At 42.5% G+C, this 71,659-nt stretch overlaps 3 protein-coding genes across 3 annotated transcripts in view; 1 reads left to right on the top strand and 2 right to left on the bottom strand.

Moving 5' to 3' along the window:
- The window catches only part of LOC135459943 (E3 ubiquitin-protein ligase KCMF1), a 45,176-nt gene extending 30,529 nt beyond the window's left edge, over positions 1–14,647 (bottom strand). The window contains exon 1 of the mRNA XM_064736441.1: positions 14,098–14,647. Within this exon, the coding sequence (XP_064592511.1) occupies positions 14,098–14,647 (550 nt within the window). The remainder of the gene's footprint in view (positions 1–14,097) is intronic.
- Positions 14,648–26,884: 12,237 nt separating this feature from the next.
- FNTA (farnesyltransferase, CAAX box, subunit alpha) lies at positions 26,885–35,727 on the bottom strand. The gene is made up of 9 exons (XM_064736293.1): positions 35,560–35,727; positions 34,772–34,857; positions 34,108–34,222; positions 33,139–33,243; positions 32,342–32,468; positions 31,857–32,005; positions 29,759–29,821; positions 29,083–29,254; positions 26,885–27,594 (listed from the first exon to the last, which is right to left on the bottom strand). Exons 1-9 carry the CDS (start codon positions 35,706–35,708, stop codon positions 27,463–27,465), a joined length of 1,098 nt encoding a protein of 365 aa, XP_064592363.1. The 5' UTR covers positions 35,709–35,727; the 3' UTR covers positions 26,885–27,462.
- Positions 35,728–39,484: 3,757 nt separating this feature from the next.
- FUT10 (fucosyltransferase 10) lies at positions 39,485–51,732 on the top strand. The gene is made up of 5 exons (XM_064736558.1): positions 39,485–39,617; positions 41,513–41,716; positions 42,388–42,673; positions 48,414–49,249; positions 50,509–51,732. Exons 2-5 carry the CDS (start codon positions 41,636–41,638, stop codon positions 50,731–50,733), a joined length of 1,428 nt encoding a protein of 475 aa, XP_064592628.1. The 5' UTR covers positions 39,485–39,617; positions 41,513–41,635; the 3' UTR covers positions 50,734–51,732.
- Positions 51,733–71,659: the final 19,927 nt, after the last annotated feature.

The following is a 71,659-nucleotide window of genomic DNA, read 5'->3' as shown; positions in this document are numbered from 1 at the left end:
AATCACCACTTTGAATGGCATCACATTATCATAAAAGGAACTTATCTTTCCTTAACACCACAAGAGGTCTAGTGCCTTGTAAAAATAATTAAGTCTCTATGAACACAACACAGAGGGCAAATAGGAGGTTTAAATCCTACAATTTATTCATTTAAGTAGTTTCAATATTCTATCCTGGGCTTTCTCAAAGCATTTTTCTTACTCCGAACATAAACAGATTGCCTTGGCAACTTTTCTTCTCACTCTCCGTCACACAGAACCGCTTCTCGTGTTGATGACGTATCCAGAAACGACAACTGCTTATGATAGGAAGGCTATACCAGAAGCGCACTGTGGGAAATACAGTAACTGAAAGCAAAAATGATTCACTTCCACCAGGCTTTGAGTTTTCCCATTCCTCCCTCTTCTTTCCAACTTTTCACAGCAGACTTCCTTCCTTGTTCAAACAACCGCAGAATGGTCTGGGTAGGAAGAGGCCTAAAGATCACCTAGATCCTACATCCCTGCTGCAGGCAGGGACATCTTTCACCTAAACCAGGTTTCTCCAAGCCCCATCTAAACTGGCCTTAAACAACTGCAGGGATTGGGCATCCACAGCTTCTCAGGCTGACCTGTTATAGTGCCTGATCACATTCAAAAGAATTTTTTTAATCTAAACTCATCCTCTTTCAGTTTGAAACCATTCTCTCTTGTAAAAAGTCCCTCCCCAACCTTGTTGTAGGCTCCCTTCAGGTACTGGAAGGCCACATTTAGGGTACCCCTAAAGCTTTCTGTTTTCCTGGCTGAACAGTTCTCTCAGCCTTTCCTCTTAGAAGAGGTGCTCCATCCATCTAATCAACCTGGTGGCCTCCTCTGAACACATACCCCAACAGTTAGTTCCATGTTCTCCCTGGGACCCCAGAGCAGGATGCAGGTTCCACGTGGGCTCTCACCAGGGGGAAGCAGAGGGGCAGAATCCCCTCCCTCCCCTTGCTAGCCACACTGCTTTGGATGCAGCCCAGGACACTTCTGGCTTTCTGGGCTCTCAGATCAGGTCCAGCCTCTCATCCACCAGCATCTTCTCAAGTCTTCTCAGCAGGGCTCCTTATATGTTGTTCATACGTTCCCTGTATTGGCAACACAACCGTTTGTAAGCCATAACAAATGCTTTACCTTTCCCCTTGTTCTTCCCAAGAGGAAAAGTTTCACTGAGCTTTATTACCTATAGTTTCATTTTTCTTGTCACCTTAAACTGTACATGCATAAAGAAGCAAACACAATCAAAGAATTATGTTCTGGAATGCTTCCCTGATAGTCTTGATCATCTTATATGTATCCAGCTTACTTTTAAGAATAATTTACTAACAACTCTATTTGAAAACAATATGTCACATAATTTTTCTAAAGAGCTTTAGTGTCACTAAACACTAAAATTCATCATTAATTTGTAGACCACAGCTCAACTGTCTTCTGTATTGAAGTATTTTTAACGTAATTAGCTCATCTTCTTAAACAAGACTGAGATGTTTTACTTTATTTGCTGAACCACAAAATAATCCAGGTGTCAATAATACAGTATTTTATCAAAATAGATAAAACATACCTCACCTCACAATTTAAGAAAAAAGGAGAGGAATGGTCAAACACCCTTTATATCTCATTACTTACTATAGGCTCAGCTGTCATGCTACAGGTACAAAATGCATGAAACAGTATTTTAAGGGTAAAAAAAATTAAGTGTAATAAACAAATCTGACAGATCTCCATTGAAAAGCTTTAAACAATCTATTAGGGAAAAAACCTACAATACAAAGATACTAGTGAGGAAAACCTAGACAACGAAGTAGGGGAAGTTGGGACATATGAGAGGTATTTTAACTGTTTTATCTCAATATCTGCGTCTTGGAAGCAGAAGGTTTTCCTTTACATTTTCAGACTAACTAACAGACTAAGCTCTGTTCTCCACTGTCCACTGGACACTGCTTGAATTCCACACAGAAAGGTGGTTTTCACCAACTTAATAGTTGAGCTTCTTCAAGTTCTCAAATGTTGATAAGCAAAATCACTCATCCTCAAACTTGTATCTTCTGCAATTAATACCTTCTTTAAACATGTACACTGGTTTTTAAGACTGCACACTGTGCTGGATTCTGAAGTTCAATGTGTCCAACATGCAACCACAAATATAGCAAGTCTCCTAGTCTACACATAACTGTAAACTAAGGTTGGGTATGAAGGGCTGATACCTCTTCAATTTCCCTCACAGTCCTCCAGGTGATGTCACAGGGATGCATGGATGAAGAGACACCTTCAGCTGAACAGGATGTCTACAGTCCTGGTACAGCTTCAAGACAGCTGTTATTTTCTGAGCTCTCTACTGACTGTTGCAACACACCAGCTATCACAAGACAGTAAACCTCAGCTACTTTCCTTCCAAGTTCTTCTGTGTGTGCTAGAGTTGGCAGCTGCCTTACTTCACTGACACACGTTTAAGCAGAGCAGTCAAAGTCAGCAGCAACTCAGCACTTCTTACCTTCACAAAGCTAATGGCTCTATCAGAACTAAATATTTTTTCAAGATGAAAGAGGTATACCAATGTACCTGAAAGGCTGTACACATAAAATATATTTTACAGCTAAGAGGTTTGCAAGGGTTTTTTGATTTGCAAGCATTTTTCAGTACAGTAACAGAACCAAATGTTGTAACTTAGAACCTACAATATAGTTAATAGTGAGTCCATTTTTCTTGTGCACAAATACAGGAGATGCCTATAATTATTGCAAGAGGAAAACTAAAGGACCCAATTATTTACACACAACTTCTTTCATCTTCTTTAATTCTAAGGCTTGCTCAATCCTGAAGGCTATCAGATATTCTCTGCAGTTTCTAATTTCTGAGATACTCCTGAGTCCAGCAGCTTCTCTAGAGTTTTTCAATTAATTAGAACAAACTACAGTGTGGACTTTAAGATTCGCTATACACTGCCAACATCTCCAAACACTCAATACTGTGAAAGAACATGCAGGCAATGTCACCTTACTGATTAGGGACATTTAATGTCATGCCCTATTGCACAAACTAAGAAAGTGTCTGCTTTCTTGGAAAGTAGTAATTTTGGAAGTAGGACATTTAGAAAGAAGGAATAATAGGTTTGGAAGAAGCTCAACACAACATTTAATGCAAGCATGACAAGAGGGTTCATGAGCAGATGATCTGAAATACTTCCCCTGAAGAGATACATCACAGTACTTCTAAAGGTTTGAACCTGGAGTCCTGCACCTCATTCAACTATCCTCTTGAAGTTGTTCAGTCTTGGCTAAATAAATGTATTCTGGTATGCAATTCCCAACAATCCATTCCTTCACTTTCTGGTAATTTTTCTTTAATTATTAACTGAGCTTTGAGGCACAATAAGAATGATACCTCACAGTAACTGGCTCCAATACTTAAGGGCTGGATAATATTCTAACAAACCATGAGATAACCCAAAACTTATTAATATCCTCAATTTATACCTTTTTTTAATGTGACATGAGTTAAAATTGAAAGTTTTTATCTTGCAGATTCTCTGCTTCTATATAAACTTCAGACAGCAATCTGCAGTACCACATTATCAGCAGCAATCTCTGCCAGTACAAATTTGACCAATAACAGTCAATTATTCAATTATCTACACTATAAAGACAAGTTTATATTCTAATCGATCTTTACTTGTGCATCCTCATTTACAAAGCCTTTCTTCTACAGCAAAATCTCAAGCTGTTTTCTCTGCTCATCACAAACATCTTTCAGAATAAGGAACACTGTAGGTTGTCAGGTCCTGCCCGGCATTTCACAGGCCTTATGGCAAACAAGCTTGGAAAAGACACCTGCAGACCACAGTATCTATTCTTTCTGAATTCAGGATGGCAAATAGGCTTTTATTCAGCTTTGGAATTTTCTAAAACTGAAGATAACCAAGGGAAAAGAGAGCTGGAAAATGTGTCTGACCTACTCCTGAGTCAAGACATTATGCAGCTTCTACTCCCATCTTCTTAAACCTGCAAGGTATCTAATTAATATAATCAACAGGTCATGGTTAACAGCAGAAATAACTGACTTTCATCCTGCAGAGTCAGAGATCAAACTATACTTTACTGACACCTTCATCTTACCAGAACAGTATAAATGATAGCAGGAAAGAGGAATGGAATTAAAATCATCTGAGCTACCTTTATGCACATCTAGACTGAAAAAGCTTAGTCATTACATAGAAAGTTCTAAATTCTCTACAGTTTTGTGAAGCTTAGATGTCTTTCTTCAAGGTTATCCCTGAAATCACTTTCCCAAACTTACGTCCTTTTCCACAACTATTTTCAAAGAGTCTGCTTTAGATGTGTGAAAAGTATACTAGCAATAATTCACGGGGTGAAGTTAGTGGCCTTATTTACTCTCAGGAAGTAAAGACAGAGGAAACTCTGGAAGCTGCAGAGGCATAATTATGTCAGTCCAGATGTGACCTTCGTTCCAGTACTGTTGCTCTCACTTCACTGGTGGATTGTAAGCTGCTTCTCACTACAGAGACCTTCCACTTGCAGAGATAACCCGCACCTCAGCCTGCATGCTGAAATACACATAACAGCTGCACACTAAACACCACGCTATCTATCTCAGCATTCCTGCCTACATTAAAAGCACATGCAAATATGCAATAATTCAAACATTTGCTATGTTGAGTAGAAGAGATGTGATGGTATCCTGAGCACAGAGAAGACTTTGTGCCCAAACCACAGATTTCTTCAAAGTTAATTTCATTCTAATCATTAAAGAAAGTCCAACTTTCTTTCAGACAAGGGTTTATAATCAAAACCCACAGCAGTTAAAATTCATTCCAGGTGAACAACAATTTCTGAGCATGCACAGCTAATACACACACATACACGCACAGAGGTAAACATGCAAAAATATTTTTTCAGCAAAACTGAATGTCAATTCTAACCAGAATCATTTATTTGGAGATAAAGACAGAAGTTATTGATGATCACACAGGAGGTCCTTACATGACTACATACTAATGCATTTGTGACCTTGAAAATCATGTATGATCTATTGCTGCCGGCACTAGGATACTTGAGATACCTATCAAGTGCCCAGAGTATCGCCTGTTTAACAGCTCACAGCACGGCTCTCCAACCAGGCACCTCCAGGGCGCCGCTATTCATCTGCTAAGTTATTCTAATGTTGTTCTAGGCACACACCCAGGTGTTTATTTCTAGAAGCTGCCATGAAGTTCCTCCCATACCATCAAGCATCCAGAAAGCAACTCTGTTGGTCTGAAAGCTGGTCTGGAAATTTGTTTAAAATTACAACCCTAAGATGAATATTGATATATTTATCTGTCACATTAATTTATGCTGATTTCTACACTGTTTATACATAGATTTCACTTCATCCTTTCTAATTTTTAGAGTAAATACAGTCACATAGAAGGAGCCATTAGAAATCACCGTCAGTCAAGAATAATGGCTGCTTTAGTATTGATTGCTAACAGTAAATAGCATTTACACTAGGAATCAACTGTTACTGAAGAGTTTTATGAACAATGACTCTGCCCAAGAAATAATTAAAGAATACATCAGTCATAACCTAGTAAAGGTTTCACTACTAAAGGCACCTCATCACATCAGCCAACCAACAAAACCAAAACACAAATCCATCTCTGTATCTGCTGCCTAAAACCCTCCCAGCAACAGCTTTTTTCCTGAAATAAGCGAGGACAAGTTGTGCACCAAGAAGCACCAGAGCTTTGCTTTTCAAAGAGGCTTACAGAGGCAGGCATTAAATTTCTACTCCACTTGCACTCAACAGGATCTACAGCTTCCCAAGGGGTTGTTGAAAATCCCACCCCAGAGCACTCCTCAAAGGACGAAAGTAGGAGAGGGAGAGCACAACAAGGGGAAAAAAGACTAGTGACAACAAAATAAGAGGGTAAAGGATAAGAGATCAAAGGCAAAAAGAAAGAAAGCAAAGATAATTTATCCTACCAGAGACAGCACCTCTTGTCAGTCAAGACAAGAAACATTGCCTCCCAAAAAGAATCTGGCACCAGGAAGTGGCAGAAGGGGGAAAGACCAATCTGACCTGAGGTAAGAAAAAAAAATGCAGTTATATTTTTTTTAGAACTTGGTTGTTTCATCTTACTTTTCCAGCACATTTTTTAAAAACATTTTTTAAATTAATATTTTTCTTCCTCTGTATTTTTGTCAGTTTTGACAGTGGGATGATACAAATCATATGCAGAATAGGATCAACAATATTTTGATAAAAATGAGAAATCAAAGACAAATTTTAAGTAATGTGAGGGCATAATATGAAGCGACAGCTGCCAACAATATATACTAGTGAAATGTCCCAATGCGTAAAAAATTTGGAAGAATGTACTTACATGTATAAAACTCACAGCAACAGAGTACAAGACCACTAATTTCTACCTGTAAGAAACTTTGCCGACTGCCTACTGCCTGTTGGCAAGATAAAATCTACACCTGATATCCCATGTGGACATGGGAGAAACTGTCTCTTATGTCCAAGTTCCAAGTTTATTGCAACAAAAAAGTTGTAACCAGGTCTCCAACTGAGAATGGGGTGACTTTTAGAGACAGTTCTTTCTACTGTGATTGCTTTATTTGGAGCTTCTAGGAGACTAACACAAACATGAAATTCACTTCAGGGTGACAAATGAGCAATAAAAAGGAAGACTCACAAAAAGCAAATCATAGACTATACCTAAAATTTTTTACAAATATTTAAACATTAAAAACTAAAGAAAATAAAAATTTCATCAAGTGAATCCATTCATCTTCCCCCTATCAACTTAATCAAACTACATTCTCAGAACAAACCTGGCAGGTGGGGCAGAGTAATTTCTTTGTAACATGTCAGAGGCTCCAGTGACTTCTAGTCATACTTAAAAATTAGTTCCAAACTATAACAAGTAACTTCAAGTGGTAGAAATAAAGCCATTACCTGCACACACCTCTGATACACAACTCCAAGGCTTCTACGATGCTGCCTCACAATTTTTACTTGGCACAGATCTCACTTCTAAACTTAGTAAATGCAATAAGCCACACAAAACTTTTCAAGTAGATCTGAACTGAAACATTTGGTTTATACTTATTTTCTGAAACAGTGAAACTAATGAGCTTGTCTCTATGCCTCACACTGAATTCCAAATAATTACTTTACTGTGTCAAAATGCTACACTGAGAAAAAAATGTGGATGACAATTAGGTATAGATATACAGAAAACTATTGGAGAAAGTTTAATCAGACACCCAAGTGATACCTAAAGGAAAGAGAGCTAAGATTTAAGATCCCTGACAACCAAATTTGAATCAGAAGTAGTTAAAATACATGGAGCAGAAAGTTTAAAATACAATCCAAAGCTTTAACTGTTAAATCTGGATGCGAGGTAGCTTCAAGAACAATCAATAAATAGTCTCCATAATCTCATCACACAGTGTATGAAAAAGCAGTTCAATTTTATTCCTTCCCTTGAATTAATGGAATTTCTTCCTGTATTTGAAAAGGGAGACCACAGATTATTTTTTATGCAGTGATACCTTTCTTTCAAATTCTCTATCAGCCTTTCTGAGGCAAACACCTTTTCAATTTCTGTCCATGCAATAATTGCCCCTCACACAGCCTTACGTCTTGAGCCACTAACCGCACTCTGCTTGAGTTTTCTGATCTGCCTTAATAATGTTTTTTCTGTATAAGTCAGCAACACTTCTGCCTATAGCTGAAGTTTTGTATACCCTTCTCCATTATGTCTCCACTTTCAGAACCTACAGCTACCAAATCTGCTCATCTGTTGTAAATCCTGTAAAGGGGAAGAACACATTGCATGTGGAGGATTTACCCCAAATGATTCCAGGAACAAAAATCATGAAAGTTCACTACCTTACCCACATTAGAATATATGTATCCAAAGTATCAATCCATGGTCAGAACCCATCAGATGTCATCTAACATAATTATATTCCTTTCTTACAAAATGCCACCTTACTCAGTCCACCAGTGTGCACAATGTTCAGTAAACAAACAGGAGAGAGTCTGTTTGTTTTGTCCTCCTTGTTGAGCACGAGCCCTCAGTTATCACTGAGTTCAAAGAAATTTGTACTGACTATGAATTTTCTCACGGCCTTCTCTCTGTAAGCATTTTAACCACAGCATTTCAGCGCAGCCCAAACATCAATGAATTAACTTCAACAACAACTTCTAAGCAAGATCTCTCTTCTCTTGAAACAGAGGGAAAACACAGCACGTAAAGAATAAAACTCTAACTCTTCTGAACTCAGTTACGCAATCTGAGATGCTAAAGGATGGATTTTTAAGAATTCTTGATTTTCTACAACTAAGTGTTCTTTCAGAGCTCACTGCTGAGTTAATACAGCTGCAGGTGTGAATGCTCAGATCCCAAAGTCCCAAACCAGGTTTTCATAAGGAACAAACAGCTAACAATTACCCATGAATTCTTGACGAAGTAACTCGCCTAGCAGTTCACATGAACTGCAGCAGAGGACAGGACAGCTGATCCAGCTTTCCACAACAAAGCTCCGCTGTCAACACCTTGGTCATCCTTTCTTTCTATAATATCTGTATCTGCTCATCTGCTGTACACTCCCAAAGACTGAGCAGTGGTCTAACACAGAGAACCATCCTGCACACCCTAAAGAATGCAGGGTGGTGTGGAGTAGATAATATGCAGCTGTGCACAAAATAAAGATACCCAAACAAGGTTGAATTATTGCTGTCTCTGTAATCTGTGTCTGGTATATCCCAATTCCTGAGCAACATTCTTCACATATACTGCTGTGTCCAGCAGCTTCTTGAATGTATCAACACTTTTTGTATTAGTCACTGATTTGGTTTCATATTTAACAATAACAGAAGTAACCTAACAATAAAGACACAACAATGAACACAAACAACTCTCCCTCAAATGTTATCAGTAATGTAAACATGCAAAAGTATTTGAAAAGCTTTCTTCTTTTTATCTAACATGTATGAATTTTATTTGTCTAGTACCACTCAAGCAATTTTCACAGCTCTATAAATTTCCCCTGAATCCCCTCGTGTTCAATCAACATATGAAAGAGAGCTTTTTTACTTGTTTTCTCTCTTCACCCCCACCCAATACTGCTAAAAGTATCACAGTTCTGTTCCAGTTTTCCTGCTTAAGATATAGGCTATCAGCCTTTCAACATCAGTAATTTATATCTGATCTTTTTCTCCCTTTTCTCATGATGGTGATTATTTTTTATAAAGACCTGTGAGAAAAAGCTCCCTTTACAAACATTTTTGGAGGACCTTGTTCAGACTCTGCAGCAGTTTGGTTCACACAGCTTCCTAAACCAGAGAAAGAACCCTTTTATTAAAACATAGCTTCCATAAAGCCAGTATCTTACCAGTTAAAATATGAATTCTGTTTCCAGCTCTTTTTATCATTAAATGATGATTCACTTTTCTACTGAAATCAAATAAGTTTAATAAAAAAGCAAATTACTGTGTTCAAATATTGCCAATCACATTTGCAGCTGTTTACATTTAATGTTAACATTTTTGTGCCTAAACACGGCTCTTGCTAGTCAAATTGTCACACTAACTAATTTTCAGATACTGCACTACATCTGTAATTAGATGCATTAATATGCTTCTATAGAGTAAAGCAAACAAGAGTATGAAACACTGCATATGCAGTCAGAAAATGCTTCGAAAGACTCAAATATTACTGCAAATTCAAAAAAATCTAACCGTTTTAAGTTATATGTACAACTTAATCTAGACTTATGTTCTACAAAAGAGATCACAATAGCAGCAACATATGAAAGAATTTATGCTTATTCTCTATTGTGAAATACAGCAAACTCCTTGTTTGGAGGAGATGCAAGCAAAGTAACCACTGGAAGGCAGCAAGTTGTAACTAGTCTCACAGAGGCACATTTCATTACTACACGCCACACTTCACCAACACTGTACCTTGGGTACTTTGTATGAAAAACATGTAGTCTTGTTAAGTGAATTAGAAGTTCTACATGCAAAAACATATTAATTTTGCATTTTGTGTGGCACCTTTCTAACTGACACCATATGAAGTATTAAGTTATGTATCAACTGGTTGAGCACTTGAGTTTGTAGTATCCTTCTGCAGTTCAAGTATGACGCAGTGATTGCATCACTACAAAGGGCAGAAATTTCTCTTGCTATTAATGTTTTCAAAAAGTTTGTTTCAGATTAAGTTTTATGTTTTATATTGTGACCTTACAGAAAACATCATCAACCCAGACTCCCAATCTTTTCACTGTATAGCCAGAGGACTGGAACTAACATTACCCTTGTACTAATGGTTTTTATGTGGTTGGTATATATTCAACTCTAACTGATTTCTTGAATTTCAAATATGAAGTTACATGCATTTCCTTAAAAAAAATTACTGATTTACTCTTCCAATACAAATAAGCACTTGATTTGGATATCTCTAAGCAACACATTTATGTATACAAAGAAAAGGAGAACAGAAACACTGGCTCCCTGCACTAAAAGGATCTCAAAGCCAGAGAAAATATTCAGAAAGGCCACGTGGTTCCTGACAGTCACTGTTCTCCCTCCCTACTGTGTTACCACCATCCATTCACAATTTACTTCACTTGGGACTAGGATTACCAGCTGATTTTGTAAGAAGTACTGACAAATGGGAACCTGCAAAAAAACCCAGAACCTGCATTGCTGATAGCTCCTTGAAGCTTAAAGACTACCTCCTTTAGTGAGAAGAAGCAGAACAGGATGGAATTGAGTCTGGGAGTGAGGCAAAGAGCATGAGAGATGGAGAAGTAAGTGATGCAGGTGATATGGAACTGGGAGCCCTCTGGAGATGCCAGCTGTAAGGAATTTGAACCCAGGCCACTTAATGCTGTTGCGACCTAGTTCCACAAAACAAGTTGCAAAAATGGTCCTGTAATGATATTATTGGAAGTCGCAATTTGCGATTTTTCTGCTGTCCTGGGTGGTGTCTGCTGCCAAATAAGAGAATCATTGCCACATGTTCATAAAAAGACAGAACCTGCAAGAAGCAAAATACCTCTTCATAAATTTTCCACAGTGTAAAAAAAAAAAAAAATTACCTACCTGTTCCTTGTAGGCTGCCAAATATTACACCATCACCTATTCCTCTGCAGAGGGGTTAACCCAGAGAAACACAGCATATTGCTCCTATAAAGGGGAATAATATGAATACCAAGACCAGGGAATGACCTCACGTTGCATTCTACAAAACCAAAGGCTAGCCTCTTAGCACCAAATCACAGAACAAAAATGGTTTTGAAAAATTAGAAGAGCCTAGCAATGCCGAGAGCTAAGTACTTAACTCTTGACAGTATTACCAAGGAAGTCTCTTGAACACTGAATAAACACATTAAAAGAAGCAACACCAATTCAAATTCTAGCTGGTGTCCATTTTCCTGGATTTGGGAGGAACAGAAGTCTGGACCACATATGCGAAATGAGAGCACAGTGAAAAGGCAGGCTGTGGTGAAACTTTTTGTGAAGGATAACAAAATCTCACTTTTAAAAAAGCAACAACAAAACCAAATAACCAAAGTACCCCGAACAATTGTTTTGTAAAGATTATTATCTCAAAGAGGCAGTCAAGAAAGCCCAATGGAAAGTAAATCTCCCTCAGATGCTTTACAGCCTACTTCAAGTCCCAAGCTTCTAGAATTCTAACTTCTCCAGCATTTACACACTTAAATACACGTTTCTACCATCAAACTGGTACAGCATCCCGATTCTGCCAAGAAATATCAATAAATCTCGTTTGTAACTTTGTGTACGGACCATTTTAAAAAAAGTACAGAGAAAGAAATTAACATAAACATGATTAAAACTTGCTTTTCCCCATACTCTTCCAAGACAGCCATCTCCAGACTAGGCATACTGGATCAAAAACTGTCAGCTGTGAATAACCTTGCACAGTTCTGAAGTAAGAATCACCTTTCTTTTTGAGTATATAATTTCTATGGATTTCCAGAGTTTTACCAAAATCAAGCCCCCAAAACTCTTCTCCATAAAGCTGTGAAGCCATCCCTCCCACACTAATATGTGTTATTCTATTCCTGTAACTAAAGTTGCCTTAAAGAACATACCTGAAGTGTGAAGTAAGAGGAGAATCATTGAGAAATTAAGAGACAGACTAGCTTTAAAAAAAAAAATCACAAGCATACAGTGGTAGATGTCATTTGAAATCTTACAGTGTTCTCATGGTTTCAGGAATGCGTTGTTTGTTCACACACACACCTGAGAAGTCCACGTCCACGATTCAAAACTCACACTCGCTGACCAATTAGGTAATTAATTAGGGAATTATCTCTTTTTTTCCTAACTAGGTGTGTCTAAAAGAATCTGCTTTGGAAAGAGAATATTAAGCCAAATATTATACACAGTCACTCTTTTACAAACACCAACAAATATCAAAGACAGGAAATGTAATTTTCCCTGCCACAAACACTTTACAACTGAAAGGAAAATTCATGCTATAGTCTCCATAAGAAACACACAAGAAAACCTAGTTTCAAATTCTATTTTAACAAAAAGAAAGGGATGGAATGTCATTTTCACACATATCACTGCTTCTTATAATAGTCCATGCACTTATCACTGAAAATCACTAAAGAACAACATATGATATCACTTATGACTACGATAAAACTCGCATAATTTTAACCTGTTCAAGTCAGAAAAGCCTGTATTCCACTACTGTACGTTAAAGAGAGTATTATGGATACATGCACAAGAGCAGACACTTGCAGACTGCATAATCCTACTACATCACCACCAATAGCAACTTTGTGATCAATCATTTAATTTCAGTTAAAAACTTTTTTACTAAAAAAAGTCTATCTCCACCCTCCTGGGAAAACATGAAGGCAGGGGGAGGAAGGGGAGAAAAAGCAGCAGCCTTAGTAAGTTTTAACAAGTAAACAACCAAAAAAAGTTAATTGATTCAGGGAAGACAGTTCTTTGATAGAGATGCAGACGTACTTGCACAAACAAGAAGTCTACACAATACTGCAACATACACCAAAAGCCCTGCCTAAAATCAAGCTACCAACTAGAAGCCAGCAGTATGAGCCACAAATATCGAATTCTCCTATAATGTTTCTGTCCAAATGTTTTAGGATTAGATAAAATGTAGAAATTATAAATAAGATAAGAGAAAATTAAGGCAATACTGTATCACGTTCGTAACATGGCAAAAAGTTATCTTTTCAGACGACAAACCTTGGTTTTATAAAATACTAGTCCAAACACTTTACCCACTGGTAAACAAGCACGGAAAAGCCGAGCAACTTTCTCTCCTGGTTTCATACTCCCATCTTTTTCCTGCAGAAATTCCTTTCTTAGCTTCCATCTTTCCCTCCACCCTGCTCCTTCTGACTAACTATCCACTGAACTCCTGCACGGCGGTAAACACAACGGGACCAGAGGCAAGCAGCACACAGAGAACACGTTTCTCCGGCGGCCTCAAACATGCCACTACTACACTAGCACCGGCCTTCTCGGCCGCAAGACAAAACCGAGGGAAAAGGCCAGATCACGGGGCCGCCAGAACACAACCCACTCCTCGTCAGGGCCAGGCAAGCTGCCCGCACACTTCTGCCCCGGGCCCCGCTTCTCTGGCACCCAGGGGGGCCCTGGAGCGCGGAGCCCGGCGGGACCGGCCGCGGCCGACACGTCGGCAGGGCCGCCCCGCGCCACCGCCCACCCACGGCGGCCGGGCCCGCCGCACCTCGTTCCGCCCGTCCTTCGGGCGGAGGAGCGGGGCGGCTCGACCCCCACGCCGGCCGTACCTGCGGCCCGGCCCCGCCCGGCGGAGGCCGCGCGGCGAACGGGCCGTACCGGCCTCCCCCGCTATGACACTGCAGAGCGCGGCCCGCCCGCCCGGGCCTCTCCTTCCTTCCGCCGCCGGGCCCCGGGCCCCGCTCCCGGCGGCGCCATGATGATGATCGGCCCCCAAGGCCGCCGGGCCGGGCCCCACCGCCGCCGCCAGGAGCGGCCTGGGCGCCCCGCGCCGCTCACCTTCATGTCGGGACATCCTAGTCCAGAGACGGCGCCCCAGGCCTGTCTCGGGGCTCCCGCGGGCAGCTCGGGCGCCGCTGCGGCCTCGCCCCCCGCCGCCGCCCCGGTGCGAGAGGAGAGGGGCCGGGGTTGGGCCGGGAAGGGGGCGAAAACACAAGAGGCGGCGAGGAGCCGGCCTCCCTCCTCCTCCTTCTCCTCCTCCTCCTGCCTCCTCGCTCGCCCTGCGGGGGGCGGATCCGGCGGCAACGGCTTCCCGGGCGCCGTGACACGGTGACTCCGGGCCCCGCCGGCCGCTGGCGCCGCCTCCCGCGCCGCTCCGCCCCTGCCGCACCAGCGACGGCGGCGGCCGCGCTGGAGCCTTCCCGGCCCCTGCCCCTGCCCCTTCCCCTTCCTCCTCCCGCCCCGGCCGCGCTGCTGGAGGAAGAGGAAGCTCCCCGACAGGGCGGCGGCCCTCCCGCGGGGGCTGCCGGGCCAGGGCGGGCTCCGCCCGGGGCAAGGAGGCGGTCGAGGTAACGGAACCCAGCACCGGCCTGACCCAAAGGACACGCATTAATCAGCTTTTTTCATGTAAAAGGAGCGGAGAAAGAGCGGCAGAGAACTGCATGCTCTGAGCCGGCGTTCTGTCACTGATCGCGTTACTGATTCTGCCAGATTTGGGGAGCTGCGACTCCAGGCACAAGGCTGGAGTCTTTCTTTAGTGGTTTGGGTTTTTTTCTTGGGTTTTTTTTTTTTGTTTGTTTGGTTGGTTGGTTGGTTTGTTTTGTGGGGGTTTTTGTGGTTTTGGTTTGGTTTTTTGGGTTTTTTTGTTTTGTTTTTTCCGGGTTCTGCTTTTGTCTGGCCTTCAGAGGACTGCCAGAAGTGTCCTTCAGTTAAACTCCAGCTCTGTGGAAAGGATGCCCACAGTGTGCCGTGTGTTGTCCCACTCGCAGAAGCACAGAATAGCTTGACTTGAACTAGAAGGGACTCAAAAGGATCATGAAATCAAACTCCTGGCCCTGCATAGGACCAGCCCCATGAATGACAACATGTGCCAGAGAGCGTATTTGAATGCTTCTTGAACTCTTTCTGGCTTGGTGTTGTGATCACTTCCCTGGAGAGCCCATTCCAGTGCCCAACCACCCTCTGGGTTAAGAACCTCTTTTTAATGTCCAGCGTAAACCTCCCCTGACACAACTTCATGCTGTGCCTTCGGCTCTTGGCACTGCTCACGTAGATAATAGATCAGTGTCTGCCCCACCTCTTCCCCTCACGAGGAAGTTGTAGACTGCAGTGAGGTCTCCCCTCAGTCTCCTCCAGGCTGAACAGATCAAGGGACCTCAGCCACTTCTCATATGGCTTCTCCTCAAGACCCTGTACTCCAGAGAAGTGTCTTGGTCTGTCCACACCACAAGGACTTTTCATCCTGTCATTGTTGGCTTCCTACCCTTTCATGGAAGTGGGTCAGTCTTGAAACGAGTGAGACCTGCAACAGAGCCATGTTCCTTCCCTGGTTCAGATGCACAGGGCATATATTTCATGCATTTTCTTTTTGCCTTTCTTACTGTGTCTTCCTGGCCTTTCCCTAGATTCCATCCATGATAATAGCACCATTTTTTTACTTTCTCCCATCTGCTTTTGTTTTCTCAAAGTTTTCCATCTACTGTGCTCATAGCATTCCTTCATCTTTTCCCTTTCCCAATCCAACACCTCTATCTTCTCCACTGTCTTACGCCACAGCTCCCATATGTTTGCCTCAGCTGCAAAATTCTTAAACATTTATGTTGGTGAAATGTCTTCTCAGTCTGTTTCAAAGGCCGTGAGGGTCCACAGCAGTGCAGCTTAAGTATCAAGGTGCTCAGAAAGGTAGGAATGAACCAGAAGGTGTTGAAAGGAGGAAGTGCCAACCTTGTTCCTGGCACCACCTCACTCCCATGCCGGTTGCATTATACAGCCTCTGCTTGACATAGTACATGCATGTGCACTCTTTGTTCCTGGTACAAAGGTGTTCCTGGTTTCTGAGCAACTGGTTCACTTCCAGCTTTCCTTTAGCTACGTGCAGTTTCATAAACAGTGCCTACTGAAAAGATAGCTTGGATCTAAAATTCCAGTCGGTTGGGCATTTCCAGTGGCAGCAAGCAATACCTGTGAATTCTATAAGGTGTAGGGAATAATTTTGAGGACCATTTTGATGGGAGCCAATTCCTTCACTGCTTATGAAAACAGAAAGGCAGTCAATGACCATGCAAAAAGGTTGCAAGAAGTACACCACAGATGACAAGAACCTGAGGAGCACCTTGCAGCTGTCATAATACTCACTACCAAACTAAGAAAGCATGTCTCAGGAGTGTTTGTCACCAGTCTAGTTCTGGTGACAAAACTGTGCCTATCCTGCCAGCCTTTCACAGCAACAGTACACAGACTAGAGCAGTTAGTAGGATGTGTTTTTCTGCTTTATTTTGTCACCAACAATTTTAAATGCAAATGGTAACTGTTTCTCCCAGATGCAAATTGCAGACCACCAGTTGCTCCCTTTCATCTCTAGAAGAGCAGCTCGTTTGCAAGCTAGTAACTTGGCTGGCTAGAGATATTTCATTTCTGTGAGAGACTGTGGCTCCTCCTGAAGATAACTTTCCTCCCTCTGAGCACTACAATGTTGTGTTGACTGTGCTCGTTTTTATCTTGTTACACAAGAGTGACCTTCCACAGGAGCTTCTCCCCACGCATCTGATAAAATACAGACTGCATGCCAGGTATTTCAGTGGGACCTGGAAGACTCTGTGCTTAATCTTGGAAGTCCTTGATCTAATCATCTTGTTTCTCGGCATTTTAGTTAAAAATCAGTTCAATAAACTTTCCTCTATTAAGTGTTTCTCAGATGGATATCCCTTGAGTACACATGGTGCCTCTTCCATGGCATATTCTCCATCTTTGTAGACTTGAAGTCCAAAATTAAAACTGTAATCCTGTTATTACTTCTGTTTTCTTGCCTTAAGGCCTGTATCTATACCCAAAGACACAATATAGATAAAAGCTTTGGTTGTTTTGGAATAATGCTAGAATATGCCTGCACGTGCAGCATTATATGCAGCACCTGCATTATATCCTTCAGTGGAAATTTTGCTGATTTTCTCTTCTGCAAATATAGCAAATACTGCAAATGTAAAATTACTAGTAATTAGGATGTGGCAACTCTGTCTGTATGTGCAAAGAGCTACATAACAGAATTTGAATGTCCTTTACAAGGTCATGGCCACCAGTAGAAAATATTATTTTCTTAGCATTATTGTGATAATAACCTATACTATCCTGGTTTTGAACAATACTGTTTCTCAAACCCACATGCTGCTATTCTGCAGGCAGAATGACAAAGAAAGATTTTAGTTAGGTTTATGAAGTTTTGGTGTGGATGAATCTCTCTGCCTCTAAGGAAGAAGCCTGCCATAATTGGGTTTCTTGGTCTTTCTCTCCCATACACTAGAAGAATTCATAGGTGACAGTTCATTTAAAGCCATGAGGGAAAAAAATTCAACATTAGTTGAATTTTATTCCCAATGAATAAAAGCAAGCTGAGAAATAAAAATTTTCTTACCCAAAGTCATTCAAGGTCAGAGCCAGACAAGGGAGTAGAGACCCAGTTCTCACAGCGAATTAGGCCATTGGATAAGCTACAGTGATAAACAGAAAAATTGATGGATTTTCCCAGCATATAATAATACTATGATAAAAATTGTATCTGAAAGTCATAAAAATCCTCTGAAATAGGGGAAGAAATGGTTGTGTAGTCTCATGCAGTTCCTTTCTCTGCCATTGTAAAAAGAGTGTCTAGAACAGACCAGGAGAAGTTTGACCACTGAACAGTGGTCACTGAGCTTTGAATTGAACAGTAACATCCTAAAGCAGAACTCCTGAGTGTTAAAACTGTTATATTAGGAGACACTAATTTGCCATTAATGTCCTCAGAACTATTCACTCCTTTGTAAACTACTGAAAGCCCGCTGAGACTGTGTTTTTAATTTGCTTCAGTGCTGATATATCCAATGCCTGCTATGCTAACAGGCTTCATCCATTTGAGGAACGCTTTACTTTGCTTGAACACATCAGTATCAAAGCTGGGCAACCCACTGCACGCCACAGGACCTCCTTGCAGGTTTGGTGGTTCAGGCTCACACTTGGAACTAAAACCACTAGAATGGTACAAAACTCACATCAGTTGCTTGCTCATCATTAGATGCATATGGAACTGTGATGCATACGTACTCAAATATCAAATTTTACATTGGTACATGTCAGGGCCTTCCACTGCACTTTTCTGCTGTTTTTCTGCCTCCTTTTGCTCAGTAGTGGTTCATCATGATACAGAGTTGCTTCCTGGCTGTGTTCAGCATATGTAAATAAAGCTTTTAAGAAAAATACAGTCTTGCTGCTATCTAATTTATGAGGAAAGTCCCAAATAACTTAATCTTACTTTCTGTTTTACTTTCTGTGCCAAGAATGCCTGGTTTGCCATGATAACAGTCCAGAAAACACAAGGACCTTGGGATCCTAGGTTAGGGCAGGATTCTAGATAGGAAATGGTATTTCTGCATAAATAGTTCTTACTAACTGAGTTTTTTCATGTTCCCAGGCCTGCTGATGGTGTCTCACGATCCACGTTGAAGTGTCCAAAGCACTGGAACTGCACAAGTGAAATGGTAGGAATCAGGAACATCAGACGGCTTTGCTTAGTGAGTCCCATTTGGAGATTTTGAAATGGAATACAAGCATCTCACTGGACAAGAGTGAACTTGAATTTCAGCAGATTTTTTTCCCTCACATGGAAACTACTTGGCCTTAGAGCTATACTCTGCTAAGCGCAACTAAATATGCTATAAAATGCTCATTTATCAGTTTAAACTTTTATTAGAAGTTCTTACTTTGAATTCTGGACACCACTAGGATGTGCAATGGAAATGCTATGCTGCTATGTCCATAATTTACTGGCAACCAGCAGTTGCAAAAGCAGTTTCATTTTTTCACACATACAGTCCAGGAGTAAATGTCACTTCTGTCTTCTTTCCTGAGCTGTGGTGATGCGTTCTTTTTTTTATCTTAAAATTGAGAGGCAGATGCTGTTAAGGGATAAAGGGGTTTTTATCTCGTTATTTAATAAGGATTTTTATGGTGCAACACTTCACCAAGATGTAGCATGCTGAAATGTACACTCCCAATAGATTGTGTATACAATTTTATAAACTTTGCAGATCAGCATTTCCAGTAAAGATGCCCTAAAGAGAGGCTTGAATGAATAGCGTGATATTCCCTTCCTGAAGGATTTCTTCCTGGGATGGGCTTAAACCTAGTTTACAGGATGTATTTTAGAGAGGATCTTGGTTCCTTAAGATAGTGTAGGGCTTTCTGGACTCCAGTTGCAGGCCTTTAGGATGTTCTGGCCTAACAGAACACCAGGACTGTTAAGCAATCAGATTTAAGGAATTACAAGTATGGATGTTAAGAGCACTGAGGATACATGAAAGGTATATAAAAGAAAAGGCAGAAAATCATCATGGCATGAGTGGTATCCCCATATTCACTGGCACATACCCTGAAATCACTGCCACTCCCAAGCCCTCTGTAACAGATTTTGCATGATCCCAGAATCCTTTTGCGAGTCGGACAGGTGGTATTAAGAGGTTAAGCTGGTGGGAACTTGTACACAGCCAGACATATGTGTGCAGGTATTGCATAGAATTCTAACATACTGCTGTTCTTTTCCTTCTATCAGCAAGTGTGTCTGGACTTCAGCAAAATGAGGAATTGCCTTGTTTATCTCCTCCATTTTGGAGTCTGCATTCAGAGGTTACCCCAGATTGGTCCTTCACTACTGTGAGCTTTCATCTTCTTTGTAGTCAGTTTTTGATGCTAGTTAAGATACCAGATGTTGATAAAAAGTTTAAAGTGCCCCAGCTAACTCCTTCTCTCTGACTTTTCTGACTCAAATTTATGAAGAATTTGAGTCAAAACAAACACTGAAAATTCATCAAATCATTCTGTCCTTTTACAGAAATACTCCAAACTGACCACATACCCTTGTAATGGCATGGCTCCAGGGGGCACACTGTTTTACAAGACCTAAAGTCACAGCACACTAGGAAATTGAAATAGCTTTTAAAAATTCTCCCAATTCCAGCTCTAGAAAAGGACAAAGAAAAAAAGAATTTATACTTTCTTGAAATTACTTTTGCTGTTCCTTTGGAGGTTAGTGCTGAACAAAACAATATCCTCTGCTTGATAACTACAAATGTTGCCATTTTGACTTAATTCGTGTGAATGAATGAGAAACACAGTGTCCCAAGCACTGTTCCCAAAAGGAGGAGATATCAGGGATGTATCCTGTGTACTTACAAAGCCTTTTTTCTGTGAACAGGAGGAAGCAATTAAAAAATTATCTGCTCATCACCATAAAAACTCCTCTACTGCCCAGATGTGTTTTTTCCACATATTTCTTGGAGGCATGCTGCAATACTGGTTCAGGCTATGAGCTAATCTTTCATTACCCTCTGGGTTTTTTTGGCCCTTTTCTTCCTATTCCCTCTCTCTTTCTAGTCACACCTGCACTTATTCATAAGGAATTCCCTTATTCAAAGGGAATTCAAATAATTGAGTGATTCTCTTTGACCTTTTTGAGTGGAGATCTGTGCCTATTTTTATAAGCACTGGATACTGACATAGAGGAGACAAGCTACTCTTTGCAAAACTTGGTGGTTAATCTTTGGATCTGTATGCCTCTGTTTCAGTACAATTCAAGATTGGTACCTTATGCCTAGACTTGGCAATTCACTTGCTGAAATCGTGTGGTGTGTGAGATGCTATGGTGAGGTGATACAATGCCAGTCTCCAAAATCGGCCTCAGACTTGAGGAGGCCTTCATGGCTGGCTCCTTTTCCATGAGGACCCTTGTGAGCAAAGGGGCACTCTAGAACTCACTGCAAAATCTCATCAGCTCCAGGACTATCCAGGTTAAGTGCAGCATGGCAATGCCTGGGGAGGCATTTGCCTGTGCTGCTTGTGTCCTCTTTGCAGTCACAGTGCTGAGGAAAAGAAAGCAAGTTGAAACTCCCACTTCCATACTAGCACATGTTGGAATAAGGGGCATCTCTCAGTACACCAGGAGTTTTCAAAGATATGTAATTTCTGCTGGAAAAAGCCTGTACTATAAAGTGACAGCTGAAAGCCGGCATTGTGGGATATAAAAGCCAGGTTTATGTGGGTTTTGTCTTGGCCATAGTTGCTAAGTAGCAATCCTGCAGTAAAACAGGTTATATCTCATCATTCTCTTCTTCTTCTCTCCCTAGAAATTTTAGCCTGCATGGCTCAGACAAGCATGTATCTGACAGTGTACTAGCACTTAAAAAAAAGAAATGAGAAACTCAATACAGTTAACCTGGAGGGAAAAGACTGCTTTTTCTTGAAATGCACAAAATTGCTGTGTGTGCCCGGTGCCTCTGTCTGGTTCTACAGCAGGCACCTTTACTGAAATAATTTGCTGTAATATTCTTAGCTGTTGTTAGAGATCCATTACTAGTGATTTTGGCTTGCCCTTTTCCAGACATCTCTCATTTTTCCCTTCTTCCTGCAATGAAACTGGAGAAAATTTGAGTTCCAAATGCAACTTAGCTATGTCTGGGGCACCACTAAATGAGAAACAGGTCTCATCCAGCTTTTGGGGTTTTATCCAGACATGCCTTCTAGCAGTTAACTAAGTCTTGCCTGTCTCCTCACATATTTTCCTCTGAATGTGAGAAGCCAAGCAGTTTTCTATTTTCACTTTACAAATTTTAAAATTTTCAGTTAAGGAATAATTTGAAAATTGATATTCTGAAAATTGGTTTCTAAAACCGGTGTTTCTGGTTTTCAGTTGCCCATGTAAATGTTCAACACTCCCTCTTATTGTAGCCTTCAGCTCAATGCAGGATCTTTGCAGGTTAGACCTCAAACAAATTAGCAAGATGATTTGCGGTACCACTGAACTGGTATCAGAATGCTGGAACACTGCTCAGGAACCCTCCACACCTGCTCGGTAGGTACCTGCAAACAGACACTTGGACTCATTTTGCAGCAGAGAAACTGTTAGTGTAAGAGGCAGCGAGAAAAGCCAGTGAGCACCATATGCTATTGTATACAGGGCTAATGTGCTCTCGCTGTCCTGTAAAACTGGGAATAAAACTCATGTTCATTGTGTGTCTGCAAGCTAGAACAGAGGCAGATGTGTGCAAGCACCTGGAAAGAAAATAAGGTTATCTACCTGCCACCTTTTTATCCTGGAAAGCAGGCTTTGGCAGAAGAGGGAGTACAGCAGTTCTTTTTTTTTTTTTTTTTTTTCTCTTTTCTGCCTTCTAAAGTTTCATTGTAGCAGCACAAGCACTTAGCTGGTTTTGGATCTGTTGGAGAGATGACTTGAAGAGTAGTCAGGGCACATCAGAAAACCAAGAAAGCAAATAATGAAATAGACCTACACAAAACAACCCAAACCCAAAAGAATAAGAAGCCCAAACACACAAGACATTTTCTGTCATCATAAGATCACTGCCCATGACCAGCACAGCTATGGCAGCATTACACCTGTCACCCAACTCTTTCAAATGTGGACAGAGGTACCAGAGCTAGCATAATGCCCGTGGGAGGGGGTAATGGTGGCATGTCCTGGGAGCACAGTGCATACACAAAGAACAAGTAGCTGCACCTGAGTCACTCTGAGTGCTCAAGGTGGCTTGGCTAAAGTGACACAGAGCATCTATTTATTCACTTAAAATCCCTGCACTGTGGTGACAGCCCATATGACTCAGTTTTGACAAACCAGTGCATGAGAGAAAGAAGTCTGTCTTTGACCTTCTTTAACAAAGTTTTCAGTCCTGCTTACCAGAAAGCAAGGAAATCGCTTTCAGATCTGCAACAGCATGCTTGGCTTCCTCGGTTTGGCCCAAGTCCTCCCCTGAGTTCCAAGAAGCAGGAGTAGGTCATCTTGTCCTTCAATCTGTATTCCCAGAAACAACCAGCAATAGCCAGCATTTCATTTCAGAGGGACCAGAGAAATTTGTCATAACAAGGCTAGCTCTAGGGGACCAAAACTTTCCAGCTTGGGAAGGTGTATGAGGGAAGCACTCTGATTGGAGGCACGTCTCCAAAAGATGTAAATGTGCCACAAACCCCAAGTTCTGAGCAGAGGAGTTTAGTCATGGCATTATTTTTAGAACACCAGGACTAAACACAGTCCAAATCTGTACAAGGTGTCCAGTGTCAGAGGAAACATCATTTCTGTTAACATTTCTCTCCAATTAACACCAACATGAAGATGACCATTTAGCCCCTCCCAGAACACTTGTGTTTAATGCTCATGTGGCGCTAGGTATTGAATTACCAAGCAGCTGCTCTTCCGTGTTTAATCAGCAGGTGTGGTGATGTTGCACGGAGGAGGTGGTGACGCCGCTGCTTTTCCTGCACATCAGCGGCGCCGATGGGCTTGGGGTGCGTGTCACAGTGTCATCTAGTGGCCGGTGTCCACCTTCTCGGCGGGGCGACAGCATACAGCAACGATTCTAATCCCCCAAGGCTGAAATCCTATGCAGGTTTTCAGTGCTTCCTCAGAGACCAGTGATGGTGATGCACCTCGTGGAGCACAGTCCTATCCCCAAGAGGCTTCATTAGACATATAATGTAGGCATCAGGGCATCCTAAGGTAGGGTTTTTAGCTAAATTTGGTGAAGTTTCTGGTAGCTCATCATGGTACATAGTTAGAGAAACCTAAAGTGTGTGCACCCTCAGTTTTGTGTGTCCCATCTCCAAGTCCCTCATCACCATGGCACTGCATGAATTGGCAGCTAGCACTTCGATGAAAATGTTTCATGTAACCTCCCTACTTCTTTACTGGAGAATATTGCCACTACAGAAGGTCCAGCTGAGCGGCACACTCCTCAGCACAACCAGACAGCATCTGAGAGAAGCACATTATGCTAGCAGTGGTTTTGTACTCAGTAGATTAGGAAAGACATACACTGTTTTGTCACCGAAGTTGCTAAGACAAAAAGGTGGAAGTCAATAAGGGCTTATTAAGACAGGGCTACACCAAGGCAAGATGCTTAGCATCAGCTTCTGATGAAAGTAAGCATACATTATGATTTCACACTTTACTAATGCTCCATACTCCACTGAATGTTCCAGTTACACTGATTTACAAGGGAAAGTTGTATCAGTAGTTTTCCATTTAGAAGCTCTTCAATAATAAAATTAAACAGAAGAGTCACATCATTACAACAATAAAAACAGTAAATTTTCTTGTACAGAACTCATTGGGACAAATAAGTGTGATGTTTGCCCTGATCAAAGGTAGTCAGTACCAATGCCTACAGATTAAAGTAATCTCTAACTTCCTACTCTAAGACCCTTTTCTCTACATTTTGTCAAGATCCTTCTTCCACCAGGAACATCTTGTCTGGGATCCATTAAAATTCAAGGTTTAGTGGCTTCACTTGCAACCTGGCTGGGTAGCCATCCTTTTCCAGCTCTGACAACTCAGTATTTTTGTGCATGGTTGACCAGCAGGAAACTGAGGTTCCTTTGCCAGAGAATTTGAAAGCTTCCTTGGAATCCAAGTGACAGTAAACATAAACATTTGAAAGAAGGAACACTTCTGTTTTAACAGAGTGACTTTTTTTGATTCCTATTGTTTAAGCAGAACTCTAGGGTCCAACACATTTTTTTCTCTAAGATTTACACAATTTGTTAGGTTACATGTTTGTTCTACATAAGACAAGGTGTTTTTTCTATTAAAAAGATGTATTTGATTACTTATTGGTAAATGGAGCTCAGAAGCGGTATTATCTTTCCATGTACCACTAAGCTTGCATAACCAGTTGTCCTGGTTCAGGGCAAATTTGGGAGAGAATCCCCAAAGGGGCTCCTCTAGAAAAGCAGATTCAGTCGGCCCCTCCCTCAACTGGTTTGGGAGAAAATACCTCCTTGGAGAAAAGTGGAAAAAAACGTTTATTAAACAATAAAACCTAAACAATATTAAGCAATAAAACCCCTTGCCGCTCCAAAAGAGATGACAAACTCAGAAAGTCCCTCCCCAGGTTGCAGCTGAGCTCACTCAGTCTCTGATCAGTCCCTCAGGCCCTGGAAATGCCGCGGCCCAGGCCTGGCCGGTGGGCCACAGGTGCAGCTGCCGGTGCTCCCCTGGGTGTTCAGTGCAGAGCAGGTTTAAACAGGTCCAAGAAAGAGGGAAAAAGCCTCACAGTCCAGGGAACTTCTATGACTCAACTAGCTAAAGCTAACTAAAAGCAAAAGAGAGCTCTGTCCCACTGTCTGTCCCTCCGCAGACAACAGTCAGGAGCAGGAATGTGGAGGAGTGAGTGCAGTGTCTGAAAACAAACTGCTGCTTCTTCTCTCCCCCCTTCACTCTCTGGACAAGTCTTAAAGGTGCAAAACTTATTATTCAGCATAAACAGAGCAGATGACTGGGGATAAAAACATCAGAGGATACCAGGATACCAGTATAAAACCCTACCAACTCTGCTAGAATCTTATTCATTACTTATAGACATTATTTTCAAGAGTAAGAAGGCCATAGGTTGACCATATCCCCAGAAAGGTTTTGTCAGAGGAATCCTACCTATTCTTACCACTAGGAAGTCCATATGGCTAAATCTAAGCTCTTGCCTCAGCCCACAATACACTGTCCCTGTGGACACTCTTCATCAATCTTACCTTGTGATGATTTACTCCTGAAATTTATGCTAGTCTATAAAGAATACTCTGCTTTATTCCAAGTGTCCTCTGAATTTTGTGAAAGATAGAGGAAGAATTCTGTTCCCTTTTCACTGATGATGTTTATTTAAAGGATTGTATTTCACTGTTCATCTTTCTGAGCTTTCTTGACTCATAGTGGCAAATACATCACTTTACCCTGAAGTCCTTGAACACCCTGACTATTCAGTACTCCATATTTAGTACAGTTTCAATTAGGAACAACTCATAGGGGTAGAAACATACTTTTTGCTTTGTATTAGAGTTTCAAATATAGTAAAAAACCCCAAACATGTAAAAAAAAAGAATGAAAGAAAAAGAACCCTCCAGGTTAACAATCTCCAAAAGTTTGAAGTCCATGTCTGTTTTCAATGTTCATTTGAGAAAACACAAAAATGTTTTCCCTATTGCTGAGAAAGCAGCAAAACCACTACAAATTTACACAGGTTTGTATATCAATTCCACTCCCTGTGAATTGTTTTGAATTTCAAGACTGCATTGAATTAAAGAATTTCAAGTGTTAAAAAATAATTTCCACTACTGTTTAATCACAGTTAACACCATTTAATGTTTAGTGTCAGAAAGACAGCATATTAAGGAATTGTCCCAGAATTCCCACTCCTTCCTGGTCAAACCACGACACTAATAAACACCAGCACTTGTTTGTTCCGTCTATGATCGTTTCCAATAAAATACTTCTTATCAGACAAACACTCCATAAGAACACAGTTTACAATAACCATTTGCTGAAAACAGGGTAGATGCATTTTTCTGATGTAGGTATACACCTTCTCCAGGATCCTCAAAGCATTTTTCCTGTCTGTCCAGGGAAGAATTCAGGGCTCCACTGAATATATCAGGTGTCCTGAAAGTTTCTGGGATAAGAATACTCTAGTGCAAAAGACATCTCAATGCAATAGAATCCAATACTTACACAAGGGGATATTTTACCTCTATTAGCATCTGAAAAAACCAAATGATGCACTTACAAGGACCAAAAGAAACACATTTTAAAAAATCAGACAAATGCTCTAAGTTCTCTATTTTTATTAAGGAATTACACTTGGTATTAGTTGCATACAACAGCATAGGCTGACAGTGTTACACAGCTGCTCCCACACATGGTGACAGCTGCAGCGCCTACTTGCACTAATCAGGTTACTCTATATCCCCTATAGTTAGAAGTTACCTGCAGTCACTACTGCAGCAAACTCATGAGACAGTGTTAGGAACCACAAGTGGGTAAGCCACAACATGAGACATGGTTTTAGTGCTTCACAGGCTTGTAGAGTAACTTATGTTGGAAAAAACCTCTTAAGATCAAGGCCAACCATTAACTCAGCACTGTCAATGTAATAGGTATACATTTAAGTATTTTTAGTTAGGAACTAAAACCTCTACCTGGTACATTTCAATAATTAAGCCTTAATACATTTCTTGACTGCAGCTAGAGCCATCAATAGTAGCAGCAGCAACTGAGGACTATACAGCAGTCTGCACTCCTCTCCCATTGCAATACTTACAAATGGACTTTGAACTTGTTGATGACCCTACTTAGTACAGCTTTAGAACAGCTTGAAAGCTTAACACTGTTTTCTTCGATCTTCGTTACTGCTCTTTATCCGTCAGTGTACTGCTCTGTTCAGTGCCTGAACTGTGCTTGCTCTTAAGGGACCTTCCAATGTATCTCCAGTACTCTTTTCGGATGGTGTCTTTTTCTTTAGCCAGAATTTCACACAACTATGAAAGAAAAACGAGAGACTGGAGTATTAAACTGAAAAGCTTATAAAATCCTTAATTATAGAATGCATACAACCTGTATTTCAGATAGTGTTAGAAATATGTTCCTCTGCAACATTTGTTTTATTCATGGGATTTGAAACTGTTTAATGACATCAAACTAATGACAACTCCAGTTGGTAGCCAACCAATCTGACACTGCACAAAAATCCCTCCAGGCCCATTTCAGTTGTACGAGTTCCCTTTGACTCACTCCCATGCCTACCACTCATCATCCATGCCAGCCTAATGCACCCTGTAGTACAGCATACTACACACTTCCTGAGAACCTCGAACGTCTTTTAGTCATCCAACAGGTTGTAAACCACTTAATTCCAAACATTGGAAGATCATCCTGCCTCTTGATGGACTGACAGGAGATCTTTTATTTCTGTTTTTTACCTCAGCAGATTTTCCCAAAAAGGTTTCCCTGCAAGTCAGTAACCCTCTCTCATGCAACATTAAGAGCTGGTGCAGATACTTCTACATATTTGGGTTTTTTTAAAATTTTTATCTGAGTAAGCAGCACAGTAGAAATCAATACTACTTACAGGACAAGCTGTGTAAATTTTACACAGTCTGAACACTACAAATGTTCAGACTAAATTCCCTTTTATTATGCAGATGACATTGCCTTACTCTGTGAAATGGAGTTAAAAAATTAAGAGCTTTGATGTTTAAACAGCGAACTTAAAATTAGTGAAATAGTATAAAAGGAGCCAATTGCACTTGTTTACAATCTGGTTCTGGAACACAACAATGAAAAATGATGGGAAAGAAAAATGTTGGAACACAAAGACTCCAGGTGGAACTGCAGTTCTAGTAACTTCAAGTTCAAGTCAGTCTCACAGTGAATGGAAAGTGTTCTCGTAAAACCTATGCTACAAACTGCAACAAGGAACAGCCAAGTGTGAAACTCTGGGAGATACACATCATTGCCAGAAGTAATTTATGCTCTCTAGGAAATGGTGCCTGACATTTCTTACTGATACCCCGGTGCCTGCTGGCCATAAGCTAATTCTGTCAACTTTCTCAGAAAGAGCTGAGAAGGGCCATGGGAGCTCAACTGAGGTTGTTTGGACATGGATATTCTGAGAAAAATTCATTAATCTACAGAGAAGAGAGTGAGTTAATGCTATAAAGTAAACATTGAAAACTCCTCTATTATTCAAACATCTTCTTTCTTCTGCAGGTAGTATTAGAGACCTTCCTTCACCATCACATGAAGAAAATTTAAGAGTAATTTAATAACTGGCTAGTTATTATTTATATTTAAATTCATTAGATCCTTGTGGTTGTCTGGTTTTTGTGTTAAACTCTTCATAGACTTCTCATGATTAACAACTAACCTGTTCTATTTATGAAAATCAATCTCATTTTGTCAAGCTATAAAACCAGACAGGAATAGGCAGCATCCCTGGGAAGAAAAACCAAGCTTTCAAAATGTACCTCCAATGCCTTGTTCAGTGTTTCTTCCTTGTTATCGCACTGGTTTTCTAGCATATCTTCATATATGTCCACAAGAAAGGCAATCAGATAGGGTGAACTGTGACTGGGCTGTAAATTCAACAGCTCCTCCAGCAGATTTGGGTATTTCGAAAGACCACGATCCTGTAGAATCCTAGAAGAGAGGTTAAGAGGCTTGGCACATAATGATGGGAAATCTGGTGTGAACAATTGCATTTTTGTTATGATTCTGTTACTTGAAGATTAGGTTTGAAATCAGGCTGCAAATATAAGTAAGTCAGAAAGTAAGCAGCATGCAGAACTAGTATAGCCTCATGTTGTAGTAAGCTGGTATAGTTTTTGTTCAACTGAACAGGAATTAGACTGAAAGTATGTTAATTGTTTCCTATCTATGCTTTTTAGCACAGTGACATTACAGGTCAAGTTTTTAAAAGCATGAGAAGTACTTGTGGTCCTTCTGCAAGAACTACAGGGCCAGAAGCTTAGTGAAAAGTTACAAAGAAATTAGGTTAGAATATAAGAATCCTTTGTGACAGTATTTGTCTGCCTGCTTAAGCACACTACACTAGAAAAAAAAGAAAAAAAAATCTTTTTAATTAAGAAGTAGGCATCAGACAGCTTCCACAGATTCTTTGCCTCATGGAGAAATACACCTCACCCTTTTAAGTAGTTCCAAGCACTCTCATTATGAGGCACTGCCGTGATCATCTCAAGAGTGTATCTGCAAGAAAAAGGTAATGGGTCATGAATGCAACCGGTAACAATGCAGTTAGAAATTACCTGAATGTGCCCAGAAGCTTCCAAATGCTTATCTCTAGCCTATACTACACTCTTTTTGTAGATCATCTCACCTGGTTAGATCAAAAATCGTTCACAATATAATCATCAGGAGTCTCAAAGAAGCAGACACTATGTTTTAAGTGTTCAATTTGCTGGAATTTACACAATAATGAATCAGTTCTCAAAATTATTAGCAAAAACACTGAGGAAACAACATAATACACTCTCCTGGTATGGTAAAGGAGTAACTTACATCTTGATGCTCAGAAATGGCAAGGGGCTGAGAATGGCCAGAATAACTGAACTCTGTTAATATGACTACAAGTGGTATGTTCAGTACCTATTTGCAGAATTTTTTCCTCAGGCTGCACTCAAGCAAACGCACAGAAAGGCAGAGCTTGAGCTTTCAGCTCACACAGCTTTCTGCAGCATTTCTGTGAAAGCAACAGTGAGGCAATTGCTATAAAAGCAAAGCAACAGAAGGCACCTCCAATACAGCCACAAAGCCACATTTCATCTACACAAAGCAGATTTATCTTCTGGCCTTTCCCAACATAACCAGGCATTCTGATGATTTTCAGAGGCTGCAAATAGAGGAGTATCTGATATATCAAGAGTACTAAAAAATACCCACAACTGAAACTGTTTTAAAACATTCTGCAGTCACTGTGACAAAGAACGAGTTTATAAACCAACCAGCATTTCTATAGTGACATCTGGGAAATCTTAATCTTAGCCAGTCTGGTTCTTTAGATGGTACCCAATTATCTTGACAAGATCGGGAGAGGATGCCCATCTAAACTCTGGAGATAAAAAGTTGAAGTTATCAAAGTCTAAGTCATGGAAATGGTTCAGATTCACCAATCTACAGGAATGTTATAAACTGGAAGAGAAGTAAAACTTCTAGAAGGTTGCAAAGACAACCGTGGAAGACGTTGAGGCCTGGGATCCTCTGTGAATAATTCACCAAAAGATTCAGAGATTCAGTCTTTCTTCTGAAAAATAACTCTATAAAAAAATCACAGTACCTTAATTGCTTCTTCACTTTTGACAAATATCTTCTCATAAACATCAACCCTAATCAGCAGTCTGAGATGTGAAAACCGTATGAAGAGGCTTCTCTTACCACCATGGGTAGTAAAATATGTCTAGAAGCCCAGTTTGTCTTCAGTTACAAACACGCAACCTAGAAACAGTGAGCACAAAACTCTTTTTCCTGGAAACTAGCCATCTCACAGAGGCAGTTCTCTTTGTGCCAACCACATACTCCTGAGAGGTTTATTTTTCCAGCTGCATCACATTCCTCATAAAAGTCAACCCCTCTTCCTACAAAACATGTCACTGTATTGGGTTTGCATGGCCTGTTTCTTTGGTAGCGGAGGGTGGCTACAGGGGTGGCTTCTGTGAGAAGCAGCCAGTAGCTTCTTCCATGTCTATCAGAGACAGTCTCTGATAGCTCCAAGGATGGATGTACCATTAGAAAAGCTGGGCCTATTAGAAATGATGGTAACGCCTCTGTGGTAACATATTTAAGAGAAAAAACAAAGGTAGTTGCACCGTTTTATTTGCTGCAGACACAAAGGTCAGGAAAGCAGGAAGAGGGTGGGGGTGCTCCAGGTGCCAGAGCTGAAGAGTGCCTCTTTCCAAACTTTCCAGGAGTAGAAAGTAGAAAATACTAATGAACAGCACAGCAGTGTCACAGATCTTCTGTAGCCTGTCCTACTATAACTAGCTCACCATAAACCCCAAAGTTTTGTTTGCACAATAAACAGCAGGCCAGGAAAACCGATTCATGATAGCAGCTTGCCGAGGATAAGCAGAGCTTGCTTCAGCCTGACACTTGTTCTGCTAACTGTGAATGTTAGTCCCAGAAGTGAATAAAAATCAGAAAACAAAGCCCACGGGGACTGCGAAAGTATTCCTTTGCTTTCATGTAATGGATACTGTTTAATACGAGCCTGAATAGCATTACTAACCGGACTTCTCTGTCTAGGACTGCGGGGTCATCATAGCCAGTGGTGTTGCAAATGACAAAGTGCCGTTGGTTCCAAACAGAGTTGTTTCTCACATCCTCTCTCAAAAGCTGGTCCACGTAGTCGAGTTCATTGTCCCATAATTTGAACTCCTACAGAAAGGGAAGGAAGAGAAAGTATCACAATCAAAAGTTTTTATTTTTTAAATACATTCTTGTTCTTAAGTTGCCTGAACATCAGATAGAGCCTTTTTTAAAGAAATCAACAGAAAGTTAAAAAAAAAAGTCTGCAGGTGAGCTAGGAACATGCTACACGCTCAGTGGTACACAATGGTATTAGCTCATCATTAAATTCACACACACAACAGTAAGTAGACAACAACTCAATTCTTTGAACTCATTTCCTAAAAGGAAAGTTTATAGCTAACCTCTGCCACACATTTAAAATACAGGTTATTTAAAGAATCAAGAGTTCTGTGGATACAATACCTGAATAACCCATTGTCTGTGTTGCCAGGCATGGTAATTTTTGGCATCTTGGTTAAGAATGTCAGCTATGAACTCAAGCTCTCGGGATGGATCCTGCAGCCACTCAACCAGCACCCGTCTGTGATGCCTAATGATGAGAAGAACAAAGTCTAAATTTTTTTGGTGAGTGTGTGTTCTATATAACAGCAGCTTATAGCAAGTGCACAACTTAGGAAAAAAACCCCACTAGTTAAATACTTCAAATTAAGCATACCAGAACATTTCACTTGGCTCTGAGAAATGCACGACACATATTAAAAAAATTCTAACCACACATACACCATGGCCAATCATCTCATTTTAGACAAGTAATAGTCACCTGAAACAACAGTTTCACACTTATGGTCAAAGTCTTCAGCAGAGTAAAGTTTTCTACTACTGCATAATTTCTCTAGCAATAACAATATTGCTCTTTCGCCTATTCCTATTAATTTTGGGAAAAACCCAACAACAGGCAGGCAAACTCCAAAACACAATAAAAGATAAGATACTAATTTATGTGTGTGTTCTCAGTTGCCTTTTCACAAATATTTTTTGGTTTTTTTACCTGTCAGACTTATTTTGGCAGTCTAAAAATTGAAATTAACAAGAAAACAACACCTGCTTAGCATGTTATAATCATACGCTTAGAAAAAAATATCTGAAAGGAGCTTTGACATGATGCAACTCCATTTAACTCCTCTACCACAACTGGACAATTTACAAAACAAATATTATCTGCCAAAACATTAAGAACAGGAAAGAAAGCATGATTTTACCAGACTTGGTAGTTCTTTGGCTGATCTTCAATGATAGCTGTAATATACTTAAGTTCCTCATGGAGGTCCTTTCCCAAAGACTGCAGGAGGACTCTCCGGAAATGCCTGTATAAAAGTCAAGTGTTTGAACACTGCAAAAGAACTTTCCTATAATTCACAGACAAGAACAGGGAATCACCTTTGTTCACAGTTCTTGTAAATGATACTGAGATAAAAACAGTGCAAAAATCTAAAACTAAAACTAATGGAAAATCCTTAACCACATATCTAGTTCTGTTAAAGGGCTTTCAATTATGGAACAGCACTGAACTAGGATATGACTGGTTGCAACACTACATAATCAAGATTGTAACAATCATGTTCAAGTTAATCTGTACCCATGATAGTTTTCTGTCACAGAAACTAAGACTTCTGTGCTTGAAACAATGCGAACCTTCTGATTTTATGGAAATTAGTGGAATGAAGATGTACAAGAAGTACTTGTTAGCTTGTAAGTAAAATGCCCTACTCTGAATATCAGAAATTCACTGTTTATTTATTACGTAACTTGACAGATCTTTTAAAATGCAAAAAGTATTAGTAGTTTTATTATTGGTAGTAAATACATAAATTATTTGCCATCATGTTTTTATGCCTCTTCTCAAAGTCAACTGAGGGCATCTTCAGCATTTTGCCATGGACACATTATCAAGTAAGTAATCTAATTTTAAACAGCAACATCCTTTTTGTGGCTAGCCCTGACCTTGACTGATAATATCCTTAGAGCCAAATGAATGAAAACCACTGACTTAACATGAGGCATGGGACATACTGAACATGGGCTTTCTTTGGAAGCTCACTGGAAAGGTACTCTACTCCTCTGTGTAAATTCAACTAAGCATGCCTTAATTCAATGAACAAAACATTAAAGACTGAAAAGGTAGGCAGTTGAATGACCACAGAAATAATAATACCAAGATTACTACATACCATACTGTGTAGTTTGCAGCATTTAACTCAATGGCATCTGCTGTTAACTTGAAAGCTCTTTCACTTCTCTCATCCCGCTGCAGAACAGCCCGGAAGTAATCATAGACATCTCGGACTAAATAAAGAATAGCATCTTAGCCAATAGCCTGCATAGGGGGTAAGGTTAATAATCCTTTAAATTGCTTCCTACTTTCTGTGCTCTACATACACCTCTGTAAAACTAATTCATACCTATGGATCTGAAAGCATTTTCAACTGAGACCTGTGCAGGATATTAACAGACCACAAAGCTGCACAAGTATGTTAGAAGCACACCATCAGAATAATAGCCAAAACAATCATAAAAGATCTGTGCTGCTTACTCTCACTACTTCACCAGCTGCAAGAACTTCATGTTTTGCTTCCATTTGTGGGCTGGAAATGCCTTGTGACATGAACCATGCTGTCTGCTGTATTACCTCTTAAGCCAGGATTCTAAAGGAGAACCCTGGCTATTAACATCTCAGGTGAAGATTCAGCTTCAAAGATGCTTGGTGAAAACACCACACACAAGCACCGTAACACAATTAATTAATTTCTTCACAGTATCACTCTAGAAAATGTTATCCAAAACATGAAGACTTGTTCCAACAATGGTTAAGGGCACAATAAATTTAAGACTTACATTTTTCACTGTAGATGATCTGAACAACAGGATTCGGCCCATCATTTTGAGGAACAGGTTCAATATCAGCCCATTCCTTCCTGTCCCTGTAAATACATGTTTTTGTGTTTTCAATGTTTCTAAAATGCACAAAATGCTACTCAAACCATGGCATGCATGAACGTGTGTCCAGTAACACATCCTTGCTCTGAACAGTCCCTACTATTTTAGCTGCATTATAGTCTGTAACACAGACCAGCATATAAATACATAAAGGTGTCCCCAACATAAGAAGGACATGGAGGTGTTGGAGCAGAGCAGGGCCACGATGTTGAAAAGAGGGCTGGACCATCCTCAAAAAGACAAACGGAAAAAGTTGGGGCTGTGCAGCCTAGAGAAGAGAATGCCGTGTCATGTCCTCAGAGCAGCCTTCCAGTATCTAAACGGGACCTACAGGAAGCTGGAGAGGGATTTTCCGTCAGAAACTGTCATGATGGGACAAGGAGTAATGGGTACAAACTGAGAGAGGGAAAATTTAGGTTAGACATTGGGAAGAAATTCTTTGACTGTAGGGGTGGTGAGACACTGGACCAGGCTGCCCAGAGAAGCTGCGTATGCACCAGCTCTGGCAGCATTCAAAGCCATGTTGGATAAAGCCTTGAGCAACTCGATCTAGTGAAAGGTGTCCCTGGCCCTCCCAGAAGCTCCCCACTCCTCCGGCCCCAGCCCCGTCACTTCGCGCCCGCCACTCCGCGCCGTGCTCGCCCGGCCCAGCCCGCGCCCGCCACTCCGCGCCGCCGCAGCCGTACCTGTACAGCACGTAGCCCGCATCTTCCCCATCCTCCTCCTCCTCCAGCAGCTGCCCGAAGCCGCCCTCCGGCTCGCTGCTGCTGCCGCCCTCCACGTCCCCCTCCGGCTGCAGCTCCACCGCCCCCGCCGCCCTCCCGTCCGCCGCCATCGCTCCGCCGCCGCTTCCGGGACCCGGCTGCACCACAAAGGCGGGGGCGGAGCGGCAGCGCGGCTCGACAGCGCCGCCCCTGGCGCGGAGGGCGCGTGTGGCGCATCCCGGGAAGGTGCCCGCCTGCCTTCCCTCCCTCCGCCCGGGAAGCGCCCGCCGGGCGTCCTCACGGAGAGTTCACTCCGGGGAGGGAAAACAACGCCTGGCGCCATCTTAGCCTCAGACGATCGGACAGGACAAGGCAGAGGAATTTTGACTCTGCAAAAAAGTGAAATTGGAGGTTTTGAAACAGCCGCCTTTAACGAGTGGGAGAAATTGGAGAAGGCAGCTGAGCCAGTAGGAGCTGGGTGTGTTTAGCCTGTAGAAAAGGAGGCTTAGGGGTGACCTTGTCATTCTTAAAAGTACCTGAAAGAGACTGTAGCCGCATGGGAATCGGCCTCTGCTCACAGGCAGTGACAGGACACAGTCTCATACCGCACCAGGAGAGGTTCAGGGTGGACATCAGGAGGAATTCCTTCCCAGAAAAGCTGATTAGACATTGATATGGACCAGCCATAGACTGGGCCATGGTCTAGCTGACAGGATGGATGATCTCAGAGGTCTTTTACAGCCTAAATGATTCTGTGATCCCCTGATGTGCTGTTGGTCAGCAGGCCAAAGTAGCTGAGGACAGTCATTAGGGAGAACAGCTGATGTTTGTAATCTGGGGCATTTTGGGATGCATTAGCATGGAGAGAATTAAAGAAAGGCGGAGCATGTGCAGTAGCAAGGGCTGTGCATACATCTGCATCTGTACAGCATTCTCAGAGAGGTGGGAAATCATTCCATATGTGGTGGAAATGGTTAAAGTCTTTAATTTTGAGCCGCTGTGTGTTTCACATATTTTACGGTGATTTTATGAAAAGAAGAATGGTGCCACAGTGCTAATGAGGGACTATAAATGCACAGCTGCAACTGGAGACACAAGACCCAGGACAAGGAAGAATCAGGTCCACAGGTGGTTCTTGTGTCAATGAGCAGCTTTGTCTCCTTTGGGAAGCCACTTGAACTCTGTGTTTTCCTTGTCTCCCTGCCTTTTCTTCTGCCCTGTTTTTTTTCTGAGGACTTAATTTGCTCCTGCCAGGATGTTCATACAGTGACTCTTTGGAATGCATAGTGTAGTTGCTGCTTCTGGGTCTTGCAGTAATATAGACTATACTAACTGAGGATATTGCCATTAGAATTACTACTGTAATTGAGGATAAAAACCAGAGAAATCTACTGAAAGGCTACTTTGAATAACAGGACTATGAATACAACAGAGAGGGAATGGGCATATCTAGAGACAGAGAGGATACCCAGCAGGACATAAGAGAAAGAAAAATGTTCTAAAGTGCAGAATAATAAAAAAAAGACAGGAAGAACAAACACAGGCATAAAAAGAAACAAAGTGTACTAAAAACAGATCAGAGGAAATGTGTACATATGAATGAGAGAAACCTCAAATGCAGTAAATCCTGTTTGTAAGAGGCAGAGCAGAAAGAAAAGCTGTTGTTCCTGACCCATGGAAAGACAAGTTGTATTGCACGTTTGTTAGATACCAACAGCTCTCCATGGATAGGGGGCACCACGAAATGCAGATCTTTAAGAAATCTGGTTTATTAGCTCTGCTATTTGAGCTAGAGTTGTGCTTTTTGGTAATTTTCGTCCAGAATTCCTACATGATGATTTGGCCCTGCCATTGCTTATGCTGGTATCATCTTTACCAGCTATTTAACATGAATTACAGACAAACCAAATCCTGCAATAAGAGCTTATTTCCTCAGAGGGGCATAACAGGACAAGAAACAAAAGTGAGTCTCTCTGAGGCCAGCCCCTGGATTGAGCTGGTCCAAGAGCAGCTTGTGTATGGCATGGGATGGATAGCAGATCAAAAAGCTATCCCTCAGGAGTCAGTTCTATATTTTCAGTCTGAAGATGTGGGTTATTGTGTCTGTGGACTGCTTCAAAAGGTTTGAGGGACAGTAACTGAGAAAAGTCACGCCTGTCGACGGAAGCTGAGGCATTTTACAATTAAGTTTTGCCTTTGTGAGAGTCCGTCAGCTGAGGAAAAGTGAAAGCCAGGAATATAACTAAGTTTTAAATTACAGACTAGATCAAAATTTTAAATTACATTAGATCAAAATGCAGTGGGATCACAGGAAGTCCTTCCATAAAACATACCAGGTCTCTGATCCATTTCCAACCACTCAATTTAATTTACTGAATTACACTCTCATTGCGCCATGCTAGCCTCAGTCCTCACAGACTTCTGCTTTCACGTGAATTTGCTTTGCAAAATAATACTTGGAGATTCTTGCTGTATTCCTCATCACTAAAAGTGAGTTGAGATCCTTCATGTTCAGGTAAAATATCTGTAAATGCTTCAAGATAATATTCAACTTCAAAGATAATATTAAAACCCAGCCTGAAAGCTTCTACTTAAAAATATGACTCCAACAGCTAAAACCTTTGGGAGGAAGAGACAAATAGGACAAGAGCTGGGATTAATCTCTAAACAAAGACTGGCGTATAAGTAAATCTGTATGTCCCAGCATTGTAGTGTTGCTTGTTAGTTTTCATCTTAGGAGGAGACTGGTAGTTCAGAGAGAAATCAGAGCTCCCTGGTGCAGGTAAGAGGTGGGTGTTGCTCCAAAGCGGCTACTGGCAAGGATAGCTGTAGTGGAAAGGGAGCAGAGCCAGCATGGCTCGGGTCTCAGGGACACTGCTGCAGAGGGCTGGATTCGAGTTGCCTGCTGGGTGCCCTTCTGATCCTCTCAGGAAGGCTGCCAGCATTACACACCCAGAGTAAGGAGATGAGCTGTGTGCATAAAATTTCTACAGCTTTTATCAGTCATGCATTTCAGTTGAGTTGCAGGTGTCCCCTCTGCCTCCTCTGGAATTCTGCTTCCCTCCACACCCCTTGCAATCACCCTGCCTGCCATGTCTGGGTTAGAAACAGCAGATGCCTCATTTCAAGTGTTTCTGTATAAGTACCTATGGAGAAGCGTATAGGTATCAGGTATTTCTATGTTAATACAAATGTGTGTGTATGCAATATGTGAATGACATATACAAGAACGGGTGGTTCCTAAGTCTCTATCTGGTGGGTAAGTACTGAGCTGACCTTGCAGAACCAGGCTTTTGGAGTAAACATCTGTAAAGAGTAAGAGGTGCACCAAGTGCACCAAGTGTTTCCCAGCTTCAGGAAGCCCCGAGCGGGCAGACAGGACCGTTCCCTGGTCGGCAGGCACGGCCCGGCAGGGCTGCCCCGCAAGGCTGGAAGCACGGCAGGGTCTCAGCTGCGGGGCGCTGCCGCAGCCCCGCTCCAGAGGGACGAGGGATGCGCCCTGCCCTCGGCGAGCGCGGGCCGGCTCTCCCAGCTCCTCGGGGCTTCCCAGCTGCCGTGACGCATTTCTCTTTCTGACTGCCCGCTGGCTTCATGCAGTCCATGTAAAGTCTCCGTCAGGATAGCGCCAGCACTGTTGTAAAAAAAACCCCACAAAACCGCAAAGCGCGCTATTATGCAAACAGCTATAGGAATCAGTGCCGGGGCGGATTTATTTTTGGGAACTGGGTGAGGTCTTGCAGTGAGGGTTTGCAGAGGACCAGTCGGGTGGCGTGGAAGTGACGGCGCTCTCATGGCGATCTCTCCTCCGCGTTCCCCGTGCAGGCCCCGGGGGTCCGGGGCAGAGCCGACCCCTTCCCCGCCCCCGCGGCTGGGCGGAGGGAGGCGCCATCCGCACCGCCCCCGCCCCGCGCCCGCCGCCCTCCGCCCTCCAAGTGGGTGCACTAGTTGAAAGTTAAAAAAAAAGCAGCAAAACACCCCAAACCCCCTCAGACTCGGCCAGAGGGAGACGGTGGCGGTGAGGCGGGAGCGAGTTTCTCGGGGTGAGTACGGCGGCAGGCCCCCGGCCGGAGGATGCCCGACCCACTGCGGGAGCAGGGCCGGGGCTGCGGGATGCGCAGAGCCTCGGCTACGGAAGGGGCAGCATTTCGGGGAGCGGGAAAAACCCCGGCTGGGATGCTGAGCCCATAGAATTGCGGCGACACAGAGCTGGAAGGAGAGGCGGGGGCCAGAGCTGGCAGGAAGTTTGGAAGCATTTGCAGAGAGCTGCTGCTCCCGCAGGGCAGCGTGGGGTGGTGATTTATCCTTCTTCCCTCAAGTCCTCAGGGCCGCCGTTCAGCCTGGCAGAGGTGGGAAAGCTTTGCAAGGTCATCCTTGCCAGTGGCGCTGGGACGGGACAGAGCTTTCCTTGCGTGGCCCAGGCCAAGTGCGCGCCGCAGTGCTGGGCAGAAGTATTGCATGTTGGGGACTGCAGATGCAAAAATGAAGTGGCTCAGTGTACCCTGGGTAAATAGGTGGAGTACACCCATGCTATGGTCAGTTCCCCCTCTAGAACCTGAAAATGTGACAGTTACTGCTACTCTTTTAGCACGGCAGGAGTTAGGACGGTGTTCAGTGGATCATCAGAATCTTGCTTTTTGCCATGCACTGGCCTGGTAAGATATGTGGTGTTAAAAATATTGTCCAGCTCCAGGTATGCCAACACAGCAGTGGGCAGAATTCATCCCCTTCCCCTCCTGTTGCCGATTTTGGGCTGTACTGCAGAGGCACAGAAGGTGCAGAGGCTTTATGGAGAATCCTGCCTGATCTGAGAAGCACTTAACTGGCAGCCATGCACTTTCACACCCACACAGACCTTCAAAAGCAGCTGGCCTGTGCAGAGCAGAATTGCACAGCAGGATTTCATGTCAGCTTTTGCTAAAGAGGCCTTTCTGATGTTTGAGGGAAAGGGATGAACTCATGTGCCAGGAAGAGCAGAAAAAGAATATTTTTTGTCCTCTAGCTGTCAGTACCACCCTGATAGTACAGCAGGAAGTAGGTTTGGGACCCATCCCTCTTTGTCAGGGCTTTAGAACTTTGTGATTGGGATTAAGATGGGGGGAAAGCTGGCAGGAAAATGAGCATAAATTTCCTTGTCATATCTCTGAATTTTCAGAACACCCCCATTTTCAAACTGTACATCTCTGTGTGAAGTGCTGCAGTCATATCTTTCTACCATCCTTTATTTTTATTTTTCAAGATGTGGCTGGAATTTTACAACTTGTGCTGCCACGAGTTGGGATTTTTTTGCAGAAACATCCATCAAGCAAGAAAACAGTAGGGTTCTCAGAAAGCCAAAAAAAACACTGGGGAAGGGAAAATTATTTGAAGAGAGGCAGACCAACACAGGTGCAGATTACTCAGAAAGGGGAACTTTTTAAATTTAACTGAATTTGTGTGTGTATCGTGTGGCTACTTTCTCTATGCATTGGACACAGAGCATATTCCATGAGCTTTCTTTATGTTTGTGAAGAGAAGTCACAGAAGACTGAAGTGTAGTAAGACCAAGGCCAGGTAGTTGTGTGCCTTTCCAGGAGCATTTTCAGAGATTGCCCAGAGAAGGAAAGTCTTTCGTTGCTTCCCTGTTTGTGAGTCTGCTGAAAAGCAGCACAGCTTGACATATGAAACTCATGAAAGCAGTGGCCCTCGCACTCTACTGAGCCAGTGTCATCAGCATTCCTTACACTGACTACAAGGATGAGAGGATGTCCAGGATGTCTACTGGGAGAGTATGTGCCTGGGCCTTTGTGAGCAAGAGTGCTGTCTTGGGCAGGCTGCTTTCTGGATAGCTGGCTGAAATTATGGCTCTGGCACCTACAGAAGGCTATGAGTAGACATGGAACTAACCACTGAGCTTTGAAGTAGCTGTCTGTGTTGATGCTCTACTCTTTTTCAGCAGTAGTCACCATGAAGAGTAATAAGGATGAAGTGTTAAAGCCCAGCAGCAAAGAGTGAAGACTTTGGATGAGCTGACCTTCCTAATGCCTCGATGTAACTGCTCTGGCAGGCCTGGTAGTGCAGCATGATTAGGATGAGGAGGAAGATACTTTGGGCATCTTGCTTCTGCTTTGCAGCTGCCTTTTTCCTTGTGCTGACACTCCAGGTACAGGGGCAAGGGGGTGGGGTATATTTGAGATTGCTGTCAAAGCAGGAGATAATTCTGTCACATGAGAGAGGCGACGGGCATTTTCCATACTAGTCAGTGCTTCACCAGGAGTTACTCTGCTAGGAGTGTTGGCCTTGTGGTGATAGCTGACTCTGGAAATGACACAACCCAGAGAATACTTTTCTTGTATATATCCTTAGCTCCCGGAGGAGTTTCTCAGCAATGTTGCAACATACCATGCCGTGTTGTGTTGCCTCTATGCAGCATTGCCTCCTCTTTTCACGTGTTTGAACTCCTTAGGCTGGGGGACAAGGCTGTAATGGGTTTTTTAACAGCTAATTTTCAGAAGAAACCTAGCTATTGAAGGGCTGTTTTCTTCCCTATGCATTTTCCAGGGAGAAAACAGAAGTTGTGTTGTTAAGTCACATACGATGTGGCCATGTCTCTGTACAGAAATGTATTTTCTGCCTTCTCCTTACAATTTAAAATTAAAGCTTTTGCTGTTCTGATGTATGACCTCTTGTTTGCAGTCGGTGAAATGCATCCCATTTGACTGACAGAAACTTAACATACTGACTTAGTGCTTGATACCTTAATTCTGGATTGCAAGCAGATGTCCTGGCTAGTGACAGTGATGTGTTGTGATATGTATGTTTATTTCCCTGAAGGTTATCACCGAACTGGGCAATTCAGAGAATAAGGTGTCAGTAATCTCCAGTATGCACAGCAGCCCATTGAAGCCTGGGGAGAGACATGCTTTTCAGTTTAAGAAGCAGGAACTTTACAGCAGCTTCAAGACAGAGTCTAATGTAAATCACTATCCTGTCCTGCTCTGGTGGTCTCCCCTGACTGGAGAGACAGGGAGATTCGGTCAGTGTGGAGAGGATGTTTGCTTCTTTACTATAAACAAGACCTACCAGCACAATCCGATGACAAGAGCATTTCTGTTCTATGGTAAGAATCTATTTGTTTCTAAAGAAGTAACTTTTACTCCTGCTTAGTTCTTTCCCCATAGGGATTAAGTATTATTGGTGGCAATGACTTAGAACAGGAAATTTATGCAGCTCATTGGGTTAAACTTTCTTTGGTGCTGAATACCATTACAAGTGCTCTGTAAAACTACTTTGAAGAGTGACCATGTACATCTGTAATATGACTGATGCCTTGTCTCATGCTGCTTTCCAATCACATGTACTCCCTTTTCATGGAAGAAAAGATAATTTCATGTCATTGCCAAAGCATTTAAAGACAGTCTGAGATTAAGCCAACTTTTTCCAGTCTTCTGGCTTGTCACCCCTAGCAGACACTCTGCAAGGCCTTTGTTGCACTTGTGGCAAGTCTTTTGTCTAAAAATAATGCATTCTCTGGTAACAGTGCAACTCCCCTGCCTCAAGTGCCAAGAAATTACTAGCAGACTCTAAATGGAATGTAGTGAAAGAAACCTATTGATTCCATACAGGGAGCAGCAGTTAGTGCAATCTTCTGAGCCACTTTGGCTCTGCCAGGGACTTCCCATTACATACAGTCTACAGAGCATGAAAGATGCATCATTTAAAAGTAGATCTTACTTCATCAACTTTGTTCTTTTCCCCCATACAGTTGTTTTTGAAAGAAAGAATAAGTTTTAGGTGGAAAAATAAATTCAAACGCTTTTCTCTGACTGGTATGTTCAGATATTTTGTCTGGAAATGAAATAAATCAGGATACTGAATCTCATTTACTCAGTCTGAATACAGGTGAATCTGAATATAGGTGGAAATATAGGGAAGAAGGGCCCTAAGCTTTGTGGTTATCAGTGAAACAAAAACTTCTCATCACTGATCTTTTTAGATCTCCAAGTAGGTCAGCTTTATCAGATAATATGGTGGTTAATCATGAAAGCAAAGGAATAACAGCAAAGGAATGAGAAGCTGACCCAATTAAAGACAAAGAAAACTGGATTGCATGACAGGAAAGCTGTAAAGTCTGGTGTTTTGGTCTCTAGTAGTAGTTTCACTTGTCTTTTTCAGTATTAGAAGGATTGTTGCTCTTCATTTTTAGCAGGCTTCTGGACATAGTTTACTCTCACATTTTTAAAAGACAATTTGACAATTTATACTGGGAGTAAGACTCTCCCTGTAGATTTTTTTTTCTTTTTATAGTGATGCTGCCTATAAATTTTGTAAAGGAAAGTGTCAAAATATGCAAAATTGTTACTTATTTTTAAACCACAGTAAATGATCTCACAATGCCAAAACAGAGAGTTTTTCTTTCATTCTCTCTTTCTCTCCCTCTCTCCCCCTGCCATGATGCAGTGAGCTGTGAGTCTACAAAAAGGCATATTTTACTTTTACAGATTTTTCCCTCTAAAGAGCCTGCCGAGTGAAAATTAGGTATCTGCATTTCCTCCTAAGGCTGGATCAGAGTGCAGTTTCACCTTCCAAAAAAATGCAATAATTTCCCCAGTACTGGATCAGTAAGCTAGTCAAGAGAAGAATGATCTAAAGATTAAGAAAAGCACTGTGCAAAAATACAGGATATTGATGTTTCCCAGCACAACTGCTTTGTTAGGAACACCAGCTTTTATGCAGCTTGTCCTGACTCACTGTCCTGGCCTGGGGAGCCCCTCAGTGTAGGTGATAACTTTGTCAAGTGTCAATGTCTTTTTTTTTTTTTTGGAATGAAATGTGGCATCTCCTTGCTAGACTTTGTTCTGCTTTTGGGAGAGATTCCCAGCTCCACCTTTTCAGTGTCACATGTTTCATAGAATATAGTATTTATCATGAGCTGTCAATGTGACTCAGTCAGCATGAGCTGGAACTGTCAGGACCTCAGGGATGTTGTTCCTAAGAGAGAAGGAATGTCCAGCTGTTCTGTACTGGAGCACTGAGTCCTTGGAGGATGACTTCTGAATGGAAGATGTCTTCTAAAATGCATAACCTCTCCTAGCAGCATATATATTTGCCTTCTGCATATCTAAGATTTGCAAATTAATAGTTAGGAAGTGAAATTGCTCATAATTCTAGTCTTGTGGTACTTTTTTCTGTTCCATCATGTGCTTCCTTATTTCCTTCGTCTCATGGGGTAGGGGGCATGCTGATGTTATCTTCCTTTTAATCCTTTTTGTCTTCTTGCTGGACTGAGGTCGATTAAGTGTTGTATTAAATTCAGTCGTTCTGATGCACTCTGATCTGTACTGTGTCCAGTTTTGGGCCCCTTATTTGAAGAAAGACATTGAGGTGCTGGAGCATGCCCAGAGAAGGGCATCAAAGCTGGGGAAGGGTTTGGAGAAGAAGTTCAGTGAGGATGGCTGAGGGAGCTGGGGTTGTTCAGCCTGGAGAAAAGGAGGCACAGGGGTAACCTTATCACTCTTGATGACTCCCTGGCGAGAGGCTGTAGCCATGTGAGGGTTGGCCTCTTCTTCCAGGCAACCAGTGACAGGATGAGAGGACACAGCCTCAAGCTGAACCAAGGAGACATCTAGGTTGGACATCAGGAGAAATTTTTTCATGGAAAAAGGTGTTAAACATTGAAGTGGATTGCCCAGGGTGATAGTGAAGTCGCTATCCCTGGGGTTGTTCAAGAAACAACTGGTCATGGGATTAGTGCCATGGTCCAGTTGACAGTGTGGTCATTTGTCAAAGGTTGAATTTGATAATCTTGGAGGTCTTTTCCAACATAAATGATTCTGAGATTCTGAGATTTTATAGTGCATTTTTCTTTACATTTCTCTTTTCCTGACTTAACTGTCTCCTAGTTTGGTAAGTTTTATGTGTTGCTTTTTTGTCTTTCTCTCATTCTTGTCTGTGTTTCCATCCCCTTTTCCCTGCAACACTACCTGAAAGAGGGAGCACCCTTGTAAGAGACCGAGCTGCAGTGCTGGGATTTCAATCCACAGCATTTCATTATTGTAGGTATGCACTGTTTCTTCTCTTGGCATCACCTGTAACAAAGTGTTTTCAAAGCCAGACAGACTTTATGAATTTCTACATGAGGATTTGATTGACTTTCAGTTTTCTTCACCTTCTTCTGTCACAAAATAACACATCAAAAACAAGATAACACATCAAAACCAGAAGAACCAAATAGCATTTTTCTTGAGTGGCATACCCTTTCATCCTTTTAGTGCTGAGGACTTAGGACCTGAGCAGAAGACAGAAGGTCAATGTTTAGGGGCCTTAAATATCCCCACCTGTGGGATCTCAGCACCTCAGGACTGAGGTGCCGAGTCACCGAGACCACCCTTGGGGGGCTCGGGAGTCCTGGAATGTTGCCAGAAGTGTCTGGTGGCTGGACTTTGATCCTACACAGGAGACGACACCTGTATGAGGATAGGAGGGTTTCACCGGGGTGAATGGTGAAGGGATTAGTTAATTAGAGAAGTGTGCTCATGGCTGGCTGCTGAGCAGACCTCTGTTGGGCCGAGAGAAAATCTTTTAGATAAACAATTAATAAACACTGAGACCGAGAAAAGAACTGAAGCCTCTTCTCGTCCTTGAAGCGCGGGCTGCCCCAAGGCCACCCCAGGCCTTTCCAGGCCATCCAAACAGCCGAAAACCGGACACCCACCTGATGTTCCTGAAGGATCTTGCTCTATAGGAGATTTTTATATTTCTGACAGCTAACTTCTGTCTCTGCTGCAGTAATGAAGTCTCATATTAGTTTTATAAGGTTGTCCTTGGAGTCATTTTGGCAGGCTCATCTATCTGCCAGGACCACTGGGCATTTTTAAAAATATTCTTCATATCTTCGTTTTTAGATCAGTATTCTGTGTAAGACTTTTGCCAGCACCCCCTTCTTTTTGCCATCAGTGGTTTGAGGTCAGGGGTAGACCTCAAACCATTCTAAAATGGAGAGTGAAAAGTTACAAGTGTAAGTGAGATGGTGTTTGGACCCACCTCTGAAGGATGGTAACTGAGGTTCCTTTTAATAGATTCCTTGGGTGAATTAGAATGAAACCACTCTGGATGACTGGTGTGTATAGATTATCCAGGTTTATTTCGAAACAATTTAATTGCAGTGGAAAGGAGGTATATGGCTCTTCTAATTCTTTCCTATAAAAGTATAAAAATCTCATGAAGAAAATATGTAAGGAAAAGAAAAAGAAGAGGAAGAGATAAAAGGAAGGAATTAGATAGTGAAGAGGAAAAAGACCACCTCTGATGGATCCAGTGATGATTCCTGATCATTGCAATTTTGATGTCCAAGATAGGAGTGATGGTTGCAGTCTTCATTCATTGAGGGTAGGGGCCTGCAAAACAAAGAGTGTACTGGGTTATATACTTTTAAATTGGCATGGGAACACCTAGATCCCTTCCCAGGGATGGGAATTTTTTGTATCTGCAACAGTACAAGGCATGTGCAGCCTTCTTATGGAGAGTTCCTGGTCAGAGTTGAGGTGCTTTGCAGTTGTTTGTGGTCCATAGCCCCCTGTAGAGATATGGCCACTGTTTGACCCTGCCTCTTGTGGCTGTGCATCTCTTGTCTTATGGTGAAAGAGCGAAGCTGGCATGGAGAAAGCATTACTCTGCCTCCAGAGAATCTGCTGCTTACTGGCCATTCCCCTTAGTTGGTTTAATCACAACTTGTTTAAGACCTTATATTCCCAATTGTCCCAGATGCAACCATCCATGGAATTTGCTACACAAAGTTTAGGCTGCCACAGATGGTAATTTATCTGAAGATAAGAATTTGTGATATTTTCTGAACCAGCTCTTCAGTGTTATTTTCAGTTTTTGAACCTGTCTTGCTTGGCAATATTAGCTAAAAGTTTTGTATGTTTAGTGCCTTTTCTTAAGTAGAAAACAGATACGGTTCTAGGACAGTGAGGAAGTATCTTGACAGAAACGGGGCAAATTTGCATATAATCTGCAGTAAGGCTGGTCGTGAGAGTGCAGTGCAGTAATAATGAAGGGAGAGCAAGCAGTGCATTAATGAATTGGTACTTTCAACTTAGTTTTGTACAGACCAGCCTTTGAGAAAAGTCATCTGTGTTTGTCCTAAGGTTTCGACCACACTTTTCCCAATTTCTGCTGTTGACTGTTTTTAGAGTTTAGACATTATTCTTCTTCTATTGTTAGCATTAATTTGAGGATCTGTCTTCTGCCAGAGGCTACTTCTTTATGTATCTGGTAGGCAGTTGTGATACATCACCTCTTAATTTCCTCTTTGAAAAGTTAGTAGTTCCTAAGTCTCTACAGTATGATGTCTTTTAAAAACTCGAAGTAATTATTTTTATCTTCTTAATCCTGTCCAGGATTTTAGCATCCATTTAGTTGTTTAATTACTAGAACCAAATTGAGTTCTGTGGTAACCATTTTCTTCACATCACAGAGGAAATACCATCTGTTCCCCTGTTTAGAGAACCAAGGGATTATTAAATATCTTTCTAGTCTCATTTCAGTGCATTAAAATATGGAATTCCTAGTGATCCTTTGAAATGAGAGGCCTTTAAACTAATATGACATGAAAGGAAACCACTTTAATATTAACTACTGATCCCACTTCTCTAGGTTCTTCTGCTATGAAATTCATTTTTATCTGTCATTATGCTCTTGTGCCTTTGCATTAATTGCATTCTTTGAAATAACTGCCTTATAGTGTCAGAAATGTGATGGTTGTAGCACTGATACTAAATTAAAACTAGACTTCTGTCATTGTAGTTAGTGTCACATGATACATAAGAGCAGGATGAACACTGTTGGCTTTTGTCTAGGTACTGACTTCAGTACAGACAGTTTACCTCTTCCTCGTAAAGACTATCATGACTGGGCCCTTTTCCATGAAGAGTCACCGAAAAACAACTACAAACTCTTCCATGAAGCAACCATCACCTTATTCAACCACACTGCGACATTTAGCCGCCACTCTCACCTGCCACTGACCACTCAGTATCTTGAGGGTATAGAAGTCCTGAAGTCATTGAGGTTCATGATCCCTCTGGAGATGAAAAACAGCCTGAGGAAAAGGCTTGCACCGCTTGTGTACGTGCAGTCTGACTGCAACCCCCCATCTGACCGGGACAGCTATGTGCGTGAGCTGATGTGCCACATCGAAGTAGACTCTTATGGGGGATGTTTGCATAATAGAGACCTTCCTCAGCATCTCAGAAATCCAGCTGCCATGGATGACGGAAACTTTTTAAAAATACTGGCACAGTACAAGTTCATTCTTGCTTTTGAAAATGCTATCTGTGAAGATTACATCACTGAAAAACTCTGGCGGCCACTGAAGTTGGGAGTAGTGCCAGTGTACTTTGGGTCTCCCAGCATTGTAGACTGGCTTCCTAGTAACAAGAGTGCAATCCTGGTATCCAGTTTTTCACACCCTCGGGATCTGGCCCACTATATCAAAACACTGGATACAAATGATGAAGAATATGAGTCCTATCTACAATGGAAACTGAAAGGGGACATTTCCAACCCAAGACTGCTTAGAACAATGAAGGAACGCAAGTGGGGAGTGCAGGATATCACCCAGGACAATTACATTGACACCTTTGAGTGTATGGTTTGTAACAGAGTGTGGGAAAACATCAGACGGAAAGAAAAGGTATGTGTGAATTTGTGTTTGTGTCCCAGAGAGGCTTTAAAATGGCATTAGGGTCAGATTTGTCCCAGGAAGTTTGGTTACCAGATTTCCAGCTAGCTGACAGCCATGGTATTCCAGTGCCATTGGGTTGTACATCCTCATGTAAACAGCTGTTGAGAATGTGTGTTCCTCACAGTGCTGCAGTGCAGTGTGTGAGCATATGACATCGACCACTGAGCTGGTGATCATTTTCAGCTGCAGGCTTAGCTGTTCAGGGAGGAGATTTTTTCCATGTTGCAGAAAGTAGCCTAACATGTTGACCTTCTTCAGATGATCTGGAACATTTGGAAAGAGGTTGCCCAGAAAGGTTGTGAGATCTCTACCCTTGGAGGTGTTTTAAGACTAAACTCAATTTTGCCCTAGGCAATTTTATATGATTACACCTGTTTAGAAGGGGGAACTGAACTATACATCTATGTCTTCTGATCTGTCTTAAGCACTCTTATCACTGTCAGTTTCTTTATATGTGTGGGTACATTCACATGCCATTGTCTGTGGGCACATTTGGTGACTAAACACTGAAACAGTTTCTAAGCCAGGTTGTGTGTTTGTGAGAAGCCGTACTTTAGCTGATGACCATCTGAGCAATACATTAAATGGTCAGCCAGTAGAGGGGAGATAGAGAAATCTTTTGAAGTTATTAAGGTGAGCTGAAGTGATGAGAATTACAAACTGGCAAGCATTACACTTAACCAGAGTTTTCTGTTTAAGTCTGGTGCAAATCTGGACATATGTTCTCTCTTTGAGTAAGGAATGCAGCCATGGAAAGGTAGCGAATAGATAGATACAGGTATTCCTTCCCCGTGCTTTTGACGCTTTCTAGTCAGTAAAATTATGAAAACCAGTTTACTCTACTGGCCAGATTCATGGCTTGTTTTTTTTCCCTTAGAAAAAGAATCTCAGTAAGTGTGTGCATATTTAAGATGGAACCAGAATATAAATATGAAAATATAACTCCTTGTCTTGTAATTTCATTTTGAGTGGGCTGGTGCTGCTCATTTGCAGCCAAACCTTATCTGAGACTCAGATGCATGACTTGTCAGCATGACTGATCTTGTCTCAGACACTTAAGGGGAGCCTTCCACAGGGACATGGGTAGAGCCTGCAGCAGGAAGAAGAGTATAACTGATATGATTGGACTGTTTACTAATGGCATATCACCTTTCTTCTCTGTTTGCCTGGGTCCCTGAATAACCCCTTTTATTTGTCTTCATTGCCAGGGATGGCCGCCCCGGAGGTGGGAGGCTCAGGTTAATCATCTGAGCTGCCCCAAACCAGAGGCATTCTGGTTCTCATCATCAAACCCTGGCTGGATTTCTCTCCAAAAGATGTGGATACCAAGCTTCGAGCAATCCAAGAAAGAAGCCTGGGCACTGAGGCACCTGGTGGAAAGGAACAAGAATTTTACAGCTGAAGAATTTTGGATGCTTGTATTCAAAGAATAAACACAACAGACCTGTAAATCAGAGTGAGCGCCTCAGAGGAGTTCTGTGGAATTTTCTTTTGCAGGTGACCTTATAATTTAGGATTAGTAGCCATGGGAAGTAGACCTGTGAGAGTGAATTTAGTATGTTCAGTGCTCAAGGGGCACTGAGAAATGCTAAACAGTCAAATCATTCTGCCAGGTAATAGATGCACATATATATGCATATGTTTATATTTAGAATGATTCATATTAATTGTCATTTGTTCAACTGTTTGGGCATTAAGGTCCTTGTTGTCAGGATTCTCAAAGCCCAGATTTAAGCACACAGCTAATTACCCTGAAGCAGATGGCTCTCCCTTCATCTTTAGATACATACCTGCCTAGTCTCAAGACCCCTTTTTCCCCAGTCCATGACCCTCTTTTGCTGCATTGATAGTCATAAAGTGCAGAGCAGCTGACACCATTGCAGAGGTACAGCTTCTGTGCTGCTTTGAAGGTAGACTAAAAACTTGGGACTGTGTCCCTGCCTGGCTGTTTATTATCCAATTTCCTGGCATCAGCAGATTTAAGCAGGGACTTGGCGGGCTTTGTGTCCTGACACTGAGTGCCAATGTAACGTACATTAATGGTTGGCACGAGGAAGCACCATCTGTTAGTGTCCGGGGACAGATTGAATGAAAACGTGCTGGCTCAGATTTACCCACCATCTTTTGCTAAAAATAAGCAGAGCACACGAGTATCTCTACAACCCAGAAATAGGGTTGGCTTAGATCTGACTTGTCTTCTTGCCTTTCTGATGATGTATTTGTATGCTGATGGAAGTATTTGTATCGTGTATAAACAGGAAATTATACAATTAAAAGGGTAGGGATAATACAGAGTCCATTGGTACTGAAGTCTTCAGTAGGTCCAAGGAGAAAAAGGCAGCCTTCCTGTTTTAACACACAAAACCTCAAGTTACTTAATCTGATGAAGAATAAAATTTGGTGATCTTAATCATCGCTTGCCAAAAGACACACCTTTGACTGGTATTTAGACTGTTGCAGTTTTCTTTCCAAGTTCTTTCAGCTTCAGTCTGTGGAGGAGTCAATTTTCAGAGGATCTGCAAAATGGCAGTAACTGTGTGAAGCCATTCAGATGAGTGACACTCATTCGTACACATGCTTGCATATGATGATGCAGGCAAATGGAATTACTAATCCAGGGTTCTTTACATTGCTGGAAAGGCAGAGTTTCACCTGTGTGAAATTTCCATGGAATTGTTCATTGCACCAGGCTATTTTAAAATTTCTGTCAAACACGCTTCTGTTTTATGAAGGAGTAGCCAAATAGTGGCAATGGAGAACGGTGTGAATAGCATTTATACCAAGAAATTCGGCTGTGAAATTTACTTACCTTGGAAAAGTTTCCTCACTAGAAATTTCCTCAACAGATAGCTGGTGAATTTTTAATTACTTTTAAATCTGTTAAAGGAAAGATGAGTTTTGTGGCCATGAACAATAGAGTATTGGTCATTAGTATCAGGTATTGTTTTTATGAGAATGTATTTTGTTTTGATGAAGCAAAATATTCCCACTGAAATTTTTCACCACTAGTGTTTTCCTAGTGTGACACACAGCATCTTAAACACTTTCCCCACTGGTCTGCAGTGCAAATGATGACTGGGCTCCATGAATGAAGTTCTTCAGGAAAGTGACATTAACTAAAGTGACTTAGAGGGTTTCTTAGATCAGGACTGAAAACTGGACATAAACACCAAAACATTTGGAAAGGGAACTGCTGAATGCCTATCTGTTGCCATGAATGTCTGTTTCACCTCCCAGGATGATAAAGAAACATGAAAGACTGCTTCTTGTTGTTACTGTTTTTTTGATTGCTTTGTTTGGTTTTGTTTTGTGATGTTCTGCTGTCTCCTTGGCCAAAACTCTCAAGCCATGTTATTTAAAGACCTCAGGAACTGCACAACTGGATTTTTGCTGTGTTTTCATGGTGGAATCTGTCAGATTCTGACCATCTTGAGCAGTCTGGATAATATAGATATTACCCAAAGATATAAGACATATTTATCTCAATTTTTAGTATTTTGTTATCCTTCATTTTTATTTGGTGGAGTGTGAGGGAAAGAAGGATTGCAACCCACATTCTGATAGTTCAAGTGGTCAGCAGTCTGTGTTTCAGAAGAGGTAACATGTTCATCCACTGCTGTACACAGTAGAATGACGAGTCTCCAGAGCAGTTGCCTAGAAGTGTACTGTGGCTTAATTGTTAGTCCTCTCACAGTGCATTCTTTTTACAGGATAAACTCTTGAGTCCCACAAGCTAGTTCAGAGCAATCTCCATTTGGCCTCTTCATTTATAATTACCTTCTAGGATCTTTTTTCTTGTGCTGGATGGAGGGTTTGTGAACATCACTCTAGGAGGTTTATGGCAAGAATTTGTGCAAACTTACCAAGTGTAAGAAAGACTGACCATCATGAATTCTAGGTTGATCTCTTCTCTCCCTCCTCTGCTCTGAGGAGGAAAAAGCAGAATTTTTTATTTAGCAGATTTGCTAGCTTTCCTACCATGTACAGGTTTGTAATTCTAGCCAACAGAGGGATGCACTTTCTTTCACACACAGATGGTTCAGTCCCTTCTTTTTTTGGTTTCTTTTTGCCCTAGAAAGACAATAGCAGAATAGTTGTGAAAAACTCTGTACTTCCAAAAATGAGAGCTGATTCTGTATGAACATCTGATCCTGTATGAAGTGCATGCTTCCCAACCTCTTACATGATGGTGACAAGATGTCCTGATTTCCTCTGATGTGGCATATTGACATAACAAGGACAGTTCCTTCTGAGTTTGCATTTATTCCACTGAACCCACACCTGTCAGTTACAGGGCTTTCATAAATATTTGTGGCCTTTGAGCCCACAGTGACCTTTGCATTTGAAGTACAAAACTTCAAGACCCCTTCAGAAGATGCCTGCATTCAACTTGGAGGTGTCTCAGAAATCTGCAGCATCTCCCTGGTGAGACTGGGAAAGTGCAGTGGTATGTGGAGTCAGGCTGCAGGGAAACAGCTAAGGTGAGTGTGAGGAGGAGCTGGGAGAAGCCTCATCTGGGCCCTCCCCTGTTGTACCTTTTGAGGTCCCAAGTCCCTGTCTGGGCTGTGCTGTACCCATGCCTGTACCTGTTCCCATGCCTGTATCTGTTCCCAGTCCTTCTGTCTCAAGCTTCGTCTGTTTCATTCCCGCAGACCTGCTGGGCGATTGCTGGGCTGTCACTGACCCTGCCCCCCACCACACCCCTGCCTTTTGTGTCTTGCCTGTGGTGCACCCCCATGCAGGTACTGCCCTTTTGGCTCCACTCCCAGTGGATTTTTTGTACCCCAGCACAGGGCCTTACCAGAAGTTACAGCTAGTGGGGAGTGTCACTTGGAACACTTGGCCCTTCCATAGTGAAGCTTCCTCCAATTTCGTAAGAGTTGCACCGCCTCTTGTTGAGGTGGTCTGCAGCAGTTGCCCCCATGCTATCCCTTGTGTTTGGCAACCCCCTGGCCATTATCCATAAGCCCTTAACAGTGCCCTGTCTAGTGGCAGAGCGCTGTGCAGCTGAGCTGCCCATTGCCTACAGTGCTCTGCCTCCACCATGCCCTCCGGCAGCACTCCAGTGATGGGGCCCTCTTGCCACAGAGCTTTGATTCCAAGTATGCACAGAATTGAGGTTTAAAATTTTTTTCGTCCTCTGAACTCTGATCACTTGACCTGCTTTTCCCATATTGGTTCAAATTTGCATATTTCTTAGCTTTTCAAAAATCTCCTTAACATTGACGCTAACCAACACTTTGGAGGGGCCTAGTGGAGTGGGGGTGTGAACACAGCAGATCATATGAGATTGGTGTGCTTGGAATACGTTAAAGGCACAATGGAGTATTTGCCCTAGAAAATGAACAGCAAGCTGAAGACTGAAGTAGTAATTAAAAAACATGAGGAGGACTTTAACTGTGTTCATTTCAGTGCAAGACAAACCTTGATCCTATACTGTGGGCGCACAACTGTGCATTGTGTTCTTCAGAGGTCAAATCCCAGCTTTCCTCCCTCATGCAGCATTTACAGAGAAACAAAGCCGAATGCTTGCTTGTGACAGACATTAAAGAAAAGCAAAGACGCTGGTAGTGCACATTTGCAGAGCACGTGATGCTCTGTTTTGTCAGCAGCATGGTGTCAGCCTGACATGAAATACAATGAGGGTGGCTTTGTGCTTCTGTAGAAAAGTGTGTCGCTGCTGTGTATGCATGAGGTGACAGTGGGGAGGTCTCACATGACTGACACTGCAGTGCTGTGCTGCACAGCTCTGTGGGGACTGTTCACAAACCAGGCCACGGTTAAAGCCAGGCTCTGTAATTAATGCAAAGAGAGAGCTTGTGAACTACCCTTCTCAGATGCACTTCCTGCAGAGCACAAGGCATGGAAGGCTAGGTAGGGTGGGGTGGTATGAACATATGCTGCTGTGTCCTGATGGCTGACATTGCCCCTAAGTGTTTTTAAACCACAAGTATTGAAGCCTCATGTTTTTAGTTAGTTTTCTAAATGCAGGGTTAATTAATCAATTATTAAAAACCTGCAGTCATTTGCTGATCTCTTTACTCTCTGGCCTTGGAAGATAGGGTGTAGAGACATTATTTTGCATCTGATCAATCAAATGTCTTGAAATCAATCTTGTTTAATGTATGCACATATATTCTGCAAGAAAAGAACTGACCTGAAGATTGCTTAAGGTTGCAAGGCGAAGTGGAAAGAAAAACATTTGTGCTACTGGTCTTAAACCTGGGATTTTTCTTCTGAAACATTAAGTTTGGGCACCATCAAGTCCATGAAACCCAGTTCATTTTGCCGTCCCAGTTCCATACCAAAACTAAACACACGCACCAAGTTAACCTATTACATTTTCCTCAACTTCATATGCTCTCCATCCCAAACCTGGAGTGAAGTGGAAGTCTGGGAAAAGTGCTATCAAAAGAGACTTAGCTAGAAGTTTCATCCTTCGGCTCAGGTGCAGGGCAAAAGTCTGGGAAGAGGCTGCACGTTGCTTTCTGATGGTTTGCAACAGAGAATAACCTTTCTGGGATGTGGGTCTCCTGGGTATGCAGAATTGTGGTTGCATTGTTACCTGGCCTGGAAGAAGTGAGTGGGGCAGTAGGCTGAGAGGACTGAAGCATGTTGCAGTCAGCATGTTTGGGGAAGCCTAAGAAAAGCCTTTCCTGTTTGATGGTTTTTGTTGCAAGCTGCAGGACGGCTTGGGAGCTTTGTCATTCTCCTTTTCAATGCTGTATGTTGTCAGCAGAGAAACCATCTCCTACTGGCCCACTAGCATGTGTCTGCTGGATGGTGGGATGTCCTCAGGCTTCCAGTAGATACTGGCTGTGGGTGTCCTTGGAGCAGGGCTGGATCTGCAGCCGCTTGAGATGCAGCAGCTGGAGAGACATTGCATCAGTTATTACTTGTTCAGAGTCATGAGGTTTGGAAGGTAATTGTATGGTGTTTCCCTTTTGTTGGCAACCTTTCTAAATATTTTGCTGTGCTGAATGCATATTTAGGCATTCTGGGTATTTATTTTGCCTGGGTAGGCCTCAAAAGACTTTTTAATTAATATAGATGAGACTGGACTCAGTAAGAGTCCAGTAAGGTGTGTTGAGAAAGACACTGTGCAAACAGTATGCAAAAACTGTGATGGAGCCAAGAGTTCTGGCAGTCAAAGGCTCACTATAGATTTTTTATCCCCAGAATCATGTGGGTAACTACATGCCTTTAGTAACTACACCACAAAACTCACACTTTGCGTAAATTAAACTTTTTGTGGAATGTAAATTATTAATGTACTAAAATGTGCTGCTAACAGTTGTTTGCATTTGAAGCTATTACTCCCTGTTCCTGACATATACATTTGGTTATTTACCATTTTCCCAGAGTCAGCAAAAATACATCCTTTCTCTCTATGCCATGTGTTTTGTACAAAGACCGCAGAAACCCAAGATGATTAATTCTGGGGGTGAGAGCAGTACAGACAAAACCCCAGTGATAATGGAATTAGATTTAGACTCTCGGACCCTTCATTGCCCCAAAACACTTAATCTTAGAATTAAATAAAATATTTTCCCCTGTCTGAGAGGTCAGAATTGGACTGCCTGGTCTGATGACTAAAATCAAAGCCCACAGTCAAAATTCCTACTGGCCAGGAATTCAGGCAGTAGGCAACAGCCACAGTGACATCTTGACTGTCAGTGTTGGTTTTGAGTGACTCACAGGGTAGTGTGACAGAGGGACTGCACTTTTACACAATCACAGAACCAGTAAGTTCCAACCAATAAGTTGAGAAAGATCCCTGAGTTCATAAAGTCTAACCTGTGACTGAACACCTCCCTGTCAACCACACCATGGCACCAAGTGCCGCGTCCTGTCTTTCCTTAAACACCTTCAGGGACAATGATTTCACCACCTCTTTGGGCAGCCCATTCCTATTTCTATTCACCCCTCCTGTGAAGAAATTCCTCCTAATGTCCAACCTGAACCTCTTCTGGTGCAGTTTGAGGCTGTGTCTTCAAACCTTACTTTTGTTGAACAGCCTTGCTGGGGGTCAAAGAAAAGTGAGTCTTGGCCCCCTTGCTGTGGAACATTTTAACTGATAACCCCCTGCTCCTGGCCCCTCCTCAGCCTCCTGTAGAAGACCAGTGTGCCCAACAGGGCACTACTTACCGTAGTGGTGGATAGGAAATGCCATAGAGATGACATAACTGTAATTTTAGAGTGTGAAAAAAGCAAATAGATGCAAGCACTTGAGAACAAAACCTCATCTTTGCAGCTTACCCTGCTCAGAGATGATGGAAGATGACTGTCTACCCAATTTACTATTAAATAAGGTTTTTAACAGTCCTTTTTCTAGCTGCTGTAGGAAGAACTTTCAAAACTCTCAGGTGTGGTGGAAATTGCTGCTACCCCATCCCCACACTGAGTGGGAGATTGTATATACATATCTTCCCCTCTGGACATAGTGTTACTTTATTCTCACAAATACAAAACTCAGTTTTGCTGTTGTGACCTGCATTGTGTCATCTGGTTTAGGATTGCTAATCAAAACTAATTAAAGCTTCATCCAAGAGCAAATTTGTCCAATAACCTGGTGACGTAGAACCAACCATGAAGGAAGCATGAGTCACTGGATCCTCTTTATACAATGGAGGCATTGCAAAGGGGCTTGTACTAGGTGTAATGTAATGTAATCCTACTCAGGAATTGCTGTACCTCATCAGAATAGCATAAATGTAAATCCATGGTAAAGGCTTAATGCTTGGAACAACAACTCATAGTGTGGGAGCTGATGAGAACTCCAGGACACAGAAGACTGCAGATAATGCAAATGCTTGGTGGCATTGTTGGAGAATGGTGGTGACTACAGACCCACCCAGTCTTATCAAGTGGGGTTACTGGGGTGTATCTGTAACCACATGCTGCCACTTTAAAAGTCCTGTTTTCAGAAAACGGCTTCTGTAAGGCAACCAAACAGATTTCACTTCTGGGCCAGAAACCAACTCAGGAAATTCTAGTGAGCACTACAGGAGCAGCAGCTGTGATTTGGGTGCTATAGAAAGCTGCAAGACTATTGAAATGTTTTTACTTGTGGAGAATCAGATACAGCTCTCTGAAGCCAAACTAAGGTGTGTGTGTGTGAGACTCCTTTTATCTTCAGCCTTCTGGGCAGTATTTTGCCTTTGAAGTACACTCCAGCATCAGTGGAGAGCAGCCAGAGGCTGTACTGTGTCTGCTCTACCTTTTCACAAGCAGCTATTTGATGGTACTCCTACCTGTACTCTAGGCAAAAGCCATCAGAGAGATGCTTCTCATTTCTGTGGAAGTGCTCAGCTTCCTGATGGTGTTTTCTCTGCCCCTGACTGAAATGTATGGCTAAGATGCCAGAGGACATTATCCTTGTCGACATTTCTTTCCAGGCTTTTTGCAGACTCAGATAGTTGCCCTGCTGGAATATCCTTTGCTAGGGATGTCTTTGGAAAAGAGACCAACTAATTCAATACCTGCAATTACCGGAATACTCTGCCACTTTAAAAGCCCTGTTTTCAGAAAACGGCTTCTGTAAGGGGACCAAACAGATTTCACTGGCAGATGTGTCCGTTGATGTGTCCTGCTGTCCTCAGAGGGAGCCCTAAGATCTGCCCTGGCATGGGCTGGTTGGCAGTAGTGGTGCATGAAGGATATCTGGGGTGGATGGGTGGAGATTGTCTAATTTGGAGAGATGGGGGGTTCTGTCCCTTGGTCTGACACAGGTACTAGGGACAGCTATGGGTACTAAAATGTCCCAGACAGAAGCAGGACTGACTGTAAAGTTGTCGAGGCATGCGGTAGCAGATGAGGCAAGATAACCTTGAGAGATGACGGGACTGACTCAGCCCTGCGGATGCATTTCACGGTCAATACGTCCTGTGTCGATTAGCCTGAATTCACATCCATGATGCCTCAGCCAACCGCATCCTCAGAATCAATATCAATATTTAACAGCAGCCATCCCCTGCTGCCCCCCGCAGCAGAAAATATCCCGGCAGAGCCCCGCGGGTGAGCGGCGGGCTGCCCGCGCCGCGGGTGCAGGTGTCCTGCGGGGCCACCAGGTGCCGCTGCAGGGCAGGCACTGTCCCTCTGCGGGCACCGCTGCTGTCCCGGTGCTGCCGCTGCCCGCGGCTCCTCCTCTCGGTGCTGTGGGCCGCCTCGGTAGCTCGCACTCTTCTCCAACAGACAACCTCTCTTAAAGCAGTGTATGAGCTCTGCATCTTACTCACCTGTAAAGAGACAGGGAACAGTCCTCGTGTGGGTGCTATCTCAGCTGAGGCCTTGGGCAGGAAAATTAAAGTGCATGGTCCTTCATATGAGAAACATAATCTGGCATAGTCAGTTGGGGTTTCTGCCCTGTCAGCCCAGGGAATCCTTCATGATTGCTGGCATAACAAACAAGCGTTCTCTAGTATGCTTTGAAGGAGGTACTCAAAGCACTGTTTTCCTGTGACATGTAGTCATGGGAATGATGTGTCCAAATACTTGTGAGGACAAGAAGTGAGTTAACTGTTCAGATTTCTAGAAGAAGCAAGCTCAGGCAAATGTGAGCACCAGTGAGAGGCTTCTAGTATGCTGCATTTGTGGACTATTTCTTCACAATCCTCTTTGTACAGCAAGGGCAAAAACTGCCATTGTATTAGGTTCAAGAAAGTATGAATTGCTAGCTCATGAACCATTTCATGGTTTATTTACAATTTCACACCAAACTGTGTGTTATTTAAATGTTCTTTTAAAAGACAGGTGTGAAGAATGTTACCATTCCACAATACCACTCCTGTAACTGACCATAGTCATGAGAAGACTTCTTTTGCCATGAGCCTTCCATTGATGGGGATGCCTCTGGCACAACACAGTGAGACCTAACATCAGACTTTAGACTGGATTGAGAAGACAGCTGTCTCTTCAGGACATATTTGTGGAGAGATGCTGATGCTCTTTCTGCTCTCTACAATGAAGTGTGATCTGCTTTTGTGATCACCTGATGCTGCTGTATCTCTTGGATCCAGGACAGTACTCTGTGACTGTATAAATAGCTCATATGACCCTTATGCTGTGCCAGGAAGCTTTCTGAGGCACATGGAGGGTGTATGGCCTGGGCAGTCCCAGATAAGTCCTGTCTGTGATGTACACCTGCATTGTGTTGCCCAACACAACAGAGGACTCTGTTCAACAGCACTTGTGGCATGCAAAATCCTATGAATGTGGACCTCCCCTTACCATCCTAAAAAGCATTATGCTCCAAGAGATAGCAACAAATGGAAATATTCCCTTTCAGTCCACTGCAGGTTCTTTGGGATACAAGCATGATAAGCTAGCTGCAAAATGACAGTATCAGTGACAGCCATGAAACACAAAAAGGAGGAAAATGAAAACATTAAATCCATACAACATGGAAACACATCCCATAGTGAGAGGCCATATTTGCAAACATCTGGGCTCACTCTGGAGCAATAGTTATCTGCAATTTATTGACCATTTAAATAGTACCCCATCAGTAGTTTTACTTAGGAATACTAAATTAATAAAAATTTGTATATAATAATACAGTTTATTTGCACAAATTAAGAAAATGGGTAGATGCTGTTTCACAAGCGTTTATGCCATTAAGTCAGTAAGTCCTGGCCCATCTTCCCAGACATCTGCACGGTATTCTGGTTGGTGACAAAACTGTTACTTTTGCCTTTCCACAGTCAACTCAGTCATTGAGTCTGGGAGTTGCTTGTCTGCCATTGTAACCTGCACAGTTCTCACTGGCAATCACCCTTCTGCCCTGCCACTGTGTGTCTGCTGCCATGTGTGTGATGAAGAAACCTGCTATGTACCAGGGATTCTTCATACGGTTTTTCTTAGTTGTTACCTAAAAGCAGCAAAACCTCAGTATAATGGACCCTTGGCAAATAAAAGAAAATGCCAGAGCAGCATGATAAAGCACAACTAACAAATGGACCATTAGAGATTACTAAAGGAAAAAGTGTTTTAGTAAAAAAGTTGCTATTTCCCTCCTCATTTGGTTTCTGACAGGCATATATAAAATCATTCAAAAGAATTACTTAAGATGAGTGAAGCACACTTTACAGTGTGTGAAGGAGAGGGCTGTATTCAAATGAACAGGGCTGGGGAGGGGAAGGGCTTCCTCCAATGGCCCCTCAAGGGCCAGAGCAATATTGCATTGAGATAAATTCCTGTAGGTTTGACAACATGCCTAGAGACATAGGCTGTGTGGGCATGGGAGTGCCTCTGCAGCCATTCCCACTTCCATGGAGAGGCAGTTTTGTTGCTGCCATGCGGCTGGGCCTGGGTTCCCAGATGAGAGGATTGTTTTGTGCTGTAAGCTCTCTCTGTGCCCAGGTGTTATGGTGCTCAAAATCAGGCAGAGAGGCTCAAGACACGCTTGGCTGATGAAGTGGCTATTGGAGAAAGCAAGCCTGCTTTCTCCTCAGCTCCCAAGGAACTGACAGCTTTTGCTCAAACAAAGGGTGATGATCTTGCTCAAGTAAAATGGTGATGACATGAACTCAGAGGCAGTTGTTTTCTCCTGCTGCAGCAGGGACCTGCTGGGTATTCTGGAAGGAGTGAGGCTGCACAGGGAATCTTCTGTCACAAGTCTATCTGGACAAATACACTGGGTCTTGTTTGGTCTGAGCACCATGAAACAGAAACCTGAAAAGCAAGGCTGAGGGGGAAGATGTTTCACATGGACACAGACCCTAAAAGAAAACCAGGATAAATATGACCTTCATCTGCATTTGCTTGATAAACATCTTTACCATATGCTCTGGGCACTCTCTAGCCTGCTTGCCATGATTTTAACTGCAGGTGGCACCCCTTATGACAAAGAAGCCACGAATCTGTGATAATAACGGAACAAACAGAAGAAAGGGGAATTAAATGGGAAAAAGGGGGATGGGAAAACAGGATTAAGCTTTCCACTGTGCCCCTCTTCATCAAGGGGACCTGTGTTGACTAATAGCTGAGCTCCACTCCTTTCTGATGGAGAATTTAGATGTGTCAGTTTAACAAGCAGAGCCCTGCTAAGAGGGGAAATTAATTTATCATGAAGATTTAAAGCATCATGTTTAATCATGATTTAAATCAAAAAGCAGAAAGCTTGATTTAAATTATTGCTTGCATTTTGCTATGTGTTTCATTTTTTTTTCCTTAAAAAAAGTCTGATTCTCATTTGGAGATAAAATCCAGCATATCTTTTGACTGAGCTAGGGATACACTCAGGACCCACAGCTATTTTTCACTCATTTGCAAGGTTTAACATGTTTATTCAGATAAAAAATTTTTACTTTCTTTATAATTCTGGAGGCTGATGAAGACCCATTTGTTTCTCCTATTTAGTTGTTCTTATGAGCTTGATTAAACTTCTGGAAGAGAACTGGGATTTAGTTAGCCTCCAAACAGCCTTTTAGCGTTGTATATGTGAAGAATGGTACCTAATTTCTTCTTTTTGGTTTCATATTTTCACAGAGTGAATAATGTGAAAGGGAAGGTTTATCAAAACATGTCCAACATTTGAAATTAAGTGATTTGTTAAACAAAAGTAATATGATCCTTAGCTAGTTATTTGAATTTAGCTCCTGGTCAGAATGACCTCCAAGATTTTAGCAGTAATAAATCTCATTTTACATCTTGTTTACATTCATAGATTAGAAGAGGAAAATTAAACTTTTCTGCCCTTCCTTTTGCCTTCCATTTCACAGCTCTGACCAGACAAATAAGTAATCCTGAATGAGGAAAATATTCTCTGTGTGCTTTTGGAAGTGATTGCTCTCCCAAACTCAATTTACGTTTTCAAAACACCACTTTCTCCACGGCACAGCTAAGGATTTCCACTCAGGCTCAGGGTTCCCTTTTCTCTTCAAACATCAGCTCTAGTTTTTAAACCAGACTCACTTAATTTGGTATAAAGAGAAATTACTCATATTTTCATGTGCATAAATGAAAAAGAGGTAAGTCGCTATATTTTCTACTTTCTGGTGAAGAGAAGGAAGGGCTGGCATTTCTCACAACTGAGCTCTCCCAGAGAGGTGGATACGTTTTTCCTTTGAGCCTTTGTGTGACCTGAGCAATGACTAGCTGCTGTCCTCACACAGAAGGGAAGCAGCTGGGCTGGTGATGGTGGCATGTAAGGTGGAGGCAGCTTGGCCATGAGGAGCCATCTGTGCTGTCACCCCTGACAGCACTGGACTTGCTTCAGGTGAGCAATCCTCAAAAAAGGCAAACCAAATGTACTCCAAGTCTCAAAATGCTCTGGCTGTGTGTGTGCTGGACCTGGGGACTGCTGCAGGGCAGGTGATTTCCGTGGCAGAGACACAGCCACAGCAGCATGGCAAGGACAGTGGCCTTGGCTCTCTGAAGCCTAGCCATTCATTGTACTGCCCACAAGTAATATGCCTCCCTGTGCTTTTCTGGCAGAGATCACACATCCTGGCCCAAACTTTAGTGAAAATCTGAAACCTTAATGTGAAGTGGGAAGTGGCACTGACTGCCTACCATGACCTGTTACTGGGCTGATGGGCGAGGAGTTCATAATCCAACTCAGTACTGCCACAAGATGTGAGCCAATGTCCCAGCTCCTGGAGTCACAAGGTAGGAGTACACCAGGTTTTCTTTTGTTTATTTTTCTTTTTATGTAAAGGTTTTGAGAACATTCTCTTGGAGAGGAAACCTGATCTCCCCTGTGGTACAGTCTTTCCTTCTCCCAGGCAGAGAAAACACACGCGCTGCATTTTGAGAAAAGCAATGAGTTATTTTTAGCAGCTGATGTTGAGAAAAGCCATTTCTCCACTTCCTTTAACAAAAACATGTAGCTTAACTTCAGCGGAGGGTCATGTGTAGAACACAGAGGAATCTTTTCACCAGTAGTTCACTGCAGCAGCAATAATTGCTTTTAAATTTTAGTGGTTGTATTAAAAGAATATTAGGCTGAAACAGAAAATGTTTATCTGGTGCCCAATGATGTAACTTTTCAGTTTTAAAAATTTGGATTATGAAATATGAGTTCATTGAAAGAAAGAAAGTATGAGAAGGATCATACAGAGAATCATAGAATGTCTTGGACTGGAAATAGCCTTAAAGACTATCTAGTTGCAACCCCCCTGCACTGGGCACAACAGCTTTCACTAGACCAGGTTGTTCACAGCCCCATCCAACTTTACCTTGAGACACTTCCAGGATGAGGCATCCACAACTTCTGTGGTCAACCTGTTTCAGTCTGTCAAAGAATTTCTTCCCAATCTCTAATCTAAATGTACTCTCAATTTGAGGCCATTTCCCATTGCCCTGTCACAATATGCCCTGGTAAAAAGTCTTTCTCCATCTTTCTTGTAGGCTCCCTTCAGATACTGGAAGGCCATAATTAGTTTACCCCTAAGCATTCTCTTTTCCAAGTCTCTCAGCCTTTCCTCATAGCAGAGGTGCTCCATCCACCTAATCATTTTTGTGGTCTCCTGTGGACTCACTCCAGCAGTTCTGTGTCCTCCCTGTGCTGGGAGCCCAGAGCTGGATGCAGGTTCCAGGTGGGCTCTCCCCAGAGCAGAGCAGAGCAGAGGGGCAGAATCCCCTCCCTGCCCTGCTGCCCACGCTGCTCTGGATGCAGCCCAGGACATGTTTGGCTCTCTGGGCTGGGGGTGCCTGTGGAAGAATGGCTGGAGGAAAAGGACCGTGGGTCTGTGGAAATGTTGTACAAGTAAACCCCATGTTAACTTATCATACATGTTAACTTAGCAGCTTAGCATAAGTGAGCTGTACTTAGCATAACCAGGCAGCACACCGTGATAGGAAGATGCCGTATCCTGCCTGCTGACAAGGCCAAAAGGGCAAGGACAGCGACGAGAATAGAAACCATAAAGTATGCATAACCACAAAGTAGGAGGAATATGTAAATGTAATCCCTTGCTTTAAACCAATAAACTCATGACATGTATGAGCAATTAAACCAATAAACTAACGACAAGTATGCATAATTACTGGAAAACAATATAAAAGTACTGGTGTACTCAAAATAAACCAAAACTTACTTTACTAATCATATTGATTGATTGCTTGTCTTCCCTCGCCGCCCTCAAGTGCCCATGGCTGGGTCATGTCCAGCCTCTCACCCACAACTCCCCCAAGTCCTTCTCACAGAGCTGGTTTCCATCTGCTCATCCCCAGTCTGTGCTGGTATCAGGGGTTGCCATGTAATAGACCAGGTGCAGCACCTTGCACTTGTTAAAAATCATGAGGTTCCCATGGGTCCCTTTTCCTATCTTGTCCAGGTCTCTCTGTATGGCATCTCATCCTTCATGTGTGTCAACCACAGCACTCAGCTTGGTGTCATCTGCAAATTTGCTTAGACTGCACTCTATCCCTTTTTTTACGTCATTAATGAAGACACTGAATAGCACTGGTCCCCGTATTTACCCCTGAGGGGCCACTTGTCATCAATGTCCATCAGGTAGCCATTGACTACCTTCCTCTGGATGTGACCATCCAACTAATTTCTCATCCACTGAACACTCCACGCATCAAATCTACCACTCTGCTTTTTAGAGTTGTGGGGGACGGTGTCTAAGTCTTTACAGAAGTTCAGATAAATGACATCTCAGTTCTTCCCTTGTCCACTAACATGGTCACTCCATCATTCAAGGCCACTGGGTTGGACAGGAAGGACTTGCCCTTGGTGAAGCTGTGCTGGCTGTCTTGAATCATCTCCCTGTTCTGTGTGCCAGAACACAGCTTCTAGGAGAATCTGCTCCATGATTTTCCCAGGCATGGAGGTGAGGCTGAGAGGTCCCTGTTTGCCAGGGTTTTCCTTTCTACCCTTTTAAAAGATGGGTACAATGTTTTCCCTTTTCCAGTCACTGGAGATTTCCCTTGACTGCCAGGACCTTACAAAAACCATGGAGAGTGCCTTGACAACATCAGCCAATTCCCTCAGGACTCTGGGATGCACCTTGTTGAGTCCCACAGACTTATGTACTTTCAGATTCTTCAGGTAGTCACAAGCCTGATCTTCATATTCAGTGGGAAGCACTTGATTTCCCCAGTTCCCCTCCTGCAGTTCATCCACTTAAGAAGTATAGGAAGAGAGGTTGCCATTGAAGACTGAGGCAAATAAATTACTGAGTACCTCAGCCTTCTCTTCATCCCTTATTATCAGTTTTCTGACATTATTCATCAGGGAGGGTACATCTTTTTTGACCTTCCTTTTCTGGTTAATATACTTGTAGAAGCCCTTCCTGTTATTTTTTGCATCCCTTGCCAGGTTCAGTTCCAGCTTTGCCTTGGCCCTCCTCACTTCATCCCTATATAATCAAATGTCATCTCTGCACTTATCCAAGATTACCTGTTCTTGTGGCTGTTCTCTGTAGATTGCCTTCTTTCTCTTTAATTTAATCAGCTGTTCCCTCCCATCCCAGTCTCTTGCCATCCCTGCTGGATTTCTTGCCCCTCTCATTAGCACCCTGTCCCTCTAACCTTTGCATCTTATCCCACAGCTCACCAGGGACAAATCAGCCCTATTAGTTCCTGAGACTCCTCAATGATAAAGTGTGGGGGGTGAGTCCCGTCTGATGACAGCATGCCTAGTGCTGCATAGGCCTTTGATTGTCAATACCACCAAAATTTTAGCAGTGACACCAGCCACAGAGCCAAGTATTCACAGACTCAGCCAGTGCTGCTACCTTCAGCTGTAAGTATAGAGGAGAATATAACATGTGTCTCAAATTTCTAAATGTCCCGAGATCCCAAAGATCTTTTTGACTTCCCTCAAACTCTATGTTGCCACTTCATCAGCCCCAGTGATGAAGATCAGTATTGAGTAGTTGTCATGGGACAAGTGTAAGCTTCAGACAAGCCTTGTCTCAGTCTCAGATTTTGGCAGGAGTTTAAATGTAAGAAATTACTCTGGCCCACAAGTTTTAAGACTGGCATATCATGTCTATTAAAAAAATGAATTATTTATTAAATAGATGAGAGATAACAGATGAAAGGACTTAATCAGACTTACTACAAAATACAAAACTAAAAAGAACTATTAGTAGACTACAGCATAACATAAAACAGTGCACTCTATCAAGGTACCCATATTAAATCCAGCAAAAGAAATTAGGAGTATTAATTAGGAGTAAGATGTAGTTTAACACTGTAACGACAACAATGTACACAGATTCCCTTCACTGAACCCCTGGGGAGTAACTGGGAAGTAAGCATCCCTACTCATGGGAGAAATTCCACACATTTCCAGGGAAATGTGTAGAAGATTTCTTCTTTGTGAAAGTTTGGTGTCACTTTTATAATCATAAAGGGAGGTCTATAAGTCTATAAGAGGCCTATAGATAAGGTCTATTAGTTGGAAATCCAGCGTATCTTTCCAGATCTCACTTTAGCAGTATGATGTTTACCAGCAGCTGGGAGATGCCAGACCATTGTTAACCCCACAGCACCAAAATAACTCACTACAGGACAGCTTGTCCTGTTTGAGTTATCTGACCAGTAAACAAACAACAGATAAGCTCCTGTGGGAGGTGAGATGCCCTGCTCCAGTAGTAGTCTGGGCGCCTCACCAGGCTAGGAAATTTCCTGCTGATGTCCTTAACCCAGAGCCTAGAGAGTCATCAGGTACTCTCTAGGGGTTGGGCCCAGTCAGCATATTGGGTCCTCTGTTCCCCTTGGAAAAGAATCACCTACAACTATAACCCTTGTTTTATTCCTCTTGGAAGATGTTGTAATACGAGGAAGTACACATTTCTAATTGTGGTGTTGCCTCTGGTGTTACCAGGCTTTCATCCTCCTCATCCTTTGGCTGGTCTTCCATGTACAAAGGCTCATAATTTTTATGCAGACGCACTTCACTGTGGGAGTGTGGTAGGCAAAGAATGATTTTTCTTGTACCCCAAGCATGGACTACACTCCATTTGCTCCTTTCTTTACAACTATTACCTCCTTGCCGGAGGATGGACAGAGGATTCCCTTGATCTTGCATTATTTCTGGTGGCTGCTCCTGTCTCATGGAGGCCAGAGCTTGGTTCCAGCGGTCTATCACACTTTCTGGTGCTGTAATACTTCTTAACCTTTCTACTTCATTCTGCAGCTCTGCTACCAGGCTGAGCAGGTTATCCACCTGATCACATCTGACACAACTGCTATCTCTGCTACAATCCAGTGGAAAGCTTAGGCATTCCCTATAGCCTGATGCTTGGACAGCTGTGTGTTTTTTAGTGAGCTCTGTCTGGGTCCCTGCCTCCTTTTTACAAGCACAGATGAGTGGACACCATTGCTGAGCTCTTCCCAAGAGAGTGATGGACACCAGCTGGAGCTCTTGACACCTTAGAGTAACTGAGTAAGCTTCTGCAAAGCAGGTACTGTAGAGACCAATTATTCCTTTTCCAGGGTGTATGGACACATGTTTTTAGCAAAACCAATAAAGTACCAGATTACTTCTTTCTCAACAATAACACCTTAAGGCTTGCAAGTAAATGCTGCTGTTTTTTCTAGCTGATTTGCACTTGTCTAGCTATTCCTTTAAGGAGCTCCACTCTCCTCTACCTCTCTGATGACTTCAAGCTTGTAGCTCTGTAATTCCACAGTCACTGTTGGGTCAGCTTGTGCCTTGTGCAAGACCGCGTAGAACCACAGGCAGCCCTCCTCCACGTAAGAGTCAGCAGCTGCTTAGCATGAAAACCTGGCTTAAATTTAGTAAAAGAAAAGGATCAAGGAAGCTTTCCATCAACAAACTAGAAAAAAAAAAAATCAGCAGAAGTAAAGCAACCCAGCTTTAGACTAAATTAATCAGAGAAGTCTGCACTCCTTTCCTGTGCCAGTACTTTACAAAGTCCCAGGATAAAGCAGATCAGTTTCCTCAGCAGATCAGAAATATTGATGCAGTTGCCTTGCTTTTCTGGGAGTAGTCTTTTTTGCTATTTATCTACAGCTGCCCCTTCTTCTGCCAGCTCTCCTGGCTGTCCCTACAGCACTAACCTGCTGAATGACTTTTCCTCCATAACCTCTGGGGTTCCTTAGCTATGCTGTACAGCATGTGCAGCTCAGCCAACTTTCTGGAGATGCAATTTCCTCCTGTAGTTTGTTGTGAGAGTATAAGGAAGAACTCACAGAAATAAGTGCAAGTGACAGGCTTGATATTTAGGTGTGTTTTTTTAAAAACTAACTCCACTCAGTCCCTATATTTTTCAAGAGCCTTGAGGGTACTGCCAACACCCTGTGTTCTTTAAAACAGACACACTGAGCTAGGCCCTGCTCCACTGTCTGACCCCATTCAGATCACAGTGTTTTTCTAAGGTTTGTTAGAAATCCTGTTAAAATGATCCATGATGTTAAGAGCTATGGAGCTAAAGAGGCCAGTAGTCCTTTTGATGGGACCCCTCACATAGTGCTAAAGTCTCCAAGTGCCTTCAAGTTGCTGTCACAAGGATGTCAGACACCATGTCTTACAGCATGCTTGAAGAAATCTGCTTGGACATGCAAAGCACTGAATGGAAAGATTATCTTTGAGGCCAGACCTCCATTGCCAGGGTCAGATCAAGAATAACCAGGAGGTTCCTGGGTGCCTGGGCCACTCCTAACACCCACTGATCATAAGGCAGACCCCTTTGCAGCACTGCAGTGGGCCTCACCTGTGAAGTATAGTTTCTCTAGGCTACTTCTGCCTTGGGAGGAGAAATTTACTACTTTAGTGCTGAAGCTGGAGACTGGGGGCTGTGACCTCTCTGTCAGCACTGTTTGAAATCCTGTCTTGTGTGAGGCTGAGGAGCCAGCAGAGAAATTCAGACCTTCAAATTTTGATGGGTGATATTATAAGAAGTAGATAGTAAGAATCCAGGACACCTTTCAGGAGAAGAAGAACACATGCAGAAAGGATTGGCTGTTGCCCATCATAATGGAAGTTTTCTGCTGGCACAGGAAATGAGAAAAGTTGTAGATGAGTACATTATCTCTGAGCTGGGAGCAAGCACTTTGTTTGACTGACATGGCCTACAAAGGGGATCTGATTAACTCTTGGTGTGCCTAAGTGTCAGTAGAGAAACAGAGAACACAGTCATACTGAAAAATAGGTCACCTTCACTTCCAGCTGCTTGGAATGTGCCAGGAGACGGACCAAGGGCAAATTTTACAAGTGGCAGTCCGCATCAATGCCAGGAGCCTAAACACTGAAAAGTGTTTAGCTCCATGGTTAATGGAGCTAAACACTGAAAAGTCAGCTAAACACTGAAAGGTTAAGTCAGCTAAACACTGAAAAGTGTTTAGCTCCATGGTTAATAAGATGTTAACAAGTTCCTATGACGAGATGGCATTCACTAGAGAACTGAGTGGGAGTTCTGGTGTGAAGACCTTGATCGGCTGCCTGAGGTGCATAAACTGTCATTGCAAACAGCAAGGCTGTCAGGTGTCTGCTGGAACTACCAAACAGTGACTGACTTACACTCCTGAGAGGATGCTAAAAGTCTACAGTCAAGAATAAAATTACAGAGCACATGGGTAAACACTGTGCATTGAGAAAAAAAGGCATGGTTTTGTAAAGCTGTGTGCTGCCGCATTTGCCTGATGAGTCTTTGTAGATCATCCTCCAGAAAAAAAGTGCTGGCACCAGTTTATTCAGCATGTCCATCAAGATGCTGGAAAATGATGTAAATGAGAAAATTTAATGCATTTTGTGCAGAGAATGCAGGTCTTTTGTCTTGTCTCCAAGAAAGCATGCTGGATACAGAGAATGGAAAGAAAAGAGTAATTAAAATGTCTGTGGAGATGAAAAAACTTTCAAAGGACACTAAAAAGGCAGGAGCTATTAGTCTGGGTCTGAACTGAAGGATATCAGACTGGCATATCCAAAATCAGTAAATAGGAGCCCAAGCTTAAAGTGGAACCATAGCTCATCAAATCTTACAACAGTGGATCCAAGGGGGTGGTTAAAAACAGAAAAGAAAGAAACTGCTTCTGCACGGAGGAGTATACAGAGGGGAAGGGAATTCTTGGAACTTGTTGGCATAGGAAGTTGTGGGAGCAGTCTGTGTCACAAAGAGCTGGAGTAACTCGTGTAAGGGAATTGGCTTGTGCTTTATGCTGACATAGCTGTTCCTGCTGCCACAGCTGGACACATGGTATTAGCTGAAAGAACTACTGTGCAGCAGCAGTAGTGTATTTTTTTTCTCTCTTAACCATGTCTGCTCACTCCTGATCCCATATATTTTCTCCAACAGCTCAATCCCCTTTAGGAGGCTCCTTCGAGGAGCTGTGTGATGGACAGTGTCAGATGGGACGGAGAGAGACACCCATATTGGACAAGATCCTGTCTGGTCCCTAGCTGGATGGGGTGTCTCCCATGGGGCTCTGTAGCTTTCC

The sequence above is a fragment of the Zonotrichia leucophrys genome, chromosome Z (genome assembly GCF_028769735.1).
Source record: "Zonotrichia leucophrys gambelii isolate GWCS_2022_RI chromosome Z, RI_Zleu_2.0, whole genome shotgun sequence".
Lineage (NCBI taxonomy): Eukaryota > Metazoa > Chordata > Aves > Passeriformes > Passerellidae > Zonotrichia > Zonotrichia leucophrys.
Note: the sequence above shows the minus strand (reverse complement) of the source record. Positions and strands in the feature narration are given on the sequence as shown.

Bases quoted from the DNA above. Each gene is read 5' to 3' on its own strand.
- FNTA (XM_064736293.1), bottom strand. From the start codon at position 35,708: ATGGCGGCGGACGGGAGGGCGGCGGGGGCGGTGGAGCTGCAGCCGGAG. The intron at 34,858-35,559 runs GTACGGCTGCGG...ATGTATTTACAG, and splicing joins GCGGGCTACGTGCTGTACAG to GGACAGGAAGGAATGGGCTG. The intron at 33,244-34,107 runs GTATGTAGTAAT...ACTTTTATACAG, and splicing joins GCTGCAAACTACACAGTATG to GCATTTCCGGAGAGTCCTCC.
- FUT10 (XM_064736558.1), top strand. From the start codon at position 41,636: ATGATTAGGATGAGGAGGAAGATACTTTGGGCATCTTGCTTCTGCTTT. The intron at 42,674-48,413 runs GTAAGAATCTAT...GCTTTTGTCTAG, and splicing joins AAGAGCATTTCTGTTCTATG to GTACTGACTTCAGTACAGAC. The intron at 49,250-50,508 runs GTATGTGTGAAT...CTTCATTGCCAG, and splicing joins ACATCAGACGGAAAGAAAAG to GGATGGCCGCCCCGGAGGTG.